Genomic DNA, 70,335 nt, shown 5'->3' with positions numbered 1-70,335 from the left:
TATTGCCTCTCCAGACAGCATTATACGATAAGAATAGGACAGCACATAACTGTTCATGCGTCCTTTTCATTCTTCCAGCACTTCCAAGTTCTATGGCACTCTGGGATTCAGACATATGATTCAGAAGAAGTTTCCCAGACTGCAGCTGAAAATGTCTTTTATCAAACTTGCATATGAGAGCAGCCACGTGCTGCACAGTCTCTTAGCCACATGCTTTGCCTCCTCTGGTGGTCCGGCCAACCAATCCATCTTCCTGAGTGCTCTCACAGATGAGGAGCGGGCACCGGGTGCTCTCTTCGGTAGGCTACAGCGGGAGATGAATTGGAGTGCCATTGCCCACCTCCAGACTGGCCCAATGTAGCAATCTGGTCCACAGTGCTGTGCAACGAGAGAGCCTCTATGTCTCATCCACCCCGAGAGCATGCAGGAGGCAAACTCATACAGCCCCAGGAGGCCCAGGCAGCAACGACCATATCGGCCATATCACTACCCGCTGAGACTTTCTGCCCATACAAAGGGCTATGTGGAGACAGACTGTGGGGGACTGAGCGGACACATGGATCGGAAGGCTACTGCAAGATGTTCTAATTTTGGTCATGCTGATGACTATGTAATATGGCAAACAAAATTCAGTGAATAAAGTCACAAAGTTTTATGTCAAAGTCACAAAAATGCTAAGCGTGGGCTATATATGCAACATTTTTTTTGTCTTTGTTTCCGGAGTTTACTTTCACAGTTGCTGAATACTTATGCCATATGGATTTTGCATTGCTTTACTCTTGAGCTGGCATCATGTATAGAGCCAAAACTAATACTATACTAATTAAACATTTATCATTTTATGTGACAGAAAATAATCTGAGCATATTGTACAATGCCAATACTCCCTATTGCCATTTTTGGTTCAACATCAAGAAAAGGGTTCAAGTTAAATAGTCTAAGAGATTATAAATCTCTTATAAATCTCTTAATTATAAATAGGGGTTATAAAACTATTTACAAGTGCACATAATATATATTTGTCTCACAGTTGATACTAACTGTCTATTATTGACTGTAAGATAAACCTAGGCTAACTGGTTAACCAAACATGTGCTATTGCCTATAATACACTAATTTCAAGTCCCAGTAGAGTCATCAGTGACTTTCATAATAAGCCCTTAAATACAAAGATTTAGGTATTTGTTTTTGTTTTTATGTTATTTAATTACTAAAAGTGGTTAAATTGTAATATCTTAATAACCTCCAAGTGTTCAGTATACAGTGTAAGTTAAGATTATACCACTGTAACTGAGCTAAGCACTAAAACTGAAGTGAGTGGCTCTTTTTATTCACCACTGACTAAAACTGAAGTCAAGGATATGCACCCAATTGCCTGGCATCAAATTTACTAAGGCAATGATTTATGCTATGCTAAACATTTCTTGTAAAATGTCACTTCGTGTTTGCAATTAATTTCTAAATTGATAGGCAAAATTTCTGGGCAATGGAATTAAACTAATGAAAATCTTGACACTTAAACAATGAATCACAGTGCCACCTGGAATGATGGGACAGTAATTAGATAAAGCCTCTGCTGAGAAGTGTGCACTTTGACCACTTAATGCTTCATTTATGTGGAATGAGCTTACAAGCAGACAAGTTTAGGAGGGACATGTAATAAGCCCAATGCAAATCACATCTGATTAACAAGACATATGCATGCATGGGCAAGCATTTGCACATACATACATACATGCACAAACAGGAACACAGACAGACACACACACACACACATACACACACAGACACAAGACACAGAAATTATTCATCAAATAAATACATGACCCCTATCAAGCTAAATAAAAATCCTGTTTCCTTTTCCTCAGTTTTGAGCCACTGGGTACCAGTCTTTCTCTCTTACTGATAACATCAGGGAGCAGGGTGGCCAGACACACAAGACGAAGAGCAAAAGTTCTAGGGGAGGACACTGTGTTATGTTACCTCTTCTGTCTGGTATCGGGTATCCCCCATCTGATGTTAGGCATGGACTTCTGATCAAAAGGACTGCTGAAGCGAAGGATCTGCCCACAGAGAGTGTTTAGAAGCAAGAGTCTGAGACATAAAACATTTGCCTCTTTAACAGTGTCAATGCAAAATACAGCTAATGAATTTTTTTATCAAAGGCAGATCACAACACGCTCTACATATTATCAACTACCTTTAAAATGCTTGAACACACTTTTATGTTGCATTTGTTCTAGTTACCAGAGCACACAACTAAACGCAAATGAAAAACCCACTGAGAAAAGCTATGTTCTGGCAACAGCCTGTCATGTCAACCATTTAATCTCAAGATGTATATATCTCCGCTCATTCTCCCTTGCAATCTATCACCCATCCCTAGCTATCTCCGGACACACGTTGGAGCCGCGAGCCCAGCGTGTAATCGATACATAGATACACAGTCTTCATATGTTATGGTGAAGGGACAATATTTGCGCTTCCCGTGCCGTTTCACAGTTCAGCCTTCCAATTAACCTGCCCACGTCGCCACGCCAATCACGGTGGCCCTTTATCGACAAGCAGCATGAAAAGAATAATGCTGTTAGAGTGATGTAGTTCACTGCAGGGGGGGCTCCTCCCCGCCTAGTGACAAGCAAGTTTGCTCCAGTCATTTATCAAGTCCTGGCTGGCCACCGAGGGGCCGCCCTGTCCCCCTGGCCCGCCTGCCGCTCCTAGGGGGCCAGCGCACAATATGTGCACTTCAGCGGTGGAGAGAAAGTGCTGATGTGCCCAGCGCCACTAAGTTTGATGGATCTGTTGTTGTCATTTGCCCATGCTCCAACCCCCTCCTCTTTTACCCCCTGCCACAAAACAAAAGGAATCATTAACTCTTTTGTGCTGCTCAGGAGTTTTATAGGTTCCAGATAATACAGAGGGAGATGGGCTACAGATGGGGTCGGATGAGGGGGTGCTGGCATTGGAGGCAATGTCTACAATCACAGGCAGGATGCACTGAGACCCTCACTCTCAACATGCATGGATGAATCTGCATAGAGAGCTGATTACAGGATGATTTAGTGACTGCTGATATCTTGTCTCTGTGTTTTACTTTTTCATATACACACTAATATGCCAAATATAGTGATACTGCATGTCGCTTTTCATTATAGCCTTAGAATATTTTCCATGTGGCAAATTTTATGTAAAACCTCCAACTGAGCACACTGGGTTTATGCAACTACTGTGCACTGAATAATCATACTTCAATATAGTAGACCATAGATTGATATTTAAAGCTTGCCAGTGCAGTACCCATCACACAGTGCACTATGGATCAGCTCTCACAATGAAGCCTCTTTAACCATTTTCAACACTAAATCAAAGAAAATGTGCATTTACCCATTCAGAAAATCATGCAAAAAACATTTTTATATTTGCTAACAATGACTGCATTTTGCTCTTCAAAAAAGCAGCAGGTTTGAACATCACATGATTGGGATTTCTAGCATAAAATTAGCAAATACACAAAATGTGGATGACAAGAATGCTTATATCATGAGGACATTAGGGACATTCAAATGATTTACTTATATTTTTTAATTAATAATTTATGTTCAGTCTATAAATTGGGTAAGAGAATAACAGAGTTTTACTGTTAATGTGATCTTGTCATTCAATATGATTGAAAATAAAGGAGGAGAAATGAGAGAACTTACTTTTCTTCCTCACAGGTTTCTTTTTATGAAATTCAGATGATGCAACTTCCTATTGATTATTTGACCAGAGTGGAAAAAGTACTCAGAAATTACACTTAAGTGAAAGTATGGATAAGGTGTCAAAATCTTAGTTTTATTTTATGTAATTAAGTAATATTGTGTTTAGCTTTTATCACTTATCTAAAACTGTTATAGGCAACCATGCAGTTTTGCCTGAAAACACCATTTTTAAAGTTTACTGATTATATGCATGTAGTTTGGTAATGAATTAGTCAGAAATAACATATACTGCAAATATCCAAAAGCTACCGTTAGCCAGAATTTGACTTGCTGCCTAGCCAATTTATGTCAGTATACTGGAATTGATGCTAATCTAATATAGGCACTAAATGTTAGCAAATTAGCTAAACTTTTCTCAACATGCTTTTCCAAATTAGATGGAGTCCATGCCAGAGGTGACACTGCATTTTGCATGAGTCCTTGCTTAACTCAGCATATTTAAACATTTTACTGAGGTAGGGCCAGGGGTGCTCATCCTCAAGTTTGATAATACAGTCTAGTGTTTTATTCATCTTCAGACACACAAAGATAGCTATAGCATTACCTACATTGTGTACCATGAGAAGATTACTGCAGATGACAACCTTTTATTTTATTTTATTTCATTTTTTTTTACATTGATGAAATTCATTGGATGTTTTAAACTGAAATGAAAATGCAATGTATGAGAACTAATGCTACTGATTTATATCATACAGTCATTGGATAGATGAGAGAAGAAAAGACCTCTGAGCTTGTAATGAGTACTTTGCAGGTTTAAAATAAAAATTTATGGAGTAATTTTTTTTTATTTTAAACAAGAGTAAAAGTATTCAATTTCAATAATGCCCAAGTAAGAGAACAATAATAAATAAATAAAACTTATAGCATCAAAGTATAATTATTCAAGCATTTTCCACCCGTGCATACTGTATGACTTTTGAAATATTCCAAATTTTACCTTTTACATGTTCTTTACATACATATTGGTAAATATAATATTAGTGGGACACAAATGGCACCCCGATGTTAATTTCACCCACATCACTGCTCTGGTTGAGTGCATTCACTCTCGCAAGTCTGGCGTGGAGTATGGAGGACTGCTGGGGCATCTAATTAGTAGCAAATTTCTTTTTCAGTAATCAGTATAAACATAACAACATAGTGAGAATAAAACTAAATGGGGTACACACAGTTTCTATTTCTTTTTGTTGATATGTATGCTCATTTCATATCCGTTTTAAATGCTCATTAATAAAAGCAATGCATCAGAAAGTAAACTCACTGTGTTCCTGTCAAGAATGAGTGGTTTATACAATTGCAGTGACAAATATTCTTAGTTCAGTAACATAAAAAATGATTCAATGCAAATTCAGTGAATGCAAGTATAACAAATTAGGCAAATTGAATTAAGTTCTATGCTAGGCACAAGTCCAGATAAATTATTCAAAAGCTCCAAAATTTGCATATCAGAAAAAATTATACAATTAAAAGTTTTTTATTTGATTATGCATAAAAATAGTAAGCTCATTTAATTCATCTTTAGCAATTAATTTAATGTAAACAGCATAAATATCATGTTAAAGTGGACAGTTAGAATGGTGAAAACCTAAAAACAACTTGATTGTCTTTTATTTTACACCACTCACAAAGTTCCACCTCCACCAGAAAAGAGATATACTCAGAAAAGAGTTCAACCCATAATTCATTTTACAATGTCAGGTCTCGAAACCTGGGACAACATACAAATTGAGATCATAGGAAAGGGCTAATACTGTAGCCATGTGTGGCCCAGTGGCTTACAGGGGTGATTGAGAGTGTGTTTGAATGCTCAGGGCCAAATTCAACAGCACTGTTACACTGACAAGGTCAATTCAGTGGAAGAATTCCCCCATTTCACCTCATGCCACCCAGCCCAGTTTTCCTGAATACGTTGGCTACTGGCGAGTTCGATATTGATTATTGTTAAGAAAACTGCTACTCAAAGGAGTACAGTCAAAAAGATGAATGATAGGGTGCTCAGTGCCACGTTAAAGAGTTAATAGGTAAAAATAAATAAATAATAAAGTTTCCTCTGAAAAAGAAACACTTCAGCAGACTAAAGGCAGAAAAAAAAACACTCACCCCACAACATTATATGGTACAGTATATACAAAATCATACATGAACTGTGCAATACAATTAGGCATTTCTTTTCCTGCTCACTGGTGATCAAAAAGAATTATTTGACCTTGTTTATGAATTTCCAATTTCCAACAAAACCTGCACAATATAAATCCTCACTCGTCCATAAAACCAATCTTTCCTCTCCTTATTGAATTTTAATGAAACAGTGATGCTTCTGAGCCTTTAATTCTTTCCATTTGTTATGTTTGGACAACTCATTAGCTGTCATTTGTTATCATTAGCCAGAAGTTTTAAGCTATCTCTCCCAAGAGATGTAATGCACTTTGTCCTGTTCTTATTCAACTGAGAGTTTATTCATGTAGTACAACACCATGCTTAAAAACAACAGTCCCAACTGTTTCCTAGAGCAGGTATTATATAAAAGAGCTATTAAGCCATTAGGCCTGCGCAATTTTCAGAGTAATCAAACATTACTTAGGGCAGTTTTATTTTGACGTTTATGAAGGAATTACAGTATACTGTATATGGCTATACAGTCCATATAAGCTGATATATATATTTAAAAAAAAAAAAGATAATTTTTTTTTCTCATGCATGTGATTAAATTTTCAGACAGCACATCGTTGTCTGAGCCTGTAAATCCAGATATATAATAGCATTTTACTTTTAATTCAGGCACTTCAGATCCATATTAATTCATTTGTCAAATACTGAGAATTCAAACAGTCAAGAAAAGTTTACCCAAATGCCTCACCTTGGAAAACATTGGGCAAGGCAGTGACACAATGATCTTTCTTCTTTCTGTACAGAGAGATTCATGCTCACAACCCCAGCTTTAAGGACAGGTGTGGTGACTGATTCATTGTGTCCGACAAGAGATGTGATTGATAGTTTCCTTAATCTATTCATGACAATAATCGAGCCCCTGTAAGAAACCTCACATAAAAATGCAAATGAGTGCAAAAAAAGACTGTATAAAATACAGTGGGCTGTCCAATGCAAAGATTGCACACCTTCCTCCCACTCTTCCTCCCAATTGTTCCTTCTGATCTTGGCTTAGCGAGATTAATGTAACTGAATGCTGGATTGTATATAGTGATGCATTATTTGATTGAACATCTACCATCCAAATACACCTTTGTACAAATCAAGGATTGCTTTGAATTAAACATAAATGATGTGTAGTCATTACTTATTGTTAATTAGTAATTAGCCATGGGCTGTAACAGTGACAAATGTGGTACTACCCATCCTCAACAGGTCACAGCTTCACTGTCCGCCTGCCCATTCACTTACTGTTCATGATAACTAATTGTGAGAAAGTGTAACTCAATCAGATTACTAACTTACTGAGAAGTCCTATACAAAATGCAGCCTTAAGATTGAGACTCAGCAGTTCCCAAAATGTATAGTATATATACAGAATTAAAAAAAAATATGTAAAAATAGTTGTTGTTTTTTTATTAATTTAGTAAAGTTATTATAAATTAATTTAGCAAACATAGTGCATCTTAACATCACAGAAAATGGCAACGGTGATGCAGAGGACACAAGCATCATGACTCTTTTCTCAGCTCCTGCCCGATATCTACCCTGTCCAAAACCATGAAGATTATCACCTTCCTATCCCTATCCTATCACCTTCCTAAACTCTATCAAAATCTTGCATGTCTCAAGGGATTCCAGGTTCCTTAGTTTACCTGTGTTTTATATTTCCCAGTAAAAACCTTGTTGAAAGGTTAAGGTTAATCTATATATTGCCTGATTTATTAGGAAAATAGAAATGGACACTCTTTGCCAATACATCCAACTTTATCTGACCCTCATGTGTTACATACTTGAGCAGACATGTCTGGGTTTCTCCTTACAGCTATTTGGCAAAAGATAGTGGTAAATTAAAAAAAAAAAAAAAAAAAAATACAACCCAGATAGTTCTGAGTCTAGATTGAAGGATTTTGCATACCATAAGAGCCTGGTTTGAAGGACCATGTTCTATATCAGGGATATACCATGAGGGCACAAACATTATTGATCAGATAATAGAGAGAATGGTAGATAGAAATGTCTGATATGCTGGTTTTGAAAAGGACAGAAAAAGGAATTAATATGATGAAAAATAAGTAATATTTTGAAATTAGGATTATTTGCAGTAGAATTCTTGCTTTTTTAAGGAAACTTTAAAGACAGTATATTAGAGAGAATATAGAAAAAAACAGAGTAGATTTGCTGTTCTTTAGATGTACTTCTTTTTTGCTCTTACAAAAATGATTTAATCGCTGCTATTCAACATCTCCATGTCACATGTCACAAAATCAGTTACCTTAAATGTTGTAAATTTATATGTAGTTTGATATTCCCATGTAAAAATATGTACATATTTAAAACTATTCTGAATGTTTGTGTGATTGAGTTTGCCTTGACTGCTGAAGCAATTTGTTCATTAGGATTTTTACTGCATAAGTAAAGTTGATTAATTAGCAAGTCAAGACTACGGAGGATGATCAATGTAGAATACATCACTGTCACAGGAGTCACTGAATTTTTCATTTACAACACAAAAGCTTTCTAATTACCATGCTAGTTATTTTACGGCATTCTCAGTGAAATTAAAAAAGCATATCTTAGTCTGTCACTCAACTGTTAGATGCTCCATAAATGTCTGGCAGTTTGCAGAGTTAAACCCTAAACATCTTGTGGCAGTCAGACTTGGTATTGTTAGTAGATTAATAAAGGTGTTCATGCAGAAATTTCCAGAAAGTACATATTAAAGTCTTCTTAAATACAGAATATACCTGTGGACAAAAGCTTTTTCTCACCAGTGCCATAGGTGTCTTGAGTGGTGAGATGATCTGGAATAGCAATAATGTCAAACATTCAAACAGGATTACCTTATATTTAACCTTTTCACCCCTTAATTCTGACAACTCAAACTCTACTGATCAGTGTCACCATGGCTATTGTTGTGGGTGTTCAGCCAAAACATTGCTTGGTCTTGTGACCTGCATACTGAATGACATAGACAAGGTCCTTTAGGGCTGTGTGTGTTGTTGCTATTTTCTTTTCCAACAGCTTAATTAACAACTTTATTTAGCAGAGCTTACAAGCCACCAAGCTCTATGCTCATCCTTAGTTGAGCTTAGTTAAAACATACACACTGCACATATCTTGTCAAATGCTGAGGTATCCCAGTGCCTATTAGGCCAATATATTTTTCTTTCTTCTCGATGTGTCTGTAATATTATTAGGTAATCATGTAATCTGTAAAAGTTGGATTTAAAAAGAATTCTGCTTTAATAAAGTATTACCTCTACATCCAGCTAGTATTTCTGATACAGTGCTACTGTGCCATGTTTCACTTTTTCCCTTATTTTATTTTACTTACCATCTGGACTTCATTAACAATTCCCAGTGCAGCGAAGATAATAATCATTCAAGTAATTTACTTTTTTGCATGTTTGTACTGGAACCAAGTTGAATAACTAATGACTGTGATGCTCATGTTTCACATAGGCCTGTATACATTCATCATACTTCTACCTACAATAGCATTAATTAATAGCCTACGTGCAAGTAATTCAGACAGATTTTAGAGAAATATCTAACTGAACTACTTACATGTAGTTTCAGTTGCTTTGTTTCTATGGTCTCTGTGGTCATGAGCAATCGAACAGTGAACATTTTTGTGTCTACTTGTGTTGCTATCACAGATACTGAGCTCATGCTAAAGCAGACACCCTTGAAAATGAAAAGGTTGCCACCCGAGATGAGTTTTGTAGAGGGGGATGGAAATGTAAGCCTTAAGACATAGCTTTGTAGGTTGGTTAGTGGTAAACCACAGTCCACTTTCATCAAATTGATGAAACCATTACCCAGCCCCTGGAGGACCAAAGGCCCTGTGCTAAAGTGGTCAGGAATAGCAGTGTAGTATGTGGAGATGTAGCAGAAAGCGAATTGTTCTTCCACTGTCATGCCAGAAAAATGTTCTGTAACCTAAGAGGATGTTTTTTCAAATGATAATGAGTCTTTATTGATCACATATACATATTCACATTGAAATTCTTTTCCTTGCATACCCCAACATGTGTGGAAGCTGGGGTCAGTGTGTAGGGTCAGCCATGATACAGCACCCCTGGAGCAGAGAGGGCTAAGGGCCTTGCCCAACAGTGGCAGCTTGGCAGTGCTGAGGCTTGAATCTCCGACCTTCTGATCAGTAACCCAGAGCCTTAACCGTCAAGAGCCTTAACTCTGACCACATATGATAGCAGAGCAGGCTAAGCCTGTTACCTAACCCTTATCATCAAGGAACTCAATCTACTATGGCTAAAACAGTGCAAAGCTGCAAGTAGGCAAAAAGCAACCCTGGAACAGAAAATTAGTGGAAAGTTCCCAGGACAGTGAGGACTTGTTACAGTCAAAACTTTCACTCCTTCTATGGTTTCTGTTGGCTTCTTGAAGATTGTTGGCATATTTTACGTCCTAAGGAATCTGTGCCTCCAGGGCGTTATTTTGGAAAAACTTCTAATTTGCTTCATTGTAGTTAACTGTGCATTCATGCATTTTATTTTAGTTGAATAAATGACTTACCTCTTCTCTTATTTTAGGTTATGCAGACTTCTGTCTTCCTTTAATCTTTGAGACAGACGCAAACAGCTAGGGATTAAGTGCTTGTCAGGAAGCATCTCAAGGGTGGTAGCAAGCTAATTATTGCATATACCAGTAGGAAATTGCAAAATGCAAAAAGAAATGATAGAAATTAGAGAACCATAAGGCTTGAACCGCTTGGCCTTAATGGATTATCTCCAAAATCTTTAGAAGCTTTCTTTTAGATATATATCTTTTAGATATATAGATTATACTGGATAAAATGCTCTGCACCTGTCAAGCTAGGTAGCATTAAAATGCCCCTGAAATCAAAAGTGGTGGTTCAGTGACTTTTGTAACTGCCAATTAGTGTTGGCCACCAATATGATAATATTAGAAGAAGAAGAAGAAGAAAACAGTAGTTTTGAAGATTTTATTGTTTAAATGTTATAGTTCATCAGTTCCAAGAAAATGGATAAAATTTTCTGATGTAGCACTGAGAAATCCTCCACATTTGGAGGATTTTAGTGTGAGTGTGGTGTATCTTGAATGCTACTGGCTGTAGTGTAAATTCGACACTTCAAAATGTCGTCACCCGTACTTTCTGTCTCATAAGCTAATTTGTAAACACATGGAATCAAATCATAGCTCTAAAGCCATTTCATGGATACTTTAAGGAGAGACGGCTGTCTTAGTGAGATGTGTTTCAATTTGAGATTTAATACCGACCGGAATGCAGCTGACTTCAAAGAAAAAAAGTTGTGGTGAGTGCTTTAGATCTAGTGCTTGAGTAAGCATGGGGCACTAAGTGCCAAGTGTGCTCTGAATCTGAACCTAGTTGTATGTTGGCAGAATATATACCCAATTCTAATATACCGGACACTATGACTATACCTTGATTATGAATGCAATGTTACACCTCATGCCACTATATGCAACAATGGGGGTACTCCACTAGATGCTGTGCTGGGCCAACAGTGTGTAGTAGTGAAAAAAAATGCACTTATCAGGAAATATTGTGGGGAGCTCGCACAAGAGCATGATAGCACACTGAGCACAAAGCTGTAGCAAAATTGAGCTACAGGTGTACTATCTATCCATTGATGTCACCTAACTTTTCCTAAGCCACAGACTTTTGGGCATGAGTAAAATTTAGGATTTTTGGTATAATTGTTTTTAAAAGGTAGTTGATGATCAGGGACCAAGTTCACCAACATGTCTTAACAAAGACAGACTTAACTGCTAAATACATTATATGGCCAAATGTTTGTGGACATCTGACCATCACAACTACTGTTTGCTTTTTAGACATGCCATTCCAGATTTAGTTTGTTTTATAGTAACCTTCACTCTTCTGGGAAGGCTTTCCACTAAATTTTGGAGCATGGCTGTGGGGATTTGTAACATAATCCACAAGAACATTAGTGAGGTCAGGCATAGATGTTAAGTTAGAAGGCATGGGGCTCAGTCAGTGTTCCAGTTCATCCCGAGATTTTTCAGTGGGGTTGAGGTCAGGGCTCTGTGCAGGACGCTGGAGTTCTTCCACTGCAATCTTGGCAAACCATGTCTTCATTGACCTTGTTTTTGTGCACAGGCGCACTGTCATGTTGGAACATGTTTGGAACCCTTAATTCTAGTGAAGGGAAATTGTGAAACTACAGCATATAAAGATATTGTATACAATTGAGCGCTTCCAACAGTTTGGGCAAGAACCACATATGGGTGTGATGATCATGTGTCCACAAACTTTTGGCAATATAATGTATGTATTAATATTTATAGTTCTATTATCATTCATGATTCAGAGGAGCATTACTCCACTCCACTTACTACCCTCTTCTGTAGGAAAGATAGCTAAATATAAATATAATAGACAAGACAGGGTATTGTGATTGACTAGCTAATGTTTAAAGTGGTTACCAAATAAAAACTAGACATTGACTTTACATCTGCTACCAACTAGGCATCATTTTTTCGCCTGACCATAGTGAAAATTCAGTCTATGCACAGGTGGTACAACAGTCTTAAATTTACATACAGAAAGTTATTACTGACTTAGCTTAAAAACAGGTGTAAGCCCAGTTGGTGGTAAGCCCCAAGGCATTATACATGGTCTGTGAAGAGAACACTTAGCAGACAAATTCTGTTGCCCTGTTGGTGATCAGACAGAACAGTACACCTAGAGCCTCTTTCTGAGAACTGAGCTTTCTGAACCTGCTTAGCACTTAAGAATATCATTTATGCTGGACTTGTAGAAACAAAAGTGGTGTTTTTTTTTTTTTACTCTGTCAAAAAGGGTCACAGTAACATAGAGTGTGAACACTCAGAGATCAGGTAGAACTAGACCTTTCTGTGCTGCCAATGTGCCAAAGCTTACTTCTATAGAAAACAAGAAAGAAGCAATTATCAAGGGTAGAAAATACTCAAGTAATTGTATTTTGATAGATACTTAAGTATTATTTGGGGGTATATATATATATATATATATATATATATATATATATATATATATATATATATATATATATATATATATATATATATATATATATAAAATATAACCAAAATCTAAAATAAAAATGTATTTAGGCAATGCTTGCATTCTGTAGGTTAATAGAATGGGCTCTCATGCATTTTATTTACATTTCCAGTCCAATTCATCAGTGTAGAAAAACTATCAAGAATCATGTCAATTTTCAGCTGCAGTGACTTTCTCATGTTATACAGTGTAGTTATGCTATAGCTATACGGCACCAATGACCCTACCTCAGTAAAATGTTTCAATATGCTGGAGTAAGCAAAGACACATATAATATAAAATGAGGTGCCTTCTTTGGCTCCCTATAAGCATGAACTCCATCTGATCTGGAAAAAGCATGTTCAGGTAAGTTTACCCAATTTTGTAACATTAACTAGCTATAATAACTAAGATTGCCTTATTTCTTTGCTAATGCCAGGTTAGACTAGCACTGATTATAGCACCTAACATAAACCGGCTAGGCAGCAGGTCAGATTTTAGCTAATGGTAAATCTTAGTAATTTACTGTATAAAGGTGCATCTCAAAAAATTAGAATATCGTGGAAAGTACATTTCTTCCGAAATTTAATTAAAAAAGTTTACTTTCATATATTCTAGTTTCATTCCACATAAAGTGAAATATTTAAAGCCTTCTTTTGTTTTAATCTTTATGATCACAGTTTACAGCTGATGGAAATCAAAAATCCAGTATCTCGAAATATTAGAAATGTGTGTGTGTGTGTGTGTGTGTGTGTGTGTGTGTGTGTGTGTGTGTGTGTGTGTGTGTGTGTGTGTGTGTGTGTGTGTGTGTGTGTGTGTGTGTGTGTGTGTGTGTAAGGTTGGGGGTGAGGTGAAGTGAGCTGTGTCAGTTTCCTCTGACCAGTTCCTAGTGGTCAGTGGTCCACATCCAAGAGACTAGATTGAATTTATTGGTACCGGGGCAAAGGTAGCAAATACATGTAATATAAAGAGGGAAGTGGTGTTATTTTTCCTAGATGGATTTTGTGGCCATCCTGAAGGGCAATCAGATGGAATAGATTGATATTGTAAGTAATATCTTTATATCATCCCATTCTAAGTGGACATTAGTGCTGTCGCAGGGTGATAATAATGGTAATAAGTATAATTTATATAGTGTCATTCTCAAACTCAAGATTGCTTTACAGAGTTCCACAGTAAGCAAGTGACAAATTATAAATAATCATCACATACAAACTAGAGACTAGTAGGAGATTTTTGAGAAAAGAGGCTTTGAGCTGTTTAGTTAACTCATAGGCTCATATACTCATAGGTCTTAACCAGTCATATTTATTGTTTACTGCTGTATTTAAGTTCCTAACACATTTTCAGCATGTATATGTATGTATGAATATCTTCTTCTGTTGTGGCAGTGTATGAGGATGAGAGAATGCCATGGAGGACAAATAAAAGTGTAGCTAAGGTAGAGCCATTCTCTGTTACAGTGCAATGCCGTCAGACCCCCTCCAAGCCTCAAGGCATAGCTACGCTAAACAATAGCCAACAAGCAAATTAAACAAAAAGTCTCTATAGCAACCCACTATCTCCATGGAAACTTCCCATATCATCACGAATGCAGAAAGACTTAAAAATCACCATTGTGCTTGTGAGACTGGCATACACTCAGATAAAATTAAAACTTGTATTGGAGCTGTTAGGCAGTCCCTCCGGGATTTTGCGATTTTGCGATCGCAGAAATGAACACAAAATCAAGCAAATGCTACAATATTCGGAGGAGCTTGCTATTTTTTCAAAATGAACGCAGACTTTCCGTCATCACAACATGCATTCAGCCAAAGCCCTCTTTGATTCATGTTCATCGAACGTGAGTACAACTAAAAGGTCTCATTTGCCATCAAACATCACTGTGAAAAACCGTGAAAAACAATTTCGTGCAATTACAATTTCATCAATTCAAGTAGTTTTCTGAAAAGAAAAAAAAAAAAAAGCACAAAAAAATCTGCAAGTTGCATCACAAATTCTGGATCAAGCAGCAGCAAAATCAAACATTTTTGGCCGCAACAATAGCAAAAAAAACCTCCACAAAATCCTGTATGGACTGGTTAGGGAAGATGTAAAATGATGTTATGCTATGGATAGTTGCTTTTTCCAGATGTCCAGAACATTTACTGTTGTGATATTTATAATGACCCATCTGCTTTAAATTAAATAACTTGAACTGCATGTGTGTATCACTAAACTATTATTTGTAGTCATACCTGTGAACAAATACCCCTCTACTTTTTGAAGCAGTGCACACGGGCTAATAACTTAATCACATAACTGAAGCCAGAAATGCTGCTTATGCAAAACCTATGCATACCTAACACTGCTTTTGCTGACTACAAAAGTAAATATTTAAATATTTATAAGTGTTAATAGATTTGCAATTTACATTTGTCTATGACCTAGGGGCACAAATCAGTGACATTTGAAATAATTGTTGTTATACTGATAATCTCCAAGGGAAAATAAGCAAAATCAGAGAGAAGACTTGAGCAAATGACTGTGTCAGCCTCCACGTATTTGTGCCATGATTGCCAAAAGGAGTGCCTTAGGGTAGCCATTAGGCTCTGGACCATAAAGGAGTCAAATGCAGCGCTATTGCTAAAAAGTTAGCATGTAATGTACTTATCACACAAGTGCTCCCTGTGGAGAACTACAGAGAGCAAGGCATTATGGGAAAATGAATAACATGTGCACACACCCACCTTAGGCAAAAATCATCTCATCCCTAAGAGTTATTCTGCCAAGCTAAAAGGATCATATAGTAATGGATAGGCACTGTCACTGTAAGAAGAAGACATTTTGCTTGTTTGATACATCAAGTAATGATATTTTATAAAGAAACTGAATAGTGTGTAATTATTATTTTTTAAAACATTACTTTCATATTCAGCCATAATATATGCTGTCTCTGTCCTTACCAGAAATATGATATATAAATCATATTATATATATCACTTATAAATCAATATTTCCAGATTGGCAAGTGATATTAATCACAATGGGAAATTAAATGAGCAAGTTGATCCTCGATGGTGCAAACGTGACTGGAAGCACTTTACCATTTTACTGAGAGCCTTGTGAAAGCGAGTAAGTAAAGATGAAAAGCAGGTCAGAATTAATTAAATGATACTAATACAGCATGGAATAGAGGACATGAGGTCAGAACAGTTTGTAAGGTCTGCTAGACAAATGGTGCAAGTCCCTGTGGGGAGGAGATTATGATAGGCTTGGTGTCAGTCAAAGAGCGGAGCACAATAAACCTCCTAAACAGAGGACGGCGCACCCCAAGGCAGTGTCGTCTCTGCCACAGCCTTCCTGCCACATCCACCCTCTAACAGAAGGACCGATGAAACCTTTATAATAACTAAATAAATAAATAAAAACCTGGCCTAGGCTCAGCTTTGTAGCAGCCCACCATTATTGTTGGCAAGCCTCAAAGAGCACAAGGAGAAGGATGACAGCTAGAGGATATTCAGGAGCCAGTACAGGGTAGTTATGGAAGGGGCTGGTTTGAGTGTGTTTGGGGAGGAGTGTGTTAAATAAATCTTTTGCTGTTGTCCGCTTGGAAATGGAAAGGACCTAAAACTTCCTTTGCTATAGTAAGAGAGGAAGCAGGCTGCAGGTTTACAAACTGCAGATTGAGTGGCAAGAGAAAGAGCATTTGAGGAGATTATGCAAAAAAGATTCTGAGCAAAAAATGGGTGGAGCAGAGACTCAGACAAAGGCTAAAGAGGATACTGTGTTTAAATGGGAGAGAGAGAGAGAGAGAGAGAGAGAGAGAGAGAGAGAGAGAGAGAGCAGAGGAGAGAGATAAGAAGAAGAAGAAGAGAAGAAGAAGAAAGAAGAGGAAGATGAGGATGAAATTCCATGAGTAAACAAGAGAAAGAAAAAGGGAAGACTTTTTCCATCCTGGCAGACATTTTTTTCTGCCTCCTCAAACAGATGCTGAGGCAGATGGCGGCGAATTAACTGAAAATGAGAGAAGGAGGAATGAGAAAGCTCATGACTGGTCCAGAGAGGCAAGACATTAAAAAATAAGAATTAAAGTGTGTGTGTGTGTGTGTGTGTGTGTGTGTGTGTGTGTGTGTGTGTGTGTGTGTGTGTGTGGTGTGTGTGTGCGTGTGTATGTGCCATAAGTGATCGTATATACTTTCGCAAGTCAGTGGGTATATGTGTGTGTATGAGAGAGTAGGAGGTGGGCTTGTCCTGTTAAAATAGTAGCTCAGCTGGGAAAGAGAAAGAGGATGGGTGGAGAAGCTGTGCTCAAAGCTAGAGTGTGCAATAATAATCAGAAGCGTGAAATTACAAGTGTGATATTTGTGGGACCCGAGGGTGTGGTGTGGGGTCTCGCCTGGAGTTTGCCCGGCCTCCCATCACCATCAGATCATACTAGTCCACCATCAATAATCAGTAGAGTGATTCACCTGCACCACAAGTTCCTGGGTCATACTAGTATCACTATGTAGCACCAAGAAGCTCTTTTTTTAAAAAAATATAACAATCAGACTATTTTCTTATATAAATATATAATTTATTACAAAACAGGCACATGAATATTCAAAAAAAATATATCAGCCAATCATGTGGCAGCAGCTCAATGATGCAAAAACTCATGCAGATACAGGTAAAGAGCTTCAGACAATGTTTACATCAAACATCAGAATGAAGAAAAAGTGTGATCTCTGTGACTTTGATCATAGCATGGATGTTGGTACCAGAAAGGCTGGTTTGAGTTTTTCATAAACTGCTGATCTCCTGGGATTTTCAAAAACAGCAATCTCTAGAGTTAACACAGAATGTTGCGAAAAACAAAAAACATTGCGTGAGTTACAGTTCTGTGGGTGGAAACACCTCGTTGACCAGGGAGGTCAGAGGAAAATGGTGAGATTGGTTCAAGCTGCTAGGAACGATATAATAATTGATATAAATACTCATTACAGCCGTGGTGAGCAGAAAAGCATATCAGCCTGCACAAAACATCAAATCTTGAGTGGGATGAGCTACAACTGCAGGAGACCACATTGGGTTCCACTCCTGTCAGACAAGACCAGGAATCTGGGGCTATCATAGGCACAGGCACGCCCAAACTGGACAGTTGAAGACTAGAGAAAAAACAACAACAATCACCTGGTCTTTTTCCAGTCTTCAACTGTCCACTTTCAGCACACAGTATACACACTCAAGACTCAGTATATCTCTATAGTGAAAGTGAGAGTGCTGAGTGTGAAGGTAAAACCACTCCAGATTGCTCAGGTCTCAGTGAGGCCCATATTTCCCCTCTAAACTGCTTAATGACAGAGTGAAAAGCATTTGCTTTGTTCTTCTCTGACAGCATGTTGAGTGAACATAATCAGACCCTGACCAGAGCTGTGTCTTGATAGTATTTCTGAGAGAACCGAGTATTAACAATATAAGTATGTGAGTCTGTGGTTAATTTTAGGACAATGGTTTTAAAATAGATTTCCTCAATATTTGCAGTGTATTGGGGAGATGTGAAGGTGAATGAAATGAGTCTGTAGATGCTCTGATAGCTGATTTGATAGCTGTGGGGCTGATGAGATATAGAGCTATAATGCCATATTCTGCATTAAAAGATAATAAGACTCTGTCATTTGGCTTTGATGTTTCAGGTCCCTCACAAAGACTCCCTCCAGTTTGGAAATACCAGGAGACTTGGAGAGGACCTGCTGATTAAGTGCATATTATAACAACCATTTTATCAGGCCCACAATGCATTCCTGGAGGCTGGCGATTTTCTCTGGGATTAATGCCAGTCGGGCACTTTCTCCGTGGATGTGCTGTCATCTCGGGGGTCTGAATGACTGCCACCCGCTCTCGTAATCACTTCATGAGCTCATTCCCCTCAGACTGTCACCACCATTTTGCTGATGGAGGCATCTTTCACACAGACGCGGCATGGAGCACTGGGGAGAGAGATACTAAATGAAGGGCATTAGGCTGCAAAAGCTGGACATCCTAACCCTGCTGGACCCCACAGTCATATCTGTGTCTACTCATGATGCAGGTGAAGAAAAGAGAAGGAAAAAATCATTTAGATCCACAAATGAACAAAACTAAGCAATAATCATCTGAGCTATGAGGGTAACATGGACAAAAGAGGACAAGAGGGAATTGTGTCTAGTAGCATTCAAATTTGCTATTCACAGTGCTGAATAGAGTTATAGCACATAGGCAGCAGAATACACTTTGTCTTTAGACATGAAAACAACCCAGGCAGTGTTACAATTCCAGGACATGCCAGGAAAAAATTGCTGTTTTTACATTTCTGTATCTTTTTTTGCCCATAAGGAATATGGATAACAAATGGAATATTTAGGCCTATTGTCTGATTTATTTCTTTTATTATCCACAAATATCAGGCAGGCAGTTTAAAGGATAGCTTGCCTCATTCCAGGCCCTCTCGCTGGGGGCCTGACAGCCTATCAACTCTTCGTGCATAAACAGGTCAGGATTGTCTGAGCATTCCAATATGTTCTACTTTAAGCTTTCAGCATGCAACATCTCTAAGTAGAGATCCAGAAAGGAAAATATCCTTGAGGGAACAATGAAAGGCACTATTTCAGATGGCAAATTTAATTGCTGAATTTCTAAAAAGGGGGATACAAAATATTAGTAAATTTGGAATAACCCATTAACTGGACCTCTATACCTTATAAAGCATATGTTATATTGCCTTTATGTTTGCATTATTTGTTGGGACAGTATACTGGGGCAGATTGTGTCCCTCAGGGTTGTTTATGCTGATGGCACAGAGGGGCCCATAAGCTGTAAGTAATTGACCATTAATGAACTAAAAAACACTGCCCACTGAAGAATCCCCACAAGGGCCCCTGAGAGAGCATGAGGCAATGAAGGGGTGTGGCTCCAAACCATTAATGTTGTCTTGGGACTACAATGAGATTTTAAATAGCCAATTAATAAAAGACATCACAGTCTTATGCAAATGACATGGCTGCTAGATGAAGAATCCATGAGTAATATAAATTGTGAAGAAAAAAATATATACTGTGTATTCCTAATATGATTAAGCGATCATAAATTATCTAATCATCTGATTTCCTACACCAACTTGAACCTCACAAAGAACCAACTACGGGCAAAGTGGTAGTCAGATTTTCCCTCCATTTTTATAACGGCTACATTATGAAGTGTATTTTATCACATATTGCTGCCATTCAAATGCCAAGCTGTGTCCTTGAAGGCCAAATAATAAATGGTTCATCATTGGTGGCCAAATGGCAAGACAAATTTATGATCACTGATCTCCCTCATCATTACCACAAAGTACTCAGTAAAATTTCATCATAACTTTCAGGGAAATAAATAAATTTGGCTCCCTGACCTTGGGAAAAAAAAAAAAAAAGCTGGGGCGATGATGATGGTCTCTCTATATTTCCATCACCTCGGTCACTCATCTCTTATTCGTCCTGTGTTTCCAAACACACCCCAGCTAAAGATAGTTATTCCACCTTGAAGCGCTCCCTACACTGCCCCCTGAGAGAGCAGGTCTCCGTGCTGAGGCGCTCAGCACTGTCCAATCTTAGGCTCTGGCAGAGAAAGGAAAATGACAGCATAGGAATATGCAGTGAGCTTCACTTTAAATCAAGATAAAAGACAAAAATGGAAAATAATAGGGCGAACAAACCCCTGGACAGCTAGGTCCTCTAATGGAAACACATGGCTGAAGGCTGAGGTGTTGTCAGCAGCCCGCACCGTGACATTCCTTTTTGATAATCTGGCCTGCCATAAAATTAGAATAGCAAATACCTCCTGACAAAGATGCATGTTCCCCCTCTATTGTGCCATCATAAAAAACTCCACTGGTGACTCCAAACGCAACAAACTTCAATTTAAATTTACAGCGCTGAGAAAGGAGAAGTGATATGCACTCAAAAATTTTAATAACCTATTAAGTTACGACTTCAATTTCATTTTATGAATATTTTCCTTGGGGAGCCCAGCTATCACCAGAGAAAGATAGAAATTTAAAAAAGATAAATAGTGCCATTAATCTACAACATTTCTCTTCCATTATCCTTGAAAATGAGGAGTTATTTTTGCTCAGATCTTCATGTAATTAGCTCCTTACACTTGATTCACAAGCCAGAAAATGACCATGTTCAGAAAATTAAAAATTTGTCATTAAGTGGAATTTAACATAATACCATTTATCTTTATATATTCCCCAGCTGCCAAGCAGCAGCCTTGGAAGTTGATCAGACATCAGTGGCTGAACCTTACATGGAACAACAGAGCAGCTCAAAACAAAGAGGGGATTCAGATTAGCTGTACATGCTCTTGCAGTCGAGTAAGATTTATGAGGAGATACGCAGGGATATCCGCACACTATTAGCAAATAAATATGTGTGGCACACTGAGCTAGATATATGCTTGATACCAATGCACTAGCAGCAGTATTGTAGTGGGGCTTTTAATATTTTAGTACTTAAGAATCTTTAAGAAATGTTATGAAATTACAGATAAAAAAATTATCATCTGTAATTTCTTGTGCCTAAGGCCAAACTGTAAATATAATGCACAGCTCTTTCATGGCAATATTTATTTGCATTATATGTAGAGTATAAAAGAAAAAAAAAAGATATCCCAAGCCATGGGATAATGATGACTTGATGAAAATATCAAACCTTTAATGATTCAAATAAAGTGTTTTTGTAGTGTATTATGAAACTTCCAAATGAAAGCTAATGTATGGAAGTTTTTAAAATCTAGTTATTGTTTGTCTCTTGGGCATTAAACACAAATTTGGTAGGAATATGACTATGGCGCTCACAGCAGGCTGCCCCATAATATCTAATGGGTCATCAAAGGGAATTGTTGGTGGAGAGCGACCATTTACTCAAATAGTTATGGTAAACCCCATGAGGTGTCACATGACTCATTACCACCAAGTACTTTGCTTAGTTATCACACTCATACAGCTATTAGAAATGCAGGTTAAAATAGACCGACTCTTGGCAATCTTTTCATTCTATTCAAAGCCTGGTGTTAATACTGATTGTAATGAACTGATGCAATTCACATCATCATAACTATAAAATATACTGGTAGTACAGCTATAAATACAAGACCTCATTGTCGACAGGTACATTGGTGCAGTTTCATTCTGTGAAATTATGATTTATGACTGTCAGGCAATACAGATTACACCATAAATACTGAAAATCTTTATGTAAAGGAAGAAGTGAGAATGGGCTGAGTTAATCTCCATTCAATCAGCCTGTTTATCTGGGGGAAAATGAGCCTTGACTGGTGTTCAGTGAGAGTCCTCAGTGCTTATTCTAAATACAAATCAGCAGCAGAAATACTCCGGTAGTTCAGGCCTGTTTTATTACCACTGTGGCACCTACATGACCGCTCCTCCAGATGAAGCAAGCCTGGGTGTTCCACAGTAAAGCCTTCACAGCCAAGTGTTTTACACACGCTCTTGTCACCCATGCCTGACTTGCTGAAAATTGCATAAAGGACCTAAAACAGTGGGACATTACTAGTAGATTTAAAGCTAATAAATTCATTTCATAATAATATGTGCAGCCACTCCGGTAATCAATCATGATGCAGAGTGCGCATTCTCCTGATGTGGGATTGAGCCACTGACCCCAATCAGCCCACGTGGCAAATATTTAGAATTACAGTGGGGAGTTGATTAATTTCACACATGCCCTGTTTGAATGGAAAGGAAAATGTGCAAGCTAAAATGGAGATTTAGCTGCACTACAATGTTGTGGGCCACTGATACAGATTTAGTGTGGGTGGACTTGTTCGAGACTGAGGTAGGAAGGCTCTCCGTCATAATTCAGGGAGCAATGTTCATGTGTTGTGTCTCAGCACATGGAGCAAACCCTATTTTGTTCTTCAATAGAAGCAATTCTATGACACCATTGCCTACTTTTGTAGCTTTCTCATAATTTAATCTGTGAAAATATACGATATGTCTGAGTAGCTTCTACATCTTTCATTTACCCTTGTGAATTTTAGAAAACCTTAACCTTTTTTTTTCCATTATGGTATTATTAACACAATTTCAATACTAAACACATTCATATGTGGTAGTAAATACTTCAAACCATAAAAACATAATTTTATGCAACAACTAGCATAAAGACATGATGCTCCCTTCAGCTCCACCTACTTTCCCATTCTCCAGAATTATTGAGATGAATTGAACATCCAGCATTTGGACCTATTTACATTTGGCTGCAGAAAATGGATTTTGTTTTTTGCCACAGCTGCTGACCTTTTTAGGGCCTATTCAAGAAGGACTGGAAAATGAATCTGAATTAAGTCACAATATTAAGGTAGTGGATTTGGTATAGCTAATCATTACTTCCATAGTTATTTACAATGTTAATACTATAATTCTACTATTGTTATATTTATTATACTAAATGTTTAGAAATGATTCTCAAACATGAGTCCAAACATTTATATTTAAACACTTACAGCCAGATCTCCACAACTTTTAATTAGCCCTGTTTAAGGATTTTTTTATTCAAACACACAAAAGTACATACACACATCCACAAAATAACATTGTGCCACTGACACGCTACTCACATCGATTCAACTCCCGGGGGCCCAAAACAATTTTTCTTGTTCTCAGCGCGTCTCCATGCCTGAACCTGCAACAGCCATCAAACCCATTAATCCATCCACCGAAGATGACTATGACTGATTTGGCCGCCAAACAATCAATTTGTATCTCTCTTACTCCCCCACTCACTCCCTTTCTTTTGTGGATGAACCAAATATCATGAAAAAGTGTCAGTGGTAACAGTTTCACAACAGTGAGGTAATAGAGTAATAAGGCAATCAGCACTTGACCTTGGAAGACAACTAATTCGCCTGTTCATCTATCTTAATTATTTCACTTTTCAAAACAGCAGGAAAGAGAAACCGTACGTCATTCATCCTTCTGGGGCAAGCCCATATCTTCACAGATGTTGGTTTTGTTTTTTACTATTTTATGGACTACTCTGGAGGATTGGAACATGCACTGAAAAAGAGAACCAGATACTGGTGCTCCAGATTCATTTTTAAGTACAATTTGGTGGTATGTTTAAACCTTGCAACTATGTCAGAAAGCATTTTTTCCCCTTTTAAATATCGTCAAATCCACTCTTTCAATGTAAAATATGGACTTTGACACTAAATAATTACAATATCATGATATCATCTAACAACACCTCAACGAGCCAGTAGATCCTCTGAAGCAATTCCATAGTGGCTCATCATGCTTCTGTCGCTAGATGAACATGAGGCCCAAAATCCTGCCTGAATAGTGAGGAGCAGAAGGTAGGGTCGGCCATGTCTGGGAAAAGCAGCAGAGGAACATTTGTCAACAGAGAATGACAAAAAAAGGAGGGGGTTGTGCTCCATGCTATTCAGAGACAATTTGTAAGCACGGCTGTTGAAGTCAGGCCAAAGACTGGCGAACAGCTGGAGCCCCACCATGATTGATAAACGTGGGCCCCAAGAACTTCATTTCGATGTGAATGAAGACAAAAGCTCGACAATGTTCAGCGAGTGTGTAATGTTAGCGTCATTAAGTGGCAACTCTGGACATGCCCTGGTCCTCAGATGGGTGAGTGGGGGATGCCATGAGGGAGGTCAAGACCCATGCTAATTACCATTTTACGACAAAATGGTCTTTGTAGCTTAGCAATTATTGATTTATCTCTGAGGGAAGATCATTATAGAGTAGATAGAGTGGAAGACTGGATTTATCTATCATTCAAAGTGCAGTAGAGAGGTGAGTTTTATTCAGGTTCAGATCCCAGACATGCCGAACACTGTCTTTGACTAAAGTAGCACCAGTGGCTTCGTTCTCATTGAGAAGGAAGACTGTCACGATTTATCTTCTCTGAGGAACACCTGCTAGGCAAGCATATGGAAAATCATGTGGCAACGGTAAATAGTATTTTTCTAAGGTGCTCAATAATGCCATTTAACCAGTAGTGGCTTGCTTTGTACTAATCACAGGAGCTCTCTGCTTAAGGCTGAAGAAATAATTAAATGTGTGTGAATGTTTGTGTGGTGTCCTGTAATGGATTGGAGTACCATCCGAAATTCTCCTACCTTGCATCCAGTATTCAAGGGATTTCTTTGGATCCACCATGACCCTGACAAGGATGTTAAGCAGTTCCTGAAGATGAATGAATGAATGAATGAATGAATGAATGAATACAAATTTTCATATAATTATTGATTATCATATAATGATTTTATGATTCAGTCATTGAGTTAATTGAAACCAAAGACATTTCAAATCACTGCGATATCCGGAAAGCAAGGAGACAGTTCTGTGTGTAATTGAAAGTCACCCAATCTTAGCCCAATCAAATTGCTCTGGGAGGAGTTGCTCCACAAATCTCTGAGCAGCTCCACAAATCTCTGCTATGTCCAGCAAAAGGTACAGGAGAGCATCTCTGAAAGCCTAGGAAACGTCCCGCTAATTATTTTTTGTATTAATGTACTTTTGTACTTATGTACAATTATTTTTTTTTTTATATTGTCCCAAATATTGTCCCAACACACCAACCTATTTATTAGAAACACCATACTAATACTAGGTAGAACCACCCCCCGCTCTCAGAACAGTCTCGGTTCTTTGTAGCATAGATTCAACAAGGTGTTAGAACCATTCCTTTTAGATTCTGATTCATGTTAATGTGATTGCATCACATTCATGTTGTAAATCTCCCTTTCTACCACATACCAAATTTGCTCCATGGGATTAAGATACGGTGACTGGGGTAGCAACCGAAGTACACTGAACACATTGTCATGTTCATGGATCCATTTTGAGATTATTCGTGCTTGGTATCATTACACATTATCATGCTGAAAGCAGGCATTATAAGATGGGTAAATTGTGGCCATAAAGGGATTCACATGGTCAGCAACAATACACAGATAGGCTGTGGCATTCAAATGATGCCTGGTTAGTATTAAGGGGCCCAGAGTGTGCCAAGACAACATTCTCCACACTATTACACCACCACCACCTGACTGAACTATTGACACAAGGCAGGTTGGATCCATGGAATCTTACTGTTGGTGGCGACTTCTGACCCTACCATCTACTGTATATGTTGCAGCAGAAATCAGACCAGGAAATGTTTCTCTAATCTTCAACTGTCAAGTTTTGGGGAGCCTGTGCCCACTGCAGCCTCTGATTCATGTTGCTGGCCAACAACAAGTGGAGTGGAGTGGAACCCAAGGCAGTCTTCTGCTGTTGTAGGCCATCTGCTGCAAGTTACAACATATAACATGTCATGTTATATGTTGTAAAGAGTGGTTATTTGAGTTACTGTAGCCTTCCTGTTAGTTCAAACTAGTCTGGCCATTCTCCTCTGACCTCTCTCAATAACAAGGCATTTCTGCCTGCAGAACTGCCACTCTCTGGATGTTTTTGGTTTTTTGCACAATTCTCTGTCAAGTCTAGATTCCAGTGTGCATAAACATCCCAGGATATACTGAAATACTCAAACCAGTACATCTTGCACTAACAATGATGCCATGGTCAAAAAAAAATTTTTTTTTTTTTCCCCATTCTGATGTATCATGTGAACAGCAACTGAAGCCTTGACTTAAACTTGCATGATTTTATGCATTGTGCTGCTGCCACATGATTGGATAGTATACAGGTCTTCCTAATAAAGTGGCCAGTGCGTGTACATGTGATATAGTTTTCCTCAAGTTAAACTATAATATAAGCTATAATAAAAGTGGTTAGTCTATAATGCGTTATGTTTTGCAGAACACTAAAGACAATTGTCAGTTATTAATAACATTTTTAATAGACAGGTGTCCAAAAACATCTAAGTGTATGATCTTCTTCAGTGTTCAAATGCTGAAAAACAGGACATCAATAGAGGTGTCACCTGGTTTATTGACAAAGAGACAAACCTTGTTGGCCCATTGCCTCCGTGTCAAAGCCATTTGCCTATTTTGTGACCCATGGAGGACCAGGTCACTGAAGCATTTCCTCATGGTTGATATTATTGACAGTATACACTAGATAAGGGATACCTACTGTATCAATTCTTTTCATTCTAAAATCCACACAATTTATCAAAACATCTGCAAGTATTAAAACATTAAAATGCCTTTTCACTTGAGAGAAACTCTGGGCATCAGTTCAGTGTAGCCCTGCCCAACACTACAAATGGTAATGGAAATGTTAGGAACTGGGTGTCTGATTCACAAAAACCTTTTTAGCCAGTCTCATTTAAAACTTAAGTTTGAAAACAACAACCTAAGCTAGGTCTGTGCTAGATTTACCAAACCCACAAAAATATCGCATTCGGCCTGAAAGCAGCACAAACCGGATACATCTATCCATGACCTATTAAAGAGCTGGGTACATCAAGGACCCACGGTGCAAATGGAAAAGTTTTCAGTCACTAAGTAAAATTTATAGCAGTGTCTGGAGTCTGTAAAAATTGAGGATTGTTCTATTTTAATTCTGCAACTCAATTTCAGACATCTTTACTGCGACAAAGTGGATCCCTGGGCCATCCATCCAGCAATACTTGGACAAATTTCAGCTGCCATGGTTCACAATGAATGAGTGAATATTGATGAACATGAAAGATCTACGGGGGCAATCTCTTTCCCCTCTTTGGCAGAGCAGGGGAGGAGAAGCCGCCACTACAATCCCAAGGGAGGAGTGCACCTCTCTCAATATTCAGAATATTCGGGATGAAGTTCAGAGATATCAATCTCACTTTGAAGTGCTGGGTCTTCATTTGTTTGTGAGAGATGTGAGGTGTTCACCAGATGACTGTGCCAATTCTTCAAAAGCCACTTACAGTAGCTACACACCCCACAGCATCTGCCTTTGCTGCCTGGGCTCATGGGTTCCTTTCAATCCAAGTAGAAAGGCCTTGATTGAGCCTGTGCTCCTATTTTATGTGTCAGTTCGTCAACAAACCATGTTCTGGCTTTTCACAATAACTGTTTTAGTCAATTTATGTGTCTGCTTGAAATGTAATTATGAGATACTACTTAATAACATATATGTAAAATAACTTACATGATGCCAAATAAAAGAGTTAAATAAAAATCAACACATTCTGCTCTTCATTATGATCACCATTATGTCCTTTAGCTAATGCTGATAAATAATAATCCACATCCCATTTTCTCACATATGTAAATATCATTCATGGATGAAAAAAATCTAATAAATAAATAAATAAATAAATAAATAAAAGTAAAAACTTTTCACATTGACTTAGTGTTTAGCCAATGTCTGTCAAACAGGATTTGCCTTCATTCTTACAGTATTACATGTTAGCAAGTGAAAATCTTCTTGAGTATGAGCAATTATATAAAATATTTCTATGAGATTATAATAAATCAAATATCTAATAAATCAGCCTGTTCATTGCAAGTTTTAAATGTTCTTATTCTCTTTCCATCTTTCTATAAATAAATGCTTAACATTAGAAAAACTATCTGCCACCTGAACAAGATTATATCAGGTTTGCAATTAGTACAAAATGTTTAGAAATAGGTTTAATAATCATATATTTGGTTTAAAATATTTTCATAATCAGAACTATTATTTGAATTTGCCCATATTCAAGATATTTTCATTTTCTAAGATGTTAAGTGAGATGTTCACATAAAAGCATATAATGCTACAAAATCTTGTCAAACACATTTAATAGCTATGTGTGCATGTTGCATCTGTGTTGTGCAGTGAGTCCTGAGCATCCTGAATCCTGAGCAGTACTAATAATGACACAGTGTGGCAAAATAATTACACATGCCCTGTATAACACACTCGTCCCACACTCCAATGAGTTTCTGTGTTTTCTGCTTTTCTTCCCTCTGCAGTGACCCATTAGCCTTCATACACACATTCACACACCTGTCAGTTTACTTCTTATTTTCTGACACTTTCCTCCTCAATGTGTTCTCTCATAGTGACATTATATGCCCGTATGTGTAAGGACCCTGGCTGCGGTTTTAGCAGGGCAATGGGCCGTGCCGGCCTCTCTGTGAGTTTGTTTATAAGGGGAGTTCTTACAGCCACTCGGTTGAGCCTGGTTTACCAACGCTATTGATTGCAGGTGATGTGCTGGATAAAGTCCATCTGACCTCTAAGAGGACTTAAATACATCATTGTCCAGGAGGAGAACCTCAGGAGACCTGTTGACCACAGTCTCTCTCTCTCTCTCTCTCTCTCTCTCTCTCTCTCTCTCTCTCTCTCTCTCGTTCTCTCTCTCTCTCTCTCTCATACAAACACATATTAACACACACAAGACACACACAAGATGTTATTTTGTTGCAGACACTGAAAATATTTTTATAGATAGGCTTTTGTACATAGAAACATACTGTATATTCACTTATATTGTATATTCATATTTTCATATCAATATTAATTAACTGTATATTCATATTATATTCATATTAATAACTATTATAAAAACATTTTATGAGATGTGCTAGCAAATTAATTAAAAATTAAAAACAGGAAATGCCTTGTGTGGATGGATGAAATGGCTTATTTTTATTTTAGGTTTTTTTTTTTAAAAAATGGTGATTTTGTGCTGAACAGAACATAAGGGCAGCATGCTTATGAAATCTCTGTCAGATGCATTAAAGCAATGTTGTTCAGCTCTTCTCTTTGTATTCTCTTGAATACTAATTAGATTTCTTAATATGCAATCATATTACCATTCAGGCTAATTTGTGCACCATGCATCTTTGTTTTCAAACACACCTTTGAGCAATTGATGGAAATCCAATGAGACATACGCTTACCTGCCATGAAACTACCTCAACTGCTGTCGACATGTTTCAGGGACTGGGGGAAGAACATTTCAAATTAATTTACATCAGACCCCTTGTAAGTATTCACTTCTGTAAACAAACATTTTAATGTTCTGTAATTAATTAAATCTGCCAAGCCACTCTCCTCTTTTCATTGATCATTCGTGACTTTACGTTCTTAGACTATGCCAGCTATTCTCCCTAATAAACTAGGTATGGGGCAGCTTTCTGTAATGCAGGGTTGCCATGATACCTTCTCCTTATAATTTAAAATAATAATGCAAGAATCCTATTAAGCGTCAGAGTTGCAAATATAATGTTCTGTAAAATTAACATTTCAAATCCTGGAAGCACACTGTTCATTTTGAACAATATCTTGGTATTGGTATTTAAACAATGGACTATAGCATTTATAACATTATAGCTTTTTAACATTAAAAAAATATATATTTTATGACTCTGGAAGATGGAGCATGTTGGTTTTGGCGGGGTTGAGAGCTGAGAAGCCTCCACTGCTTTTGGCTCATTCACCACAAGCCCTAAGCAGGCATGGCTGCCCCTCATCATGAAGAATAATGTTTGGCCTGGCAGACCATTAGGGATGCTAATTTTTGCTGGCTTTGTGATGTCACTTCTGATATCCATGCAATCTGGAGGGGCTTGCCCACTTTGGATGTGTTGCCCAGTTTGCCAGGCTCCATCCCGAGACCCAGCCACAGCTCCAGCAGTCCAGCTCAGCCTTGCTTTCCCTGCTAATGAGCAGCGATGTTGGGGATCTCCACATGGACCATGTTGCACGGATAACCATGCAACAGCATCACCTGACGTTCCGCGTGTGAGTGAGCGCAGCATGCGGCGTGACAGATGTTCGGCAGTGAGCGGGCTATCAGAGGGAGATCAGAGGCACAGATACCAACAACCCCCTGTGTAATTCACCTTTGGCTCTCACTCATCTATCCAAAGCAGTTTAGTATGGTACTACTCTATCTAATGCTCTGTATAGACAGCAGGTTTAAGTGTACAATACATCAGATTGGGATCATACAAAGTATTTGTGCTCTGAATTCACATAAGCTTTTTTGGAAAATGAATCATATTTATGTGATGTTTCCACTAAAACTGAAAGGAAAGGTTATATCTAAATAATATATATATATATATAAATGTGAAGGCTTTGATTCTTGGATGATTTGAATACATTTGGGATGTACTAAATTATGAGAGCTGTAGAACCAAACTATTAACTAGCAAAATATGATGTACATTTTCCAAACTATAGAACAATGAAGCAAAAAGACTTCATTGTGTGTGTGTATATATATATATATATATATATATATATCACATTTTCATCTTTCATTACTTCTTTCCACTTAAATACGTACCATATACACATCTACTTTAGTAGTCTCAGTGATTGCTTACAGAGAGCCCTTCTCCAAAGAATTAAAGAATTAAGTCGCCCTATTGAGTAACAGTGCACAGTGAAGAGTGATTATTATATGTAACATAACACACACCACTGTAATTTTGGCGGAGAGCAATGCTATCCAGGTGAGCTCTCTATATAGTCCATGCAAATCCGAAAAAAAAAAGTCAAAAAGTCAATTACACCAGCAGCTCAAGCGTGTGCCATTCAAAACAGCTGATGTTTTATTGAAGAGGTCCTTTAATTCAGCCCTGTTAGTGCTTTCATGAAATCCAGTGCCGAGCACCTTCTCTAGAGCTATGGTGTCAGATGACCAGCTAGTGCCCAAAAAATATATCTCAGGTGGTCTTCCATGCACCAGTGGCCTGCCCATTACCCCCCACCTATAACCATTCACAGAGAGCATCAAAGAAACCTCTAAGCATATCCAACTAGAATAACCCTGGGTCAGTCTCAGACATATACAGTAGCATCAGGCCATTACAATATTTTAAAATCATTTTATTATACATGATATTTACAGTGTTGGTTCTCACTGTTTATTAGGAAGAGTAAACTCATTAAGACTCAGCATGACTAACAAAACAGCAATTAATTACAATTACAATAAAGGATCAGGTGTAGAGCCCTATTCATTTGACCAGTGTAGGAAAGGGGAAAAAAGTATGTCCTAATAACTTGCTTGGAAATACTCTGGTTCAACTTTTAATAGTGTGCAGTAGTAACAACTGTCACAATTCTTTGTAACATTTTAGTTTGTTGTAAACAAAACATCTTAAATGTTGTCATTATTGAAATATGAAGTTTGGATTTACACCAAAGAAGACACAGAGCAGCTAAACTGCAGCTAAACGCCATGCTGTCGCTACAGTATGATTTGAGAAAAGGAGCATCTACATCTGCATACAGGGCTAATGGAGGCATTGCCTTGAGTATGTAATGGAGACAGCTTATTTTTTTTCCATGTGATTATCCTAACAGTGCTTTCTTTTATACAAATGTAAATGGGCTGCTCAGAAGCTCCCCCTCCCTCTCTCTTTCTCTCTCCCTCTCTTCCATCTGCCAGACAATAGTTTTTAATCTTTAATCCATGAGCAACCATTGAACACCAGCGAATTGCAAATTACAGATGTTTTACTGTCTCAGCTATTTTTTTTCGCTCCTGTATTGCTTTCCAGCTTCCCACTGTCACTCAGTGTCTCGCACATATCCTGTGCCATCATGGCACCATATGACACTGTCATCATTTGGTAATTAAACCCGTACTGGCTTTAAATATGAAAAGCTGGCAAGGGGAGATGAGTTGATGGGGCTTGCTGGTGTGGGGACCAGATTTTACGAAGCAGTCCAGATTTCCGCAGGGAGAATTTTGTACTTTTGTTCCATTATTTATTATGTCTTTCTAATGTAGTGTGCTCATGATTTTTTTCAGCTTATCATCAGTATAACAGTTTTCTCTTTTGCTTTTAAAAAAAATACCCTTTGTCTTGTTTGTGTTATGTAATTTTCTGTATGCATAATTTTAAAAAAATAATGCTTGCAATCAGGTTTATGTTTTCATTACATTTTTGCCTGATCTTTTTAACATCTTTCCAAGTATAGAAATATGCATTCAAATGACACCAAATAAACAGTAAAAGTCAAACCTCACAGTTTCTGTACAAATCTAACTATGGCAGAAAAGACTGACATTTGCTGTTCATCCTTTCCAAAAATAGAGGGAAGATAAATGATGAGTAGCATATTCACAGGGTGTAGGGACCTGCTGTGCCCTTCTATGGGGAAGAAGGGAGGGTGAAACTTATTTAACATTAAATGCTGCAGGAATTGGGACAAGTTTAAAGTCTGTGTGACGAGAAATAACGGTTGGGATGTCTGAGGGGGTTGGATTGTACTGCAGCATTGCTCCATTAATCCACCAAGCCTTTGCTTTGGGAGACAGTGTGTAGTGTAAGCGCTGACCAGCGTAATGGACTATGCAATAAAACTCCAACACACACCATAATCAGCCTCTCCCTGAGTTTTCAATCTAGCCTCACACTGACTTCAGTCACAACGCCCAGGCCAAATGGACTTAACAAGAGAAATCTCACATCCATTACGGATACTCCAACTGCCTTTATTGCCAATCAAATAGCCCTGTTCAGATCACTCCTCAGGCTTCTCCCGTATGTCAGTCTCCACTGCCAGTGCTAAGCAGTGTGTGTAAGGGAGGTTCATTGTGCCCTATTATGGCTTCTATAGATCAAACTCACTGTTTCTATGATTATTACACTACTGAACATAACTGGCAGTGCTCACAAGGGTCTGATCAGAGGGGTACAGCAAGCTGTAACTTTCACAAAGAGATGGAGTCGTGCATGTAGATATTGGTAAGACATGTTGGTAAATGGATGCAAAAGAGAGTCATTTTTTTCCCCAAAAATGCCTATATATTCAGATTTATAATTGGCTCATTATCAGTCATTAGTGTATTTTGTAAACAATCTTTAAAATATACACATTAACAAACTGCAAGGAAATAATCTTCCAATTGAACAGTCAATTTGTCATAACGAAAGAAAAGGCTGAAAATGTACACCTTGCCCAGGATGCGTTTGTCTGAAATTGGTGTGTGTTATGACATGGGGTGCCTGGAGAAGGTCGTTGCTCTCCATATTGTGGACATGTAAGTGGAAGCTGTTTCCTGTCTGCTTTAGACAGAGGCAGCTGGGTTGAGACTGCCTCAGGGGCTAATCCACAAACACATACATGCATCCACTTAAATTGACAATCATTACATGGAAAATGAAAGATTTTTGTCTAAAATATACTAAAATAAAATAAAATAAAATAAAACATATTACAAAAAACGGGTCTTCCCATCTTTTTTTAAATATAATTATTTATTATTGTTAAAAAGCATCAAAAATGTTACATTTTCTTAAATGTATAGGCTACAGTACTGAATCTGAAATGATCACCTGGTTGTGTTAGTATTCTTTTTTTTTTTTTTTTTAATGTATTGTATTATTTTATATTGTTATTTTTTGTCCTCAGCATGTGGTTTTGCAGTTTGTTAGTATCCTTAGAGGTCAACTGTATTATGTTTGAATATATTTTCTAAATTGTAGACAACTTATTTTCAGAAAGGGTGACTTTTTTTTAAATAAAAAAGTCTTTCTCTCCTGAGAAAGAACGAAATTTAAACATACAGGATGATTATCAGTTTTACAAATGCCCAAAATAATGGCTGAAATGAAGTGTCACTTCGGGGTCATTTTGGTGAACGCACAGTTTGTCCTAAAGCAGGAGATCTAGCTGATTTCCCGTATAAATTATAGCTGGTTGAAATGGTGAAACGCTACCTATGCGAGGAGAACGGTCCACAGCAGTTTGCACTAAAGTGGCACACATAAAATCCTGTTTTCAGCGATATGTTCGAGCTGTTTGAGACGCGCAGATGAACCGAAAGCTCACCAAAGAGTTTAACTGCGCGCGCTAATACAGATAAAGGCTGCTAACTGGAACATGAACGCACGAGCAACTTATAAAAATGCGATAATACAATATCCAAAAGAACGGCAGAGCGTGGTGAAGCTATAAAATTCCGCATTAAATTATTATAGCCCCTATATCTCCTATTTAACAAACAGTTTGTGAGAGTTCTGAATATCTAAAACCACTGAATATCTAAAAAGCATAGAAATGTGGCTCCTGGTGACAGCGAACTCATTTTTATAATTTCATTCGCAGTATCTGACTGCTTTAATTAAGCCTAAACAGCACATTAATTCCTAATGATACGTTGCCCTGTCTTTATGATTCCAAGAATGTGGACCATAGGCAAAGACGAGGCTTACATCAGATAAAATAAATGACAGAGAAATAATTATTCTACCTGACTCTCGCGGGCGCGCAAGAAAAGTAATTTGCAGTTGCCTCGAGAATTATTTTTTTTTTTTTTTACAGTACTAAATATGAACTATATTTATAAGTGTGTGTTTAAAACACGTCCTGTATAGGCGATTGTATTGGCAAACGAAATGAATGCATTTTGCACGTGTGGCTACATGTGTAGGCTACATGCATTATTAACTATCATTGTGTCATTTTTACTCGACTTTCCAGCTTTGCTCAACAGCACTATATTTGCTAATCATGGTCAACTGTGACATATAAAACTTACATTCTAAGTGAATTATCCATTTATCCTCAGTGGTGAATTACAGTGCCCCTTCTGGCCAAGGAGAAGTTTATTTTCAAATCATTCACTAATCCACTCACATCAGTCTCCTGCAAAACAACCAAAACACAACAAATCTAAACAAAACAAACACGTAGTATGCATATGTTTAAACAGTACTTTTACGTTTTTAAGTAATTTTCAGGTTGACTTCAAATGTAGAATGTTAAATGTCAAATGTTTCGTGGTACAAGTGAACAAAATTTCGTTTAACAAGTAAGTATTAAGGTGGTATTAAGCAGGTAGTACCATCCCCTAAAGTTAAGAACACCAAAGAATAAACAGAAACTCTTCAAAACAATATAGATTATAGACCCTTGATCATATTTAAGGCTTAATGTATACCTGTCAAATGAATTTCAACTGGACACTTACTCGACACATTTTGAAATTATGCTTCAAACACATAGTAGATAATAATAATAATAATAATAATAATAATAATAATAATAATAATAATAATAATAATAATAAATTCAATTAGTGCCCTCTGATGGAACCCTTAATGTTTCTGTGGCAAAAGGTCTAGAGTGTAAAACCCTTCTAGGAAGCTAAGAACCCTTAACAATCCCAAGAACACACTGAATAATTATTTTTAAGTACAATAATAATTTTTGCACACCATAACCACCCTTCCAGGACATATCAGCACGTTGGATTAATCTTTGTGATTAAAAACACTTTATTGTATTATTTAATATAGGCTTTAAAAATAATATTCCATAAGCCTACTAGCCAAACAGGTCAAAGTGTGTGAGAGAAAAGCTGTAAGAGAAAACCTGAACCTAACCAAAACTAGTTTATAGCTATGTGATGTTTATAAGTGAATCATCTGGTTATCATTAACACCGCTATTATATGAGGTGGGTGAGTTAACTGGGCCCTCCTACTGAGCACAGGTTCACCTCGAGGTGCAGCCAATGAGAATCACGGCTCCGTTAACTTTGCCACCTCGCCTTGAACTTTCTTACTCCAACTTCTCAAAACTTATTACACCTCATAATATGTAAATACACATTAATATACTACACATAATGCAAAAAAATAAATAAATAACAACCCGCAGGTCTACATACGGAAGAAATAATCATGAATATTCATTGCTATTAGTCCTACCTTTCAGTCTCCCACAAGGGCAAAAGCCCTGCGAGCTGTTCTTAGCATATCCTCTTAGTCCACGCTTATACTTCCAGTTTTGTTCTTTCGTTTTATATTATACCTGAAACGCTTTATTTACTTTGATTGCTATTTCTCTCCTTTATCAGTCCCTAGTGCACTGAAGCAGAGGTCGCTGTCCTTCTTTTCGTTGTTGCCGTCTAAAACAGTTTAGTTTTGGATGATCGCTCAGATGGTGTGGCAGGCAGCGGGGAGAGGCAGCTCGCCCAGCCGGGGAGAGAGCGCACAGGGCCGGACACAGCCAGTGGGCTGCACCGCCCGTACGGACCATTAGACAGAGGAAAGGCATGGCTCAGAGACCTGCTCGATCAGGTAAGTGCCGCGTTTCTTTCTCTCCTTTCCTAAATGTTCTCTCCTGGGTGTTTAGGCTATTTGTGCTAGGCAAGTCTCGTTCAGTTGGCCAGTACAAGTACTTTTAAGATGTTATAGTGAGTAAAACTGAACCCACCTTTGTAAGCCTGTCGGGTAACGGGTCTTTTCATGCGGTCCTCATTTGAAGTTCCTTTGTATTTACCTTGCCATAAGCCAGTGTAAATACGAAGATTCAGCAAATTAGATCAGCACCAGGACATGTGCCCTGACGGATATAGACACAATATTAATTATTATACAAGAATAATAATAATAATAATAATAATAATAATAATAATAATAATAATAATAGCAGCAACAATGGCAATAAAACATGCATGATGATGATTTTATTATTATTATTATTATTATTATTATTATTATTATTATTATTATTATTATTATTATTATTATTCGAATTTTACTCATAATATTAGTGGCTTTCAATATGGTAATTAATATTGTGTTATATCAGTCAGTTAATTGAAAACATAGATCACATGCTAATTTACCTTTCCATTTTGGGTGTAAATGGGAAGATCAATGAAAAACACTTGTAATGATCTAATTAATTATGGCAAAATTAAAAGCAAGTACAAAATCAATCTCTGATGGTGGCGAGGATAGAATTAAATTGATGGTCCATCTGTTCACCCTATAGACAACATGAATAGGCAATCTAAGGAGGCAGCTGATATGATGGCGCTGGGGAGGCCGTCCTGCTGTTTGTCAGAAAACAGCAAAACATTTGGATACCACACACAGCTGAAGAGAGGGATACACAGCCTCATAGGCACTGACACTACACTCGGATAAACTGGAGGAAAAATCCATTTAATTGATTAATTATACATAAATATATATGTATGCATTATATATATATATATATATATATATATATATATATATATATATATATATATATATATATATATATATCAACATATGAATTACACCTATAACAGCAACAAAGTAACAATAATAATAATATAATATATTTGATATATGGTAATATTAGTAGTATAAACATACAATATATTTTGAACATACAGTGCTTTTAGTTTTCAATATTTTCAAATATTTCGTCTCCACTGTAACTGTCGTTTTGACTTTTTCTTTCTTTTTTTTTTTTTGCTTTATTTTGCTAAATATTACACACATGGCTAAATTCGTGAGTTAAGAGTTAATAGTCTTTATGAATTATGTGTGGTTTATTTATCACTTGCTGTGAAGTAGTGTACAGCGGGGTCTAACCTGCACCGGTCTGCTGAAGTAAATATCGATTGGTGACGTCGTCATAATATGGCCTGTTATTAAGGTGAATGGGGACAGAAAGCACACACTTCCAGATATGACTGGAAACGGGTGTCCCTCTTCCTCGCTGCAGGTTCATTACTGTTCACATGGCTGACTGCTGCTAACAAACTTAGACGGCATACTAAAAGCAGAGCAGCACAATGTGCACCTCAGATATTTCCCCACCACACACACACAGACACACTACCCCCCCCCCCCCCCCCCCCCACACTACCCTAAATCCAACTCTCTCTCTCTCTCTCTCTCTCTCTCTCTCTCTCTAATAATAATAATAATAATAATAATAATAATAATAATAATAACTCGTCACATCTATTATCAGCCTGGCGATTACATGTCATACCAGGACTCGTTGCAGAAATCGAGAAGTGAGATTTATCACAGTTTTTGTCTAATCGTGTCTGACAGAAAAGATCTGATCTCATCAGGAACACTAACGGTCAGACTAACCTGAGATAGGGCGCCGTGAGAGAAAGGACAGAAAAAAAACATAGATAATCTTATGACATCAGTGCCGTATTTCTGCCTGAGAAAGTCTCAATATCTTTACCATGCATAGTCTACTACAGTATGATCAGTTGCAATTAGTTTTTCTTCCATTTAACACGGGAAGTAAGTAATACACTAAAGTTGAGCAGAGGCGAAAAGCAGGGGTCTTGCGGGGAAATAAAAGCAGCTTTAGGGGAAATGTGTAGTGGAGTGTGAAATTACAGCCCATGGTGTTACATATTGTACCAGAAGCTCCCTCCAAAAACACTAACAAAAAGAAGGATCGTCCGCAAATTTAGCCGCAAGGCACAACACAACATGGCCTCCTGTTCTTTTAGCCCAATCCATATCGGCCACAAAGCACACAGAGGCTAAATGAAATGCCTTTTCCCCCCCTAACAGTCACCCACAGTTCAGTCATTTCTTACTTATCATTAAATGGTTAGACTACTGCAGTCACAAGTGATAAATATGTAGGCTATATATTTTTTCTGTAATATTTATATAATATATATTACATTTTTGATGTGGCTACGTGTTTAACGTGAGGAGGCTATCACATGCAGTATCACAATAACATGTTACACCAATAATATATTGGAACTACTACTACTACTACTACTACTACTAATAATAATAATAATAATAATAATAATAATAATAACCAGATGTATTATTATTATTATTATTATTATTATTATTATTATTATTATTATTATTATTATAAGCTGATTTCACATAAAACATTCTGCTGAAACAGAACTGACAGATCAGTCGTGCTTATTAGAAATTGTTTAACAACATTTAATTTATTTTTATTAGCAATGAGAAAATATTTTCGATTATTACAACTTTTTACATAGTTTGGTATAAATAGCTCTCAAAGCCTAATAACTTCGCAACATGCTTTATTGCTGTACTGCTGTGAGCAAATGTGCTCAAGAAGAGTGAGTGAAATCATGTGACAAAACATTAAAGTGACAGTAAAATTTCGTTCCTACATTTATTCATTCTTATAACAACAAAAACAACAACAACAACAACAATAATAACAATAATAATAATAATAATAATAATTATTATTATTATTATTATTATTATTATTATAGTGCAAGAGTACAAGAGCAAATGTACAGTATAAGCCTCTCCACACACAATCTAAAATAAACGAAATGGTAAAATAACTGACATATAGGCCTAAATGGACTTGAAATTGGTCTATTCTTATGTTAATAACCTGCAATGTAATGAACGAGTAAGCAGTATTAATAACATATTTTTTTCTTCTCAAATATCATATTTTATGCATGTTGTTGCTGGCACGGTCCTTAAACGAATTTACTAGAATTTCAAACAAATATACAGCTGGCACAGAGAAAGTATTTGCAGGAAGTTTAAAACTCTAGCCCGCCACAATCAGGCTTGTCATGTGCGGGTTTATATCTTTCCACCAACATAAACGACCTACCTTTTAAAAAATAAGCCATACCACACAGCGCCATCTACAGAGCTGTCTCCAAAATAACACCCTAAACAGAGCCCTCAAAATCCATCTACACATCAAACATCAAGCACAGGCGAACCAACATAGTCAGCTAATAAATTTAAAGGACATCACAGAGAATAAAGCAGATGTCTAAAATCTGAAATCAAGTCAAAGTTTGTGGTCGTGATTTATTTTATTTTATTTTATTTTATTGTGCGTAAAAGTGCTTCTTTTTTATATAAATATCTGAATGGAATAATCAGAATCCACTCCATGACTTGGGGCCAAAAAATGCAAATAAAATAAAACAAATAAATAACCTAAACCTGAAGATAGTTTTGGTCATTAAAGTGATGAAATGATGTGAATCAGCCTTATTGCACAGTTAATTACCTAAGATACTAACGAATCTTCCACAATTTTTCATGCACGGGGGAATCAGCACCGACGCGAAAGGATTTTGTTGCACGAAATGTTAAAAAAAAAAAAAAAAAAAAAAAAAAAAAAATCACAGCAATTGGACTGCAGCTATTATTATTTCCTCTTCCTTATCATTTAATTTCCTCGATTTCCCAACCCGAAGTCACTCATTTTCCTGTTTGCATCCCTCCCTTTCCCGAAGTGTCAGACGAAGAGACCTCCTCATTTGGGCTTCGGATTTTTTTGCGTTGGCGAATCACAAAGTGTTGGAATCCATTGCCTTTGTCTGACAAGTCATCCATCTCTATGCGAGGGGGGATCTGGGGAGGAGGAGGAGGAGGAGAAGGAGGAGGAAGGTGTGTGTGTGTGGTGGGGGGGGGGGGGGGGGGGGGGGGTGGACTGCAGCTTTTAGAAACACACACACACCGGGAAGAGGGCTTTCATTCTCAGCCCAAAGCTTCTAACAGGCACATCCCATTCTTACAGAGAGGGGGACCGCTAGAGACACTCGCAGTGTCCATGTTTTTCGGTATCATCCCCGCACACAGCCTGCGTGACTCGTAACCCCAGAAACGCGTTGCTGATATATCAAACGGATTTTTTTACACTGCATGTTCAAGAGCGGACACTTGGAAGCGGCGCAAAGCAAATTGGCAGCGATTCTTAAAAAAAAACAAGAAGAAGAAGAAAAAAAAAACCGTTCCTCTAAAATATGTGGCCAACAAGCATCCACTGAACGACCAGTTCCGCTCAAATTGCTGCGAAAAGATTTTTTTGTTCGCTTTCTAAGACAAGTGACGGACATGATCTTCAAGCCAAACTCGTTATACCCCTGAAGGAAGTGAAGCGAGAATAACTTGAAGAAGAAGTTCTCCAGCGAGCCGCCGGCTCTGAAGCTTTAAACGGACAGCAGCAGTTTTCTAACCCGCATTGAAAGCTGCATAATCGAGGCGAGACGGCGACCTCAGTCGATTATCTCTCCTTCCTTTGCTATCCCATGGATATTCACTGCAAAGCAGACCCATTTACGGCGATGCACCGTAAGTATAAGATTTGTTTTTGCTATCGCTTCTAAATACCCTTATACTTCTTAAAGAAAGAAAATAGAAAGCTACCTGCTATGCAATGTGTAGTGCAAGAACTTGACCAGACACATGCAAGCTTTTGTATGCGTCTGTCATCAAATTATTTATGAATGACAAATTTTAATAACATGTACTGGAGGTAAAGTAGCTATATAAAAAAGGAAAATAATACATAACTTAAATTATATAACTATCATAGATAAAAACCTAAGCAGACCGACCGCAAAGCGCAAAATATTTTCAGAGATAATTTGACATATTGGCGCTTATGTTATCACATATTGAGTTGCAGGAGATGAAGTTGGACAAAAAGTCGATGAAATTTCGCACAATAAAATTGCTTGTACTAATTAGACCCAGCAACAATTAACGTTTAACTTGTTCAGCATTTAGCTGTCTTCATAGGCTGTAATGTAAACCAAATAAATTAGGCCTGCGGTTTATAGCAACAAGCATATTAAACGTGACGCTTAAGGCTAAAATGAAAAAATAAAAAAGCATGCTAATAGTATAGCAACCGATAACGGATAATTGTAATAGAAATTTATTTCTGAAATTATAAAATCTTAGAAAAATGTTATTTATATTACTAAAAAGCCTACATTTTGTTCTAATTAGGTAGATAAGTGAAAACTGTAAGAAGCGGCTGGAAAAAAATGCAAGAAACGAGCCGCATAAAGATAGGCCTAGCAGAAATTCGTTTAATCAGTTGTGTTAATAACAGACATAAGGTCATAAAAAAAGTAAATAAGTTGTTGTTGGTGGTGTTTGTTTGTTTTTTGTTTTTTTTGTTTTTTTAACAAAATGATTGTCTACGAACGCCCAATTTAAATAATTAATTCTTGCTTTGCAGTTGCTTTTCTGTGGTTGTAATATGAGTTATCAAAGATCTTTTTAATTATTTACAATAATTGTGCAAGGAAAATTAAACAGCCTGAAACGTAATCTATGCGACATGTGTTTGGCTGCAATGGAATAGTAGAGGAAAATACTACCTAACTCGCTGTTGGGTTATGCATAAAGTAGAAAATATCTTTATCAGTTTTGTGCGAGCTGGAGAAAGGACAGTAAGGTTGTACGGTCATTTTCTTATGAATTCATGGATTTACCGGTTATATAAGTATATATTCTAAAACACAAATAAGGTACCAAAGCACTGAGACCATGAGCATCACAACAACAATCACCTATAATAATAATAATAATAATAATAATAATAATAATAATAATAATAATATATTGTAAAGCTGACTGGGGAAAGCGAGTTGAGGACTAATATACAGCATATGACGTATGAATATCTGTGAGCAGTTGACTGTTAATCTGAAGAATTTACATCCAGGCTATATAAAAAAAATAATACACTGAAATTGTTTAAGCACGAATAATTTCAATTGTGCGTTAGTACTGGACTGGATTGTTCTGATCGTGCTCTCAACGTGTGTATATGGACACAGATCATTTTCACTAGAATTTTGAAGTATGCTGTACGAACTGTTTCGTAGGTTCTGATTTGTCTGCGCGTGCGGATGTCTGTGTGTGTGTTTGTGTGTGTGTTTGTGTGTGTGTGTGGAGAGAGAGAGAGAGAGAGAGAGAGAGAGAGAGAGAGAGAGACTGTGTAGGCTACAATGCAGCGTGTCTTCTATATGTATGTAATGTTACGCTGTTGTGTGTGTGTGCTGTTGTCTCCCACATAGGGCATGGGGGTGTGAACCAGCTAGGAGGGGTGTTTGTGAACGGTAGACCCCTACCTGACGTGGTTCGGCAGAGGATCGTGGAGCTGGCACACCAAGGGGTCAGGCCGTGTGACATCTCCAGACAGCTCCGGGTCAGCCATGGCTGTGTCAGCAAAATTCTGGGCAGGTAAGGCAAAAATAAATAAGAAGTCCCACAGAAATCAAACCTTCAGAGCTCAATTGAGTTATTTTGGCATTTATGTCATACAAATAGGCCTGTTCCTCAGCCTCCTTTAAGGCAAAGTTTGAAGGAGGCTGAGAAGTGTCCAGTCAAACATAATCCCAACAACAACCACCGGATGTGTAATAAACAGTAACGAGTTTATTATTTCTTTACGTTGCTCTTCGGTGGTCAAATGATTTGCTTTGATTGATAGATTATTGATCTCGGGACAGGATGATAAAATGTTTACTGGGAACGTGTTACATATGTATCTTTGAATTTTCTGACATATTTCTTTCCAGCTATCAAAAGGATTTCAAGAGGTATTGTGTTTTATACACTTGGAATGTTCGATACGATGTGAAACATGAGTTATATATCCTGTTACCTTTGGCTGCATGGAACATCACCTTTATTGATGAAACACTTTTTAATAATAATAATAATAATAATAATAATAATAATAATAATAATAATAATAATAACAACAAAATAATAATAAAAATAATAATTAAAAAAATAACTTAGAATGGCGTAAAAAAAAGCCCAAAGATTGACGTGATAACAAAAAGGTTATAAATACTACGAATGTATACAAACATAATTTGTAATAAATTATTGATCCAACTGACTGGTAACACAATTCATTCAGACCGTTTCCAAGGAAACATCACAAGCCTATTGCTAAAGTATGCTTAAATATATCAGAAATTCCACTATCAATAGGCTGTTAAGGAAGAATAATAGGTAAGCCGCGCGTCTGATGTGGAAACTGTATTGGACAACTTACATTTTATCGACGTATTCTCTCCTACTGTCTCCCAGATACTACGAAACCGGCAGTATTAAACCTGGAGTTATTGGAGGTTCCAAACCAAAAGTGGCCACTCCAAAAGTTGTGGATAAAATTGCAGAATATAAGCGGCAGAACCCCACCATGTTCGCCTGGGAGATCAGAGACCGACTTCTCGCCGAAGGCGTGTGTGACAACGACACGGTTCCAAGCGTATCCTCCATCAACAGGTAAAAAACAAAACAAAAAAACAAAACAATTAATTTTATTTTCCGCTGATTTTTTTTTTTTATATTTTAACCGTCATGTTCAGCTTAATCGTGTCGCTTACTGAAAAATGCGTAAATACGCTACATGAAAAGCATTTTAGGCATCTTCCCTCATCAATAATATACAGCGATTCTTACCATCATATCATAACTGCGTAAATAAGGTCATGTTTTCTTGCCAGCTGAAGTGAACCGATAGCCAAACTAATTCATTTGTATTGAAGCGTTGGAACAGGCAGAGCAGAAGGAAAATACGGGAAAGTATTAGGCTACAGATTAACAGGTGTAAAAGTTTAGCAGATGCACAAATGTAGTTGTGGACACGGCACTGGGAAAGTAATCCCTCCGTCAGGGAAGCTTCATCGGTGCTGAGTTCTTCTTTATGATGGTCTCAGGCATGCAGTTCAAACGCAGATTGGTGGTCTACGTTGGCAAAGTCACATCTGTCCCGCTTAAACCCAAATCAATAACCTGTAAAAAGATCCAGTGGCGTCGGGACACACACGGGCCCTTCGCTCAATACTGCATTACAGCTATACAGGCTTACCTCGTTATTTCAGAACAGGTTAGGAAATCTAGCAGTAGCCGAGAGTGCGTCCAAATCACAGAATAACTGCAAACCGTCAATTCAAAACATTGTAAAATTGTAAATACACCGACTTATTATTTTTAATGTACTAAATGCGACAAATTAATTTTAATTATTAATTGTGCCTTCGTCTAAGTTTATTATTTTATTGTGATGATGATGATGATGATGATGATGATTGTTGTTGTTATTATTATTATTATTATTATTATTATTATTATTATTATTATTATTATTATTATGTCGCAATAGAACCTAATAGTAGTAGCAGTATTAGAAGTAGGAGGAAGACGAGACGTGGTACTAAATAAATGAATAAATACACTAATACATAGAATGAAAGCGGAAATAGCCGTCCCCGGCGTTTGACGCATGAATATTAATCTCGCCGCAAAACTAGCAGCAGCGTTAACCATTCGCTACTTATTCACTTTTTGCTCATTAAAACACAAAGGGCTAGAGAAAAAGTATCCCGAGTGAGCTGGGAAAAAGCAGAAGTGTGTGGAAAGGCCTTGCTGCGAGCGCTAGTGCTGAACTTTGGTTAGGAGGCACTGTTCCAGAGAGGCGGCCAGCAGCATTACACTTTAATGAGCTGCACAGAGAGCATGGACCGAGCCGCACTGGATACTGTCGAGTAAAAAAAAAAATAGAATTTTATATATATATATATATATGAGGGCAAGAGAGACTAAAAACATTTCATGCTTAAGCCCTCTTAAAAGGGGCGATTTGAACTGTTCTACACCCGGATGTAGTAAACTCAGAATTTACATTAATGAATGACATCAAAGTTGAAGCTGTTGTTTGTATCATGTTCAAAGCGCCTTTTAAATGTAATTTAATCAAGTGGATCTATTATATATTAGTGTATGCCTGTCTTACTATATAATAACAAAAATTAACAAATTAAAATAACGTTTTTATTACCCTTTTTTTTTGCCAACAGTGCTGTAGCAATCAAAAATGTGATATATCCAGCGTAAAGGAATAAGTTGCAAAGAAGTTTCCAAATAATTTTCCTCTGGACAGTTGGAGAGTTTGATATCAGCTACAAATACTGGAAAGTTCAAATTGATCCTAGCTTTACTCAAATGAAATGTTCATGTCTAATGCGTCTAGACGATTGCCCTTAAAAGAAGGAATTAATTTCTATTTGCCAAAATATTAATGCCAGGTTACAAATTTCAAGCCTTTCAAACAGGTGTTCTTGTAGTGTGTGTCTCCAAGCATGTCCCGTCTCCAGAGTCAGGACATGACAGTTGACCCTCATGTTTTGAGTAGTTAGGTAGTTGACCTCTGCTCTGTTGACATTAGAAGATGTCCGAGCTTTAAGCACAATTTCTCTGCATGAATTATTAAACGTTAGACACATACTGGTGGACACTGTGTCCGCCGTGCAACGTAGAGGCTCCAGCACATGCCCATGATCCTGTGTTTTTCAGTTGTATTGAATGATATTTTCATATTTCTACAGGGAATTTTTAACACCATGGCATGTCATTAATTCAACCCCCCCTAAGTCATAGGGTCAAATCGTCGTTATGGTCAGATGTTCAAAATTCTAATAAAATATGGACTGTTTATTCATTTATTTTTTTCCTAAAATGCTTGTTGGTTTTGTCATTGTTGACAAATGCTAGACCACTGGTTAAGGCATCTGGAACAAATATATAAAAAAAATAGATTATGCAAGCCACATAAATAAGAACTTATGCAGAACCAAAAAAATTCCACTCAGGGTAATATTTTGTCTGTGGGAACAGTAGTATTGCCTCAGCACATAAACATAAAATATGGCATCAGGTTTCTGATGAATTTGTTTTAGACTGAATTTCCTATGAAATAAAATCCCATTTATAACATTTGATTGGAAATCCCTGTTAATATATTTAGGGTTATAATGTGAAAAATGTAAAGACAAATAATATAAATGTGTGTGCAGCACGGGATGGCAGCTCCTTCTCTCAAAAGTGTGTGGCCCAGATTAAAGGCATCAAATGTTGCAGTAGTCTTTTGTGAGGCAATGAGACACTATTGCTTTCCTGTCACATATAATTTATAGCCCACCATTTGCATCTATTCCCCTCTACTATTAATTCACAACTTTTCTTTTTATCTCAAAGTCACAATCAATAAGGCCTCATCCACACTGCATTCCTGGATGTTTGTGAATAATGTGAGAAAGTCTGATCAGGCAAGTCAGTAGTGTCAGGCTGCAAGCAATCTTGACTTCTTTAAACGACCGGTTAAGTGATGGAGGGAGGATGACAGACAGTGGAACATAGATAGAGAGAGAAAGAGAGCGGGAGACAGATAGAGACAGCGAGACATTATTGAAGTTGAGGCCAGGTCAAGGCAGTGAAGCCCATCATTGAGGTGAATTGATGTGATTTCATGCTTTGTTTGCAAGATCATTCAGACCAAAGTGCAATGAAGACCTTCCCCCATATCACACCTTTGAGCTAGTGGGACTTTATCATATTTCTAAAACTGGGATCATGTTTGATTGAATCTAGTCTCTCTAGGGTAACTCCTACTCATCCTTAAATATTGACTTCACGACTGTCCCTAATGCCTTCAGATTTGTTGTTTGGGACAGAATCAGCTATCCGTACAGGAAGGGTCCAAGACAACACAAGAATATTACCTGGTTTATACTAACAGTCTTTGTATGAAATGAGTTTTGATGAGTGGTGCAATTGCTACATTTGGTAGAACATTAAGCAAATTCTACTGGCTTTTATAGGATAATACGGACCAAAGTTCAGCAGCCCTTCCATCCATCTCCAGACGGGACAGGAACTACCCTCACCACAGCTGGACACACTATAGGTAACATAGATGCTTAGCTTTTTAAAAAATATATATTTTGGGAATCATCCTTTTTTGCAAAAATAGACCTTATGTTGAAAAATGGTCTCCTAGTGTTAACCTCCATCCTGTGCATTCTCCAGTGCCTAGCACAGCCTCCCCACCTGTATCAAGTGCTTCGAATGACCCGGTGGGCTCCTACTCTATCAACGGCATCCTCGGAATCCCTCGGTCCAATGGCGAAAAGAGAAAACGTGATGATGGTAAGAGACTGGATTGTATTCTAGTGCTTCTACTAAAACTGAAACTCTTTTCTGGGGTTTTCTATGACTGCCTGTAATTTCAAATAAAATATGCGCCAAGAAAAGAAGGTGGTTATTTGAAAGCACTTCAAAAACGCAGGCAGTAAATGTGCAGATTGGACTGTGTCATTTAGCTGTTTGTGGAACTGAAGACCTTTTTGCAATGTGAATGATGTGGTATGTCAGCACCACTTAGAAAGTGCACATATAACATGAGGTACTATGATTTCATAAGCACTGTGACAGGATAGTGCATACATAGTGTTGAGGATGTAAGTGTAGCGGAAATAACACATAAATATATGCACTCATCACATTTTAATGGTGTTAGTGTTTTAAGAATAACAATGAACAACATTTTTTTCACTAAAGCCCATGTCAGGGTGTCTGTATTCGATGTTTAAAATGGACAACTGTAGTCAAACTACGGTCAACAAAACAAGTTACACAAATAAGGAACATGACCTGTGCGAACATTTTCTCTCCTTTCAAAATGAGAGGGCACACACTGCCTAAGGCCTAATGGCTCATCGGCTCTATAAAAAAAAAGCTTTTGAAAGCTAGTGAATAAAGATCAGTGTGGTTTTGTGCCAAACAAGCACACAGACGCAGGAGTAGTTTAAGGGAGGGAGGGGGGAAGTGGTTGGAAATGATCTCTTAAAACATTTATCAAAGCAGGCCTACTTGCTTCTTTTATGTTTCCATCTCTTTAGTTCTCTGGAGTGGCAACCACTTGGATGGGAGGAAAATAGGATATTGTAAGTTCTGTTAGCCCACCTTTTCTTTGCTTGCTCAATCATGGGCCACTCGACTCTGATCAAGTGGCCATGTGAGGGTGTGTGTGTATGTGTGTCTGGAGTCCCGGCTGAAAACAGAGCACAGTTATGCGTAATGATATCTTTATGGAGAGCAGTTTGGATCATATATAAAGCCTGTGAAAACGTGTCTATAACAAATCACATTTGCTGCACGGTTTGCTGAAGCTATAGTGAGTTTTTCCTCCATTGCTGCAAGGATGGATTGAGAGTGACCAGATCACCATATGATTGTTCAAATGCAAGTGGTGACAGTTTGATTACATTTTGCATTACATTAATTTTAGTGTCAAATGAATGGCGGAGGGGGTCAATAATTGCTAAACAGATATTTTGGCTATTTATAGCTTTCTTTGCTTTTCTGCTCTGCCATTACTAACATTACAAGAAGTACAGTAAATAATAACAGTGAAATTGATATATATTTTTTGGATGAATGGATTTTAGACTACTTATGGTTTCTGTGTTTAGATACGTTGTACTGAACACATGCTATGGTTAGCCTGTAATAAAGTCCTCTTAGCTCTTTTTTTTTTATTATTCTGTGCCAATTGTCCAGAAAGCTGTGAGTTATTTAAACTTAGCCCTTATTTCACACAGGGACATCAGGGAGGCTGCTCGACAGTCTGCGCTTGGTTTCAATTTCATAGCAGCACAGCAGCCTTGGGCTACCTGAGCCATATTTGGCTGGGTGCCGCAAGTCTCGCCTTCATTAGATGATGACATAACTGAAAATATGTTAATCCGATTTTTGGGGGACGGGATAGAATAGCACGTTTTATGAAGCCCAAATGTAATAAGAACAAAAACTGGCTGATTTTGCAGAAAAAGTTTGTGCTCCGGGTTTTCTTTTAATAGTGCTGAAATTATGGTAATTTTACTGAGCATCAGGCCATTGCACTTGTTTTCAGATATAGAAGCCAGTTTGCACTGCCCTTAAAAAAGTCCCCATTACAAGGGGATTGTGGAGATAATGTAGTGTGACATGCGTTATGTACACCAGGTCTTCATAAGGGGAATTTCAGGGACATAGGTGTCATAAGAGTCATTAATCTGCCATTTTCATGTGTTATTGCAAATTAGAAGTAGCATGTTAGATTCACTAGCTATGGGTGACGTTAACCATGGTGCAAAGGGGAAAAGGAGGAGGGGGGGTACCTCTCTAGATTAGTTCTTTGGTGGCAATAGCTGCTTGCACGTTGAACATAGTGACATTTAAGAGAATTTGCAATTCTGCAGAGGAAAGCTATTAATTCACAAATTAACATCCCAGTTTCTCTATCGCGGATGCACAAGCTATTGAAAAGACAAAAGGAATAGCCTAAAGGGGAAGAGGGAGAGAGCTGCAGCCCTATCTTTGTAAAGATTGGTTTATATGTCTGCAAGCAGTGATACCAATTACACCAACACACTGAGAATGTGCCTCAACCATATTGCTGCCTATGCAGGCCCCTCAATCCATTGCTAAATTTATTTGTGTATCTCATTATGGAAAATAGAATGCCTGTCGTGCAAAATGCATTAATGGCAAAGGGGGGAATTAAGTCTGTTCAGGCTTTTTCACTCATTCATTAATACCTCTATACCAGATATGACAAATGAGTGCACTGAGTTAATTACCAGCATGTTGTGTTCAGGAATGTATTGATATTATATGTTCCACCCACCCAAAGCAGTGGTTAGTTGATTATGACCTTGTTATGGCTGATACGGAGGTTGATATGACCCAAGCTGCCCTTCTGTCTTTTCCCTCTATATAAATCCAGACAGGCAAGCACAAGGTAGTTAGGGAGTTTAAGTGTTTGATGCTGCTTGTAATAAATTACCTACCAAAAAAAATAAAAACAGAAGTGAATGTTGAAGTTGATGTGGGAGTAGACAAGCATGTGGGCTTATGAGAGAGAAATTAAAGTTGGATGATTTAAAAGGCAAAGCAGTTTATTTATGTGACAAGATAAAGAGATTACATCCTCAAAGCCAATGCCATCATGGTCAAAGCATGTGAAAGCTTCAGCACTTCTCTTTGTAGCTCGTTTGTTCATTTGACAAGGATTGCTTTGAGAGTGAACGGCCCCAGCACACCTCAAATCCCCATGGTAAAATAGTTTGGCCTGCGGCTAGAACGCTTTAGCCTTTGCTTCTATTTCATGGCTTGTAAGATTCTATTGTGTCAATATGGATTCTACTCTAAAAAAGGAATAGAAATGAAATACATCCAAACCAAGAAATGGATTGGCCTCTGTCTAGATCGAAAAAGAACATCCCACCGATCTCATCCCGATGATGGCCTCTGTATGAAAGAGAAAGCCCAGATTTGAGCGAGGCTGCGGAGCGTAACCACGAGAGAAGAAGGTGTCAGGGCTCCTTATCAAAGGACACAAAAGGTCTATGCCCTGCTCTGCTGATACATCTGCATTCAAGCAGACCCGCTCTGTCGTCTGCTGCCAGCCTGCTCACAAAATGACACCTCACAAATCTGCAGCATGGAAACATCTAAGGACAGGCTGGTTCGCTTGAAGAGGAATCATGTCAGAGAAAAGTCAATTATGGGCACTGATGCTGAGAATTAATGGTGCGCTGCATTACTCAGGTTTTAAAAGGAGCAAGAGTAGGGGAAAGAGAGCAAGAGGGAGAGTGAGAGAGAGGTTAAGAGTGAGGAAGATGCGTTTATTAATTGTGTTCCAGAACGTTGCGTCACATGAATCCGATGTGCTAAATGATGGCCTGGGTGTGAGTACAGTAGAGGATGTGTGATATGGGTGACAGGAGCCACCCACTCTCACAATAAGGGGGAGGAGGGGTAGACAGAGAGAGGGCTCTCATTCCTCAGCCCACTGCCAGCCTGCTCAGCACAGCTAAATTGAATTAATAAAGCTTTTAAACATGCCGCAACATAACAGGAAATTAACAGCCCCGCTTGTGCTGCTGCCACCACCAGCACCAGCAGCAGCAGCATCTCTCACTCTCTTTCTCTCTCCCACTCTCTTGTTCTCTCCATTTCTTTTCTCTTATGATACAGTTATTTGTCGTGCAGACTTTCCGCTCCATGGCTTTCATAAATAGGGGGATTTTTTTCTCAAAATAAGTACGGCTGACATGGAAGGTGTTTGCCCCTTTGCTCAATTCCTCTCTCCTTTTCTTTGTCCCACACCCTTGCATTATGTGTTTTTAATTTGTTCCCTTCAAAATAGTTTTTTTTAAAGCGCAGGATGTGTTTGATTCAAACAGTTATAGTTTTGCAGGAATAGAATTATCTGCATTTGCAACCACCATTTTGTTATTTAATGTAGGAATCGTCTGGCAAATCAGCAGCATCACCTCAGTTGGATATAGAAAATAAACACTACACAAAACCTGGCATATGATATTGTCAGTAAAGTCCAGGTCAAGAGCAAGCCTGCTATTTACTTTCCAAAAAGTCTCTCCTTCTCTGTCTGTCTCAAGCATGATGTTATCTGAAGTGAGCAAGGGATGAAAGTAGAAGGCACAATATCCCTCTGTTTACAGGATGTCACACCTGCCCTGGCTGCCCCAACTATCCATTTAATTTCAAAGCACGAAAAGCTAAAACGAAGTATATTTTAATATTTTGAGCTACTGCTGTAACTCTGGTAGCCTTAAGCATGTGCCCGGTAGCCTTAGTATTTTAATGTATTGTAATTTTGTGTGAATTAAATAAAATAAAATAAAATTTAAATAAAATTAAATTAAATAAAAAACATTTGCAGCTTGAAATTTCAGTCTCACCAGGTCAATAATTAAGAAAAAAAAATTAATGAAAATGAAAGGTCAAGTTTTTAAGGATAGAATCTAGGATGTATTTTAAGATGTTTGTTGTCATTTTTTAGTGCAAGGAAAATCTAGATCTCTTCTGCTCTAATTTTATCTGAATTAGGCCCTGCGGAGGAGGAAGCCCAGGAGAGCAGTGTTTTATGGACTCCGGTTATCTGATCTGACAGAGCCGCAGTCCCATAGCACCAGAGTGCTAATGTAAGACGATGTCAAAACGAAAAAAGTGTCCAAATGTGGTCAATGTGGAACAACCACAGTGTAATCAGCAAAGAAGTGACACGGAGAAACAACACAGTGGATTCTTCACTATGTGACTGTCTCATGTGCCTTAGTTCCTTAGAGGTCAGAATTTGTACCCATTATTACACACTTCATTCTTTATATGTTAAGGTAGAAGGAGAACACTGAATCAATAACATGTAAGAAGACAAATAGCTGATGTAACCTTGGTGTAGCTCAGCTCTCTTCTAAATATTGTAATGTAGCATAGCGCAGCCCTGCCCCCCACAACTCAAGTAGCAGTAGTGTCCCCTGTGTCCACCGCCAGCGTTGCACGTTTTGGGCTTTTGAGTATGGGAAGCATGCTTTACCACAGTGAATGACACACGCTTGCTTATTGATCGCAGTTTGCACTTAGGCTGGCTGATAGAAAGTAATTAATGACTCTATTTTCTTCTGTACCAAAGAGAACAATTGAGTTTTATACAGCAACAACACACGGTCATATGAAAAGGCCCCCAAGGGAGAGGTCCATAAGAAATGGTTGACCTCAAATATGGAATGATTCAAATAATGGCAGGAAAAAAACAATATGAAAACCATACATGCCACAAGAGGGATTAATAGGAGGGAGAAATATATTGCTTCATTCTAGATGCTACTTCACACACACACACACACACACACACACACAGAGCTCTCTATCACAGCTCTCTATGGATCCATTTCTCTCTGAAAGTCAGGTTCATCCTATGGCTTCAGCCATTGAAAAAAGGTCAAGCTGCTGGGTGGAATGGCAATAACACTTCTGAAATGGTACTATCAGTGGAACATGATTGATCAATTGAATTCCATAGCACAGAAAAATGTGGGATTAAGTAGAGTATTATACGCACAATGAGTTGAGGCATGATGTTCATTTCAAGTTCATTTCGCCTCCCTCTTGCCACCAGATCAGGCAATCAATAGGGGCCTTGCATATCATATATCACCACACTCACGCCGAGGAGAGAACATAATCTGCAGCAAATTTAGAATGACAGATTTGTAAGGGAGCTAAAGTCAGAGGCTGGGAGGTTGGGTGGCTACTGGCGTGGCAGGCAGGTTAGCCGGAGATTTTCAGAAGCAAAACAAAGTGCTGGGAAAGCTCGTAAGGTGCTTTTAGTTAGGTGATAAGGTCAAAGGCCAAAGGGAAACTGCTCATTTGTTTATAGACAGTTTATCTGAAGGAAATGCATAAGCTAGAAGTCAAGCAGTGTAATTGTATTCAGGCTGTAGCTGGCCTCCCATTTTTTCCAGGGAAAAGCAATCTGAAAGTGAAAGCAGCATTACATTCTAAAGGAAATTGTGCCTTTAAATAATAGCACACCATTTCCACCCATCGCTGAATGAGAACAGCCCCCCTCCACCCGCTTATTGCTACAGCTCATACTAAAACACTTGGTCTTTCCAACATGTTTTTTACTGAAGGTAATCCATCAATTACTGTAGACCTACCACATGATGATGATGATGGTGGTGCTGATGCTGGACCAGGAAGGGGAGGTGAAGGTGGAAGAGAAGAACCACTCTTGCTTTCTCTCCTCCCCTTTTTCCTTTCCCTCTCCTTCAATCTTAGACTCTCGTTCCCCTCTCCCCTTCCCCTCCCACCCCCACCCCCCCATGCTGCCTTTCCACAGCTATTAGGATCTGTTTGAGGCCAGTGCTGACTGAATTTGAACTGATATACACCAATCATTCATCCCCGCTCTCACTGCTGGTGCTGAGAGATGCACTATCCTGAGCTGTGAGGAAGGGGGAAGGGGCTGAGGGCCTGCTCCAAGGAGAAATAGGGCCATAATGACTCCTACTAGCATGTGGCCTTGTCTCTCTCTTCTCTCATAGATGGCTCAGATGGCTCTGGCCCAAACAGTGATTCTCAGGGTAGTGTGGAGAGTTTACGAAAGCACCTGAGGGCTGATGCTTTCACTCAGCAGCAGCTGGAGGCTCTGGACCGGGTGTTTGAGCGGCCATCATACCCTGACGTCTTCCCAACATCAGAGCACATCAAACCAGAGCAGGTCAGTAAAAGCACAACTAGCTGCTAAATATTTATAACCAAGTTATATTTCAAATAAATTCATAATATCAAGCAAAAATATAAGCAACACAATGCCTTTTTTGTATTAGTTCCTAACCTAGCCTATTTAATACAAGATCATTCAATAATAATATAGTGAAAGGATCCAAAAGAGAATGCAAAAAATTTGATTTTCATTTTTTAAATGATAATGTTGTCAGAGCTCTACAAATTCATCCTATGCCGATCTGATGCTGATATCTAAGTAAGTTAGTGCAGACATCTCCCTGAATGTTGAATCTTGTATTTTATGTCATGATGCATAATGTTGCCCAAAAAGAACATAACATTCAAGTAACAAAATACGGTAAAATACATCACTGATCCAATACCAATCCAATGTTTCAAATTCATATCAGCTCCAGTACTAATATTGAGTACTAAATTGGTGCATTCCTAATTTTACCAGCTAACTGATTTGAGCACTTGGATAATAAACTGATTAAACTGATTTACAACCGATTACCACCCAACTGAGCACTTCCTATAAAACTAGCCCTCATAATTCCACTGCCAAATAAAATGCTGACAATCCTTTACAGTTTTTGTTCACAACATAAGCCTACTCAGGTAAACAGATTCATGTCTACCGTATACAAAATATGATTACTTTAATACTTTAATCCAAAACAACCCTATAACATTGACCAGTTTATAAATACAAAATTTTATTCTTATCACATTATCACTCATTTCTCATCTGCACAGCTTTAAAAAAAAAAAAGAAAAAAAGAAATAAAAAAGAATAATAATTTACTAAAAATATTCACATTTTAAACACATTGATTATATATTTTTACTGCCATAAAGATATTTTGATGAAAGCTTATGACTGAAATTTTAACAAATGTAAATATTGAAGTTAATACCATGTATAAATGTATTTCTAAATCAAAACATATTTTCTGATAAGTAGATTTTTATTAAACCGCTTCCTCAAACAAATACTTCTCATTTAGAAGCAACTCAGCCTTTTTTTTAATGAACTTTAAGAACAACCTCCTGGGTAAATCTCCCATTTAAAACTGGTTTTTGATTTGTTTATCATTTTTCTTGGTCACTGCATAACACCAAAAAGGTTTTTTAAATATTAAAATATAGTAAAAATGAAGAAATCACTTCTATGAGCAGCAACCTTTGACACATGGTACATTTTAAAACATCACATTTTTACATAAAAGCACAATGTATTATTTAAAATAAATAAATATATTTCTTAATTAATATTAAAAATCTCTTTCAATTTCACATTTCAATTGTAATTTCAGTGCATATTAAACCCATTTGATTTTTCTAAGCCTCAGTACAGCCAGAAATACAGTTTAAGTTTTTTAGCCTTGCTAAAAAATAATACAAGGGTCAAATCTTTTTATATCCTTTTATATACAGCCATCTTAGGCTTAACCTTTATTTACTTTCAATAGACTATTAAACAAGTGACTATTAATTTTTCCCTTGAAACTCCAAGTGGATGCCTATAAAGCAAATGCAGTGGCCTTAATTGAGTTCATTTTAATTTCTCTCCAATCGTGACGAATTACACTGGTGATAAATCAGGGGGACAGCCCTTACCTATTGGAAGATCAATAGCAAAACGAATTGAAAATGACTTGCAGTCTTAAAGAGAACCCAAAAAAGGTATAAAACAGCAAAGAAAGCAGTTTAGTGTGTGCAAAAAACAGTGCAGTGCCTGGAACAGTCCAGAAAAAAATCTCTTTTAATACAGTATAACATTAATCAGACCACATTCCCTTTTATTGGTCTCTTTTTGGCCTTCTTTTTAACTCTTGAAAGGATGAAGCTATTAGCCAATGTCTGGGGTCTGAAGCAAGGCATTAAAAAGCCATTTTGGAAATGCTGAAGTCAATGGATTCACCCCTCCTACACTTCTGCCAGCCATTTGGTCATCCTTTTCAGATGGCTCTTCAGTTGCCCCACGCCCAACCTGCTCCTATCTGCATGATAAAATGGCCGTTGTGCATCTGAGGCCAGGCCGAATAGAGAGGAACATCCGCCACTGGCCCAGTGAACAGTTGTATCAGACAATTAGAGTTTATCTGGGATAGAGACAGACAAGACTGGGGTCACGGCATTCCCCTTTGGGACACAGTCCCATTGAGATGCACAGATGCACGAACATATTCGCACACACACATACACAAACACACACCCAGAACACAAGATGAACACAGGAGCCGGAAGTCTCATTTCATTGTCAGAGAGGTTTGATAAAAGCATTGTAGTGTAAAGCATGCAGTAAGGCTGCTCATAAAGAGCATTTTTAGATGTTTCCTAATGTCATAGCCAGCCTAAATAGCTTTTAAGAATCTGGGCCTACCATAAAAATTACTGTCCCGACTAAAAAATTGAAACCACTAAAATTGTTTAATGATTGATTTAATGATAAACAATAAATATGCAAATCTTGTGTAGAGATTATTGTACCCAAAAACACAATTCAGCAACTAGAGCATACATGTACTGTGCTCTCACAATTATACAAATCTTATTAATTGTTCGTACTTACACATCTATGTGTCATCATTTCTTATTCCAAAGATAACAATTACAAACGGTTGGTTGTGGCTCTAGAAATGGGGCCACATGTTGGTAATCTAACAAAGCTCTTCCCTTGGCTGGTCATGGGGATGGCTGCAGTCAAGCACAAAGAGGCAGCTGACAGGCCTGCCTTTCAAGCTTCTCCAAATCCTACTCTCAGCCCTGCTCAAAAACCTAATGTATGCACTCACCATGCACATGGCCTCCCACCAAAATACACACACAGGCCTTTACAGTCTTGTTTCCTCTCCAGAAGTAGGAGGGAGATACTACAGAATTTCAGTATCACTATATTTCAGATGCTCATTTATAAAAGCTGGTCAGTAGAGCAGTAGGTAGCTTAACGTAGATGTTTCCGGTGCCTTCACTGGTGGCACATTTCATTTTTATAATACTGAGGAAAATGCCAAACAAAATATTGTGACTGGCACCTAATAAGCTTTACGAGTTTTACAACTGAATAAAAATTTAAGAAGTGAGCTTTGCTGTACACCTGTTTAAAATGTACCCCCATTTGGCAGGCTAACGAATACTCACTACCAGCACTGAACCCAGGACTGGACGAGGTCAAGCCCAGCCTATCCACCAGCGCCAGCTCCGAATTGGGCTCCAGCGTTTCCCAGAGCTACCCAGTAGTGGCAGGTAAGATAGCTGGGTTAGCTGTCCTAGTCTATCATGCAGAGCTGGCACGAGGGCTTATATTCATTGTCTGAACTTTTCTGATATGTATTGCGTGGTAAGGTGAGCTTCACAAGTGAATCTGGTGTTTCTATCTAAAGTGGTCAGATTAGTGTGACCTGCTCTGACTGACAGTGTGACAGAATACCTCTCACTGGTGAGACAGGTGATGTTACGTGCATTACAGAGTGGGAATATTCGATTTGATGACTGGAGTGCTGACTGACAGTGTCAAGTACGTCACCATGCAGTAACTGGCATCTACCTTTTCTTTCTGAGGAATAGAGGATGAAAACAAGGAGCAATCTTGTGAAAATATGCCTTTGTGAAGAAGGTTGTCTTTGGCCTGTATAGAAGATTCCTGGTTAGGAACAGGACTTTGTGTTTTGCTCTACAACAATATCCCCCCCATCCTCCCTCTTGTCTTCCGGTATTGTAGTGGTTAATGTCAGGCCTACTAATTGAAATATTGTTTCACTGTAGCTGCTGTTATTACCTCAGAGAAGGTTAAGTTTACTGATAGCCAACTGTCGCGCTGAGATTAATATGCTGAGCTTTTAATAAAATTCACATAATTATGCACGAGCCATCAAAGCCAATGAGTTCTGTGGGGGCGTAGGACAGGATGATTGAAAATAGCTGTGCCCCTTCTCAAATGATAGCCGGCCAGGGTTATGTGAAAAGAAAGGGCTTTTTGCGTCTCGGTAATATGTGGGAGGTAGGATTCCCTCCAGAAAGTTGGGCCCCTGGAGAAGAAAGGTGTGTTTTTGTCCTTTGTATGAAAGCAGTCTCGGTCTGGGAAGCACCCTCATGGCAGGTGGCCTTTCTTGCACCTGGGATGTGACTCCGCAGGGGGTCTCGAGGCAGACCACCTTACACTTCACCAAACAAACTCCCCCTCATACATGCTTCTTCATAATTAATAAAGACAAAAGTATATGACGACCTACAATCAGTGTGTCGCAATGTTTTTCATACAGTAAGAAAGAAAGATTCAGTTCTGACAGAATTTATAACTGTTATGTGAATTCTTTGATATGAAACGATAATGTAGTTATTTTCAACACTAGGCATAAATATCTTCACTGGAAAGACTTGAGCATTAAGTGTTTCGCATGGTATTTTAAATGACTTTTGGCAGTAATAACTCAATTTATAATGCAGCGCTGAGCAAGTAATGTAGGGTTATATGCAATAACTGGATGTTCTAGCATGTGATAAACTCTGGAAATGGCTATAAGGACTAAGTTAAAAGAGGTGCTAAATTATCCTCTGCATTTACACTGAGAGTTAATTTAGAATAAATGACTCCCTGCCATTGGATAGAGCTGCAGATTATGGCCATTCACTGCAATGTTTTCCTGAGCTAATTAAAATTCACGCTGTCATTGATCATGTTGATTTTATGCCATGACATTTGCATAATCTATTAAAGATGAATGATTAATGAATTCTTCATTACAAAAACAGAAATTGGAATTTTAAGAGCGTGAGACATAGAAGACACGGCTCCTTTCTGTTTGCTGTTTATCCTATTACTGTAAGGAATTAGCGCTGCTGTTGAGTGTCTGAAAAAGGCAAGAAGCCCTGTTAGGTAACTGGATTAATTCTTTGTAAAGTCAAAGTTTTAGAAACAGTGGCATTTCTGTTTTCCACAGCAGTTTCAATAACGTGAATTAATGTTGTAGTGGATGTACATAGTACACGCAATAAAAAATAGTGATAAGTGCAAGAACATGCATAATACTTAAATAGGTACAGATAATCCTGATGTGTGATTAGGCACAAAAAACTTCTGAGAACTGAGATAATCCTTTAAATATCAGTTTAATAAATTCCCAATTTTTATTTGGGTAAAATAAACTGCTTTTGTGATATTTTTGTCCGACTTTCTTATCAGTGCCCAAGAGGCTTACCTATATGAGTCAGTCCCATCCAATACTCATGCACTAACAGTAAGGGGAAGGGAAAAAAACAACAACAACAACAAAAAAAAAAAACAAAGGCATGATTTATTCCAAGTTTGGAAAAAGAACTTGGATGCTTTCCAGATATGACTTGTCTTTTATAAAGGCCGTTTTGCACATACCTCTGGAATGAATAGCCAGTGCACATTCTTAAGCGCCCTCCCTGCAGAGGCATATAATGGAAGTCTTCCTGGTGCCAGTGGGATGGCACCGAATAAATGGGCACCCCTCTGACCCACTGAAAACCTGAGCAGGTGCTGAAGGGATCTCCCTTGTTCCAAATCTCTTCAGAGAGATGGTAGGAGGAGAAGGTGGGGGTGAGGGCTGCGCCTGAAAGCAACAGAGCTCCATGTCTAGAGGCTCTGTTAAAAAAAAAAAAAAGGGAAAAAAGGAAAGAAATAAAAAGCATGGGGAAGGAGAAGGAGAAGTTAGAAGAAAAAGCAGCATACGCAGGCTGAGAGAAAGAAAAGGCTGCTTTGTGCTGGCCTATGCTGCTGATGAGCTTCGGCTGAAATATATCCGCCAGAGAGCCATTTTTTAAGTGTGGCTTGGTATTCTCCAGTGAGCAGCAAACAACAGGCAGCCAGCTAGGCTCAGGCGCCTCATGTGTGGCCCTGTGACAAACTACCTGTGTCTCAGCTCAGCACAGCCCCGCCAGGCCTGCTGCCCAAATTAATGTTTATTTCATCCTCATAGTGGCACACTAACCTTTGAGCACACATGACTTTTAACACATAGGTTTGGAAGTCAACATTAATTGACCTTACCCAACATGTCTTCGCTTTCAGTTGATTAAGGTGTTTCAGTATTATTATTTTTGTGGTCTGTGATAAATTCCTAGTTCCTTAACATTGAAAATTGAAGTCAGTAACTTAAGTAGTCCCATACAGGGCATATTTCCCCCTCATTCCCAGTCTTCCCTGGATACCGTCCGGATCCACAGTGACTCTTACCATGATAAAGTGGTTACTAAAGGTGAATAAATGAATGCATTTTTGATGTTGTTTTTGCATACATGAAGTCATGAAATGAATGCAGGTGACTTTTTTATAAAAAAAGAAGAAAAAAGTCACTCCCTGCCCCTCCCATCATGATCTGCACCCATGTGAAACCATACAATGGAGAGAGAGAGAGAGAGAGAGAGAGAGAGAGAGAGACAGAGAGAGAGAGAGAGACAGAGAGAACTCTATAGCTGGAGCTGATGTGATGTGTTTTGCTGAGAGAGCACCTCAGCGCAGACCTGTGTTTATCTCCCATCTCAGTAATCAGGAGGCTGACAGCCTTCCCTTTTGCAGGCCTCGCTCGTCCACAGGACAATAAGCAACAGCACTTCTGATTAGTTTCAAAGTTCACTGATCTCGAACACTAAGCCTGGGTCAGTGTAGCTCAGTGCCCTTGTTTGTCTGCCAACAGGAGAGCACAGTGTATGAAAACAGGAGGTCTAATTCCGCTCAAAGCTTTTCTTTCCCTCTTGTTTACTGGCCTCTAAGGTTTTCATCTTGAAAGTCGAGCTTTATGACCAACATCACGTTCCGTAAAATATAGTCATCAGAGCTGTTCGTTTTTTATACCTCCTCTTAACCCCTTTTGTGTGAATGGCAGCAAAAATTTTATATTCTCTAACAAGTTCTCTAGTAAAAAGCGATGTTTATTATTCGGGTACTGTATGCAGATGTCGCTGTTAGGTTAGAGCCACTCGAAAGAAGAAAATCGGCCATTGATTTGTATGGGAATGGGGTCAGTTAAGTTGCCTTATTTGCTAGCGTTAGGTCTAAAAGGGTTATCAGGGTTGCATCTGACAGAAAGGAGACTTTATCTTAATGAGGGATTCTGTGCACACAGCTTGGTTGTAAAACAACAATAGTTGGGAAGCAGCTAATGAGGCTATCATGGAGCTGTGAGAGCCCTCCCAACAGGCCAGGCCAATATAACAGAGGAGGATGTTAAAGAAGATGAGTAAGGGAGAAAGAGAGAGAATGGATTTTTTAAGTTGCAGGAGCAAATCCACCATGGTGAATGAAAAAGAACAGGTTTCATCAAACAGAAGGCATTAATTTTAATGTTTCGAATGGAAGTATTTGTTATTATTTGTAGAAGCATTTTCAACGTGCCGATACTATTTTCCTACAACCAAACCTTTGGGAAATATCCCTGATATTTGTGTCTGATTTATCTGGGAGGATTACTGTTGGTTGTTGACGTTATTGTAGAGCTAAAGTATACACAGAAACCTCAAATTTGTCCACCCCCCCAAAAAAAACCCTGCTTTCCAATAATGAGAATGCCAATTATAACTCATTGGTCAAAATTTGTTCTATAATAAGTCTTGTTGCATAGATTTATTACAAGGCTTTTGCTTTCTGAAATCAAATATATTCTATGCATTTGCTGTTGCACAAAAAAAAAGAAAGAAAAAGCACCACGTCTGTGCTGGAAACAGGAGTTATCTCTAACCTGACACTTTGCATTCGACTCAAAGAAAAAGCCCAAGGGTTTTGGCTGAGAAAGATACATCTGACTCTTTAAAGTAAAGAAAGCTCTTTACGCTCTGGGATTTACATTCACAAGGTGCAAGAGATGACCACGTTAGATTCCATTCGGTTAACAATGTGTGTTTAAGGTATCGCCAGGGTGATCATGTGTGGATCAGTCGCCTCTACACAGTGTTACACTGAACTGTGTCTTATAGACCGTGTGTCCTGTACATGCTAACTCATCCCTACACACACACACACACACACACACACACACACACACACACACACACACACACACACACACACACAGGTAGAACACAAGTCATGGTGGATCATAAACTTAAATTAAATAAAATTGCTTCAAATTGCATCACATTTGATCACAGTTAATATTATATTATTAACTATTACAACTATAATAATAATAATGTATTATTATTATTATTATTATTATTATTATTAATATTATTAATATTATTATTATTATTATGACTACAAATTAGCTAAATTATTTAAGTGTTTATTTATTAATCAGAGAAATCACTGAGTTTTACAAACTTCCAATTTGGCCATCTAGAAATAGCACTAAGATATTTTAAATTGCGATGTATTGCATTACACATTATCATCATAGTCAAACAACTCCCATCTTTCTTTTTTTGTTTTGATTGAGTGCTCCCATTCTCATCATCATCCGTCATTAATTTTTTTTTTCGTCCATGGGTGTGCCTGTGCATTGTCTGATTGTGTGTGTGGCTTTTGTTTTGTTTCTTCACCCTGGCAGAATCCCATTCCTCCATGGTGTGTGTTAAGCAAGAGCCACACGAGGCTTCGCTGGCTCCTTTCACCCCCTCTTCACTTGCAGCCTCGGGGCTAGCGGAACTGTTGCCCTTCCAGCCTGGTGTGTCAGTAGACGCCTCCACCCCCTGCTACGGTGCCTATGGCCACCATGGCCCCAGCTACGGCCAGTACGCAAGCCAGCCTATTATAGCAGGTACAACCTCATTTGAGAGAGAGAGAGAAAAAAAAATCATTGTACCCTGCGCTGGTTGGGGGGAGACAGCTACTGTCCTACTGTAGCCCAGAGCTACTAGCTACCATAAAACATAAATGGCTTTATCTAATGCATTTTTTTATGCTGTGAAAGTCTAAAGATAGACCTTCACCATCTTGTTTCAGATTATCTACATTACCAAATATTGTGTGTGTGTGTCTGTGTGTGTGTGTGAAAGAGAGAGAGAGAGAGAGAGAGTGAGAGAGAGAGAGAGAGAGAGAGAGAGAGAGAGTACATGATCATTAATTTCAAAATACCAGATTTTTTTTTTTCAAAATGCACAAAAATAACTCTTTATCACTTTTCTGAATATTATCAGTTTCTTATTGAAAGACTCACTAACCCTGATGTATAGATGGGCAGAAACATAATAAAGGTTAAACCTAATCAAGAAAGAAACCAAATATTTTACAGAATACAACAGTAAAATTGTCAATAATAAAAACTACCACCACCAACAACGACAACAACATTAATTTAAAAAAAAAACAGGAGGCCAATAATAATAATAATAATAATAATAATAATAATAATAATAATAATAGCCATTGTTTAGACTTGTCTTCAGTGCTTTGTTGCATTTATGATTGCTCAGTCTGTCCTTCCCTCATTTTTCTTGTACACACTGAATGACGATTTGTGTAGCCCCAGGCTGTGCTGAATTCAGCGTGCAAGTTTAAGCGACTCTGTTCTCAGAGAGCTTGGAATTTCAATCTGATCTAATCTGCTCATTTTCTTTATGGTCACAGCACCTTGTGTCTCAGGGAGACAGTGCTAAAAAGAGAGCGCTGATGATCATTAGGTTCATTTCACTACATTTGCTTCACTCTGAAAGCTGCTCCCCTGTATCCTGATCATTATAGTAATTACAATGTTCTGATTAGGATTTGCCCACAGGATCTTTAAATTTGTAGCTGATTTATTTTGCCTACACACAACAACCAACCTAGACAACTGTGATTATTTGTATAGCAATGTATAGTCATTTCAGACAAGCAACTCTAATGAGGAATCGCATATTAGCTTTGAACAACCACTCATGAAACAAATGCCATTAGCAGTCTGTCGATAACTGTGTCAAAGGTATAAATCATGTTAATTTTTTTTTTTTTTAAATGGTATCTATATTTTATCATTAATATTATTTATGTAAGAAATAGTCTTTTAAGACTACTGCGCTACAGTTTCATTAACCAACGTAGTCTCAGTGTTAATGGTTATAACACTTCATCTTTATTCACATGAAATTGAATGAAATTTACTCACATCATCATTTGAACGATAGGCTATTTTTTTGTATGAGGTTCTATTAGTACATTTCTACAGTGCAAATTGTGAGTATTTTTGACTTTAGACTCCTGTTGCCTAATAAGTCTGAGGGAATGTGTTCCTACATAACCATCATTGACCCTCATGCTAACAAAGACAGAGGCCCTGTAAAGGTCTGCATGTCCCACAACCAGTTTATCTGCCAGGCAAGCTGGCCATAACCCCCAATTACAACACTGAAAATGGAGGCCAAGTGTATTTCTAGTCCTCAGCTGTCCTTCGGTATGGGCTCTGACAAATAACATGGCTCAGTTCTGTTCATCCATGTCACTTCAGCATGAGTAAAAACTGGCTGTCAGTGTTGCTCTGTGAAAGTGTGAAAGTTGAAGCCTGAAATGATCTAGGAAGAATGAAAAGCTGTGGAGGTGCTTTTGCGTTCTGCTGTGTAAGCAGTTTTTGAATGGTAAAGTGGAGACAAGATGACTTTTGACCACAGCGTGGTTTACCAGTAATGAGTTTCAGACCATATAGCCTTATTGTTTGTCTTTCTAATCATCTGTGGCTGCTTTGTTGGCACTCTCTTTGGTAAGTGATGAGATTTAGATCGTAGCATTATTGGTGATTAGCGATACTGGCATTGTGTAAAAGGAGAAGAAATGCTATGACATGATTGAAAGTATTATTATTACTACTACTATTACTACTACTATTATATATTATTATTATTATCATTATTATTATTATTATTATTATTATTATTGTGCATAAGGTCACATATCTTGCCAGTGTGTTACTTTATCACGCTTTAAAGCTTAGGGCACTTTTCCAGTTTATTTTATGCACCATAAACTTTACTGTGAATACTATGCAGTCCACACAACCCCATGCCTTACCCCAAGCCTATATCAGCTAGCAATTGGATTTTTGCTTGTAAAGTACACAAAAATATATCTGGCTTGGTCTCAGAATTGCTCTTACATTCTTCACCACTTTCCTTTCAGGTCGAGACATGGCCAGCACGACTCTCCCAGGTTACCCCCCTCACGTCCCCCCCACTGGGCAAGGCAGCTACCCCACCTCAACACTTGCTGGAATGGTTCCTGGTGAGTCATATTACTGGTTTTATGAGGCCGTTAAGTTTAAGCGAGCTCATAATATTTTCAGTCAGTAGTCCTCACCAATTGACCATCTTCAGCAAACTTGAGATCATTCCAAATCAATATAAAGTTCTTAAAGAAATGTTTGATAGCCTTACTTTTCAAATTTTGCTGAGGCTGACAACTAAACTAAAGTGTCAGGTAAAAATCATACTCAACAGTTGATATAGTATTGATAGATTAACGCTAACAATGATAAGCACAGTGGGAATAAGAAGGGCTAGCCATGCAGTGAGTAACGACAGTAAGGACAGGTAATTGACCTGTAAGCAAGCATCAGGCCGCTTATTGGATGCGCAGGAGCAAATTAGCACTACTCAATAAGCGATCAAGGCACAGGATATAGGACAGTTCCTCTCAGTTCCACACGGGTTCCAATGTTCATTATCCCCCCCCCCCCCCCCCCAAAGTGTTCTCACGGACCATCGATAAACAGGGCTCTCTTGCCCCAGCCTCCAGTGCTGCAGAGCGTATCTCTTTCCCCCTCTACTTAACCTGCAGTTCAGGTTCACAGCAAACAGTTAAGGGTCACAAAACAGCGGGCAGGAAGGCCTGTAAATATTTAAATCACTATCTCTCTCAGGGACCCAGCTTGAGTTTCACTGCCAGCCACCAGGTCAGGATGCAATCTGGCAACAGAGTGGTGCCCTCTCCCCAAACAGCGCACACACAAACACACATACAAACATACACATACCACAACATCCATTCTTTACAGTACAAGGCCAGACAGAGCTCAGCTAAGATCCCCCCAAAAAAGCATTGTTTCCACACTTTATCCTGAGTGTAGGAATAAGATTGGCTGAAAATCTGTCTCACAGCATCTGCAAAGACATCTGCACAGAGAGCGAAACATTAAAAGACAAATATTTTACATCAAACACAAAAGGATTCTTGCTACGGGCACTGTTGAGTGCTTCAGCCAGATTCAGTCTCGGTGGGATTGCCCAGCCAGCAAACATGAATACATTTTGCAGGACAAATTTAATTCAGTGACAGAATTCATTTGTTGGGCAAACATATCTTTATAGGTACATCAAATCTGTCTTCATCAAAGATTCATTTTCACTGGTCACACACACACACACACACACACACACAGAAATCCTCTTAAATCCAGGAGCCATGGGTTTAATGTGCACTCCTATTTATCTGCTCCCAGAACAACTAAGATTTAGTGACAGACCCCAAAACACTGTTAAAGCAAAAGCCATTCCTCACCAGCTTCATATAAACCCCAGCCTTTATTGTCTCATAAAAGAAAGAAACGTGCGGACCAACAGCATTGCTCACTGACACACTCACGACTACTATCCAAAAGTCTAAGCTATATAAAGAGAATGAGAAGAGGGTGTGAACAAAAATGAGTAACATGGGGATCTTTTGGAAGTCCAAGTTTGTCAAAAGCTGGAGGAGAGAAGCATTTAAAGAAATAAGCCTCAAAATATAGAAGATGATTAGAACTATGGAAAATGTTAACCAAATACAGAAGAAGGAAAGCCTAAAATGATAGGGGGGAACCATTTGGTGCAGTTGATCAGATCTACCCTCTCTTAGACTGGGATTTGTTTTGTTTTTAGGAAGCGATTTTTCAGGAAACCCCTACTCCCATCCACAATACACAACCTACAATGAAGCTTGGAGGTTCAGCAACCCTGCACTATTAAGTGAGTATTAACACTACCTATCTTGTACGAAATTGGTGAATTCAAAGTGGATTTGTTCATTTAATAATTGAACAAATGTCATCTTGAGCACATTTTAATTCACAGATTAGCATCTAGTTTGTTACTGAAGTTATTTCCTGAAGAGACAAAAATGAAAGATTATCATAACTTTAAAACAATTACTCAATTACTCTAAGTGTCATTGTCCTGTATAACAATAGCTGATTTTTGATTTGAAGTGAGACTGTATTCTCTCCTGCTTTAAAGCGGGCCTGTACATTGCACTGGTTGTTTTCAAACGGTCCGCTCTTCTGTTAACTTCCAGGTTCCCCTTATTATTATAGTGCCGCATCCCGGGGCTCGGCCCCTCCCACTGCTGCCACTGCCTATGACCGCCACTAGTTACCATGGCAACCACGTCACTCTGCAGCAACACAACCATGATCCACGCATCGCACCAGTGTGAACAGTGTTACGGTCCAACATGGCCATTCAGCGTGGCTCCACCATCTTCAGTTTCGCGGGGTCAGCCAGAGATTAGGAGGGTCAAGCAGCCGTGAATTTTCCCTCCTGTGATTCTTTGATGCCCCCCACTTCAATCATTGATGTCTGAGCCCCTGTTTTTCAACTCGCTGAACAATGACTGTAAAATTTCCCTAAAGACTCTGAAAGATTATACAAAATCTATATATATTATAAGATATAAAACAAGACAAACCATGTGAAAAATACAAAGTTAACACGTGATTTTTTTTTTTTTTTTGCTGTTGTTTGTTTCTTTTTTCCATCAATCATTGCATTCCTTTACATACTGTTTGTAGTACCATCAACCAAGGATTAAAATAAGGCAATTTGGGATTGTCCTTTGCCAGTGTCTAAACCTCTCATGGACAGATCAGTTATGCAAGAGGTGCAGTTATAGGAAAGAAGAGCACTGCAGTGGAAAGCATCACCTCAAACCCTCTATCAATAATCAGATGTTGTGATAATATCAAAAGGCTTACATCATGTTCTGTGAGACACAATCATTTGTAAAAGAATAAAAAGGTAACGAAAGGCCTGAAGATAAATTCATTCTCCTTTATTGTTACATATTCAAGATTATGACAGGTTTTTGTTCAGGTGCTACATCATAACCAATATCATGATTTGCTCCTTTTTGCACTATTTAATTACAACATTTTAATGAGGTCAGTGAGAAAGCAAAGTTTGTCCAATGATATGTATAAACATGTAAAACTCATTCTATACTGGACAAAACAGCAGAAAATATTCAGACACCTTTAACTATTGCTTCCACTTGTTTTTATGTTTTCTATTTGTTCATGTTTTATGAATGTTCAAAAAAAAAAAAAAAAACACAGTGGCGTGTTCTTATGACATATTACTGGGCCATTATCGTCTGTACTAAAAAATAGTCTTACTGTTAAATTATTTTTATACTTTTTACATAAACCTAGTACTCATGTTAAACAGAAGATTGATTTCTACTCTCATGTCAACATAAATGACACTCCTAGTATTGCCTTACAACTTTTTAAAGGTTTGGGTGAAAACTGGCTCCAGTCCTGAGAGGTAGATATGCAAGTAACACAGCTTTTGTGTTTTAGATCAATGTTTCTAGGTGGGACGTTTAAATCCGTGAAAAACAAAAAACAAAAACCATCCATTCCATCATCTCCAGAAAATGTAAAGTGAATGTACTTTTACCACATTTGCCAAAGACTTAGTTTGATATTTAATATTTTATTTGCAGTATCTGTATGCATTAATAAAGCAGTATTATGTTTTAATAGTAGTCAACACTGATTCTATGTGGTAATGTTAAACAAAACACAAAGCTCCATCAAATGCACATTACAGTGTACACACACAAGGTGTTTTCCGTTAGTCAATGTTACATCATTTGCAACAAATTGCTGCTTTGTAGAATTTGTGTATAATGTGAAGACAATTCTTCAATGTATATAAGATCATCTACATCTGACCATTGCAGTATCGTAGTAATTTACTGATTTCATTTGTAGATATGCAAACTGAAAGAAAAAAAAAAAAAAAAAAAAAAAAGATTACATACATTTGTGTCTTAGGTGTTGTG

General features: G+C 38.0%; 1 protein-coding gene across 8 annotated transcripts; it reads left to right on the top strand.

Moving 5' to 3' along the window:
• Window positions 1-41,110: 41,110 nt before the first annotated feature.
• pax2a (paired box 2a) lies at window positions 41,111-70,030 on the top strand. Of its 8 annotated transcripts, none has more exons than XM_017464234.3 (12): window positions 41,111-41,756; window positions 43,499-43,664; window positions 44,526-44,723; window positions 48,098-48,183; window positions 48,306-48,425; window positions 49,178-49,222; window positions 55,175-55,350; window positions 58,490-58,610; window positions 63,875-64,084; window positions 66,415-66,516; window positions 68,151-68,237; window positions 68,582-70,030. In XM_017464234.3, the coding sequence occupies exons 1-12, from the start codon at window positions 41,714-41,716 to the stop codon at window positions 68,701-68,703; spliced, it is 1,476 nt and encodes a 491-aa protein (XP_017319723.1). In that variant the 5' UTR covers window positions 41,111-41,713; the 3' UTR covers window positions 68,704-70,030. The 8 variants fall into 8 exon arrangements, with proteins under 8 accessions (XP_017319723.1, XP_017319724.1, XP_017319725.1 ...); XM_017464235.3 differs by having other exon boundaries at window positions 68,563-70,030; XM_017464236.3 differs by lacking the exon at window positions 49,178-49,222.
• Window positions 70,031-70,335: the final 305 nt, after the last annotated feature.

The sequence above is a fragment of the Ictalurus punctatus genome, chromosome 3 (genome assembly GCF_001660625.3).
Source record: "Ictalurus punctatus breed USDA103 chromosome 3, Coco_2.0, whole genome shotgun sequence".
Lineage (NCBI taxonomy): Eukaryota > Metazoa > Chordata > Actinopteri > Siluriformes > Ictaluridae > Ictalurus > Ictalurus punctatus.
This window is presented reverse-complemented; position numbering and strand designations above follow the sequence as displayed.

What these genes read in the sequence shown, in the direction of transcription:
- pax2a (XM_017464234.3), top strand. Translation starts at nt 41,714, where the DNA reads ATGGATATTCACTGCAAAGCAGACCCATTTACGGCGATGCACC. An exon ending in AAAGAGAAAACGTGATGATG is followed by an intron (nt 48,426 to 49,177) that starts GTAAGAGACTGG and finishes CCATCTCTTTAG; the next exon opens with TTCTCTGGAGTGGCAACCAC. An exon ending in AGCACATCAAACCAGAGCAG is followed by an intron (nt 55,351 to 58,489) that starts GTCAGTAAAAGC and finishes CCCATTTGGCAG; the next exon opens with GCTAACGAATACTCACTACC.